The sequence below is a fragment of the Haliotis cracherodii genome, unplaced genomic scaffold (genome assembly GCF_022045235.1).
Source record: "Haliotis cracherodii isolate W230 unplaced genomic scaffold, xgHalCrac1.p SCAF_17, whole genome shotgun sequence".
In the NCBI taxonomy this organism is placed as follows: domain Eukaryota; kingdom Metazoa; phylum Mollusca; class Gastropoda; order Lepetellida; family Haliotidae; genus Haliotis; species Haliotis cracherodii.
The window spans coordinates 8265991-8331201 of record NW_027266272.1 but is presented as its reverse complement, the minus strand read 5'-3'; the positions used below and the strand labels follow the sequence as shown (position 1 = coordinate 8331201).

The following is a 65211-nucleotide window of genomic DNA, read 5'->3' as shown; positions in this document are numbered from 1 at the left end:
AACAACTGTAAAGGAATATAGTTTTCGGTGTACCACAGTTTCGAAAGGAGGTATTTTTGACAACCAGAAGCAGGTAATTAGGATTTGCTCACAGAAACAAAAGCGGGCAGCTGACGGACAAGCCGCGCACCTGTTAACAGAAACATGGCGGAGAACGTTCGAGTGGCCGTGCGGGTCAGGCCTTTTATATCCTTTACTGTTGTACGGCTTTTGTTGGCGTTCTTTGTAAGCAGCACGAAATAACATTTTAGCGATTTGCCTTGGTCTGATTTATCAATGCGCTGTTTGTTTCCCTTGTTAGAATAAACTGTTTGACACTAGCGTTATGCTTGATTTGCATGTTACAGTGGCTCGTCGTTTTGACATTGTTTACATTGCTGAATTTCAGTGTCTTTTAATTACCATAAGTACTTTTGGTTGTGATTTATAAAAATCTAAATGTTATAAGTAGTATTTTCCTTTTATTAATCATTGTCATCTTTCAGAGTCTCATATGGGTGTAGATATTATACAACGAATGACGTTTAGCCTGTAGATATAGGCCTAAATAATTTCGCAATAGGCCTAGCTGTGTACGTGGTTGAGTTTATTGCCATGGGCTGTGTTTACTTTATGTTTGGGGCTCCTTTGTAAAGAGAATGTGAAGTGAGGTGTGTTTGAATTATGTCTGTAATAAGCAGTGTATGTAAATACTGTTTTCATTTAGAAGTACATGAACTACTTTGTAATCATCAATTATTTGAGAAAAAAATATGATAAAATTTCTTTCAAGTAGATCTAGTACTTTTTAAATCTATTGGGTTTTGTGATTTGGCTGTAATTAAAAATTAATTTGTTGACCGTATTACACAGCAACAAATGTCTGATGTCAGTGAGTGAGTGTATGTTGTTAATGTCAGCGTTATTTCAGCTATATCACGATTGCTTGTACACAATCAAATCTGGGAAATTATTCATTTTAATGTAAACTATTTACTGACTGAGGATCAAAGTGTTTGTTTTATGTAAGGGGTTTAGGTCCTAATAGTATATTGTTTGGAAATGCATCTCTGTCATGTGACTTAAACATTAAAATAATAGAATATGTTAATGATTTTATAACCCTGTCAAAACACTTTGTAAACCATTAAAAGACAATAAGACAGTTATGTACCTTTCAATGAATAGGATTTTGAACTCTTCATCATTAACTGTGTACTGTTAAACAATGTTAAGGGGCAACAACACTCCCATCTTTGAAAGTATTGACATATGGATGGCTTTTTTCTCATTGTTTCTTGGCAGATTCAAAATTTGCATACCGTATTCGACGTAATAAGTGCCCTTGGCGACATTTGCTAATTAAGATATTGGCTTGTGAACAATCCCAATTAAGACCCCTTCCGATTGATCAAAGTACACAAGACTTATTTAATCGTGTATAATACACACTTGTGTGTTATATGCACCCTTAATTATGGGCAATTAAATTCTTGAAAAATATATCTGTAGTACATAAACATTTCTGGCTGTCAGCATAAACCACGTAATTTATCTTTCAACCCTATTTTTTTCACCAAAATAATATTCAATTGAGAGCCCCCTATTTCTCATTTTGAGAGTGCCCTGGGCGCTTATTACGTCGAATATGGTTTTATGGACTTTAATCTTGACTCTTTTGACTTGTGTTCAGCGTGACTTGGCATTTGGTGATTATGCAGGCTAATTAAAGGGAGGGCAGCGAGACGACTGCGAGTTGGAGTAGTGTTGGTCTTAAGTTAGGATATTTTTTATACAAAGTATTTTTGTATTGGAGAGGCCTTCACATAGTCGTGCCTGTTGACCAATCTGATTTTCAATATATATTGAAAATATAACATTATTTGAAACAAGTCACAGACAAATAAAACATGTCCACAATTGTCCGATGTCTGATGTCTGATGTCAAACATGAAATGTGACAAGTCCAGACTTAGACTGGGAAGGGGAACAGACATGTTCAGTGGTATCTCTTGTAACAACCAATACATTCAGACCTGGTTATGGTTTAAACAATATTATTTAAAAAAGACATGAGATTGGTCAACAGACATATAGAAACCTATATAAAGACCTCTCCCGTACGAAATAACAATCAGAAATAAAACAGTATAGCAATTATAAAGATAAGCAAAATTTACATGTAACAGAAATTTGTAACAGAATACATTACAATAATTACAATATATCTGATATATTAAGTTAGCCACAGAAACTGTTGGTGAGGCTAATGAAGGTAAATACAGATTCAATAATTTTAATATTATCATCATCTTGTAGATTAATTAATATTTCCATTGATATTAAAGCCCTTGACAAAGAAACAACATGTTGATCTAACATCACAATAATTCAGACTTTGTTACAATAAATAATGAAAACTGTCTTCGTTATGATGACCACAACTACAAGTAGGGTCATCATGGGTAAATCTATTATACCTGTGTTCTCAGTCTTAATTTACAGTGAAGAATTTGGTTAAATCTATTACCAAATGATTTAAATAATCTCTGCAGATAACATTTAGCAACATATTTTGATTTTATTGATATTTTATATTTATAAATTCTGTGAAAGATTCTGTACAACGATATTGGTTATCCAACAGATTCTTGTTCAAAATAGCAGAAGGCAATAATGATTTTTTGTATAGCTCAGCAAAGAGGATTGTGTGGGAGGTTGGATGATCTAGTGCCATGTGTGGAAGTGGGAGATACGTTCAGTGGAACTAGGTCTGATAAACATGGCATTTTCTAATAAACATTTTGTGAAATAGACACATTTTGTGATATTGTTGACAATTACTTAAAGATGTATAACCAGTTTCATCATATAATTTTGAATGACTGATGCCTGTAGCATATCTACAGATGGACCGAAGCGCATCCAGATGTAATTCTTTCAAGATAAATTCTTGATTGTTTGTACAGTTATTCCAAATATAATCACACTAATAATATATAGATCGGGACAAGAGTTATTCAGTTATTATTGAAGACTTTTTGCAGGCAATACTCTGAATTAAATCATAGGGCTAACTTTAGAATCAATATCTTTGATATGGACATGCCACTGACAATCATTCAGAAGTGTTACCCCAAGATGCTTACGTGAATGAACTGATATTATTTATTAAAAGGTCAGGTAAGGCAGATTCAATCCTTTTCTAGAAAATAAAATTGATTCTGTTTTACTGGGGTTGAACTATACTTTCCAAGTTTTGGCCCACTTAGCTACCATTTGTAAGTCTTCATTTAGATATATACTTGATGATATAGTATCATCGATAATAACATATAAAAAACTTAAAAGAAGTATCGTTAGCAAATAGTTTCATATTACACTGAACGTCATCAACTTTATCTTTTATTAATATCAAAATTGATAATGATCCTAAACCTGAGCCTTAAGGAACTCCTGCATAAACTGGTTGAACATTTGACTTATGACCATTAATTACTGTATACTGTCTCTATTGCATTAGTGACTCCCAAACCATGAAAAAAGACAACCTATTATACCAAATACTCTTGGGAACATGGGTGGCTCAGTCGTCTAGATGCTGGATTCGCTGTGCAGAGTTGTGTCCCTTGGGCATGCCAGAAACCTATGATTGTGGGTTCGATTCCCAGTTCGCCCTGATTATGTTTCTAGGTTTGTCAGCACCATACCCGTGCTCATGGGTTTCACCGAAGTGGTAAAGGTCTGAGACCTGCATCACTTGGGGCTTTCCTCCATACGCCGTGATATAACCTGTTAAAAGCGGCATTAAACCCAACTCACTCACTCACTCACCCATTCACTCACTCCACATACTGTTAATTTATGCCAAACTCTATTGTAAGCTGTACTTACCGTATTCGACGTCATAAGCGCCCAGGGCGCTCTTAAAATTAGGAATAGGGGGTTCTTATTTGAATATAATTTTGGTGAAAAAAAACAGAGTTAAAAGATAAAAAAATTCGTTGATTATGCGGACAGCCTGAATGATATAAAAGAAATGTCTATGCGTTTTATACACGACAAACATATTTTTCCAGCATTTAATTGCCCGTAATCAAGGGTGCATATAACACACGAGTGTGTATTATACACGAATTAATAAGTCTTGTGCACATTGATCAATCCAAAGGGGTGCTAATTGGGATTGTTCACTAGCCAATATATTAGCAAATATCACTGTGGGCGCTTATTAGAGCCGGGCGCTTATTACGTCGAATACGGTATATCGAAATTGACTACTGTTACCTGTTTCCCACTCTCAAGTGCCTTAGCTATAAGGTTATATTAATAAGTAAGTTGATACAATGTATGATGTGGAATCCCCAGTGTAAATCCAGATTGCAATGAAGTAATTGAATATATGGCAGTTTTTATGGATGGCAATTACCTTTATACTTTGTCAAAACGTTTCAGATCTACTTCTTGTTTCTGGGGGTGGTCGGGTAGCCTAGTGGTGAAAGTGTTTGCTCGTCAACCCGAAGACCCGGGTTCGAATTCCGACATGGGTACAATGTGTGAAGCCAATCTCTGGTGTCCCCCGCCGTGATATTGCTGGAATATTGCTAAAAGCGGAGTAAAACCAAACTCACTCACTCACTCTCTACTTCTTGCTTCTTCATCACGTGGAGCAATGATGAAGAAACGAGAAGAAACTCAGAAACATTGTGCCAGAGAATAAAAGGAGTTGCTATATAAAGTGCCATATATTCATGTTCTTTCAATCTCTAAATGCCTATCAAAGACTTCAATGAAGTAATTATTCCCTTATCTAAAAAGAAATTTCAGACATGTTTAAACACACGCTTTGGACAAACAACTTGAGAGAGCTACAGGTCTATACTTTGTACAGTCATGAACATCGATCATGTTATATATTGGTACCATAGCAGGACCTTTTCACAGATCATGAAAGATTGAATTTGATAAGGACATATTAGATAAAATCCACAATGGTTCTGACAGCTGCTCCCCTAATAATTTCAAGACGCGATTGCTAATATTATCTGGTTTTGAAGCATCTAGTAACAAGATAATAAATGAGGCCTGGGTTATCAGAGTGTTATCAGAGGGTTATCTGCACCGAACATGTCAATCCCCCCAGGACTAGCGGTTTGAGTGTCTGCCCGGAGAGTGGAAGGTTGTTTTTTTTATCACTGGGCACGTCATACCAAAAGACATTTAAAAATGGTATGTGCTATTTCCCTGCTTAGAGCCGGGGTAAAACAAGGCCTGGTCAGCTTGGAGTCCGGGTACTGAGTCTGTGTGGGGTATCTGTGTTAAACTGTGGCATGGGATCTCAGTGGGCTAGAACTATATTAATCGGCATTAGACTGAACTAGTACAAGCAGAAACACACACACAAACAAAAACAACACACACACACACACACACACACACACACACACACACACACACACACACACACACACACACACACACACACACACACACATATGTTAAAAGATTGTACTTGTTGTTACCCTGTCTTGCGCTCGGCATTAAGGGGCTAAAAAGGACTGGTCGGCTCGGAGTCAGTATACTGTGTCTGAGTGGGGTATTCATGTTAAACTGCGGCATGGTATTTCAGTGTGCTAGCACTTTAAATCGGCATCAGTCCGGATTAGTACAAACAGAAACACACAATGTACTAACATATCATTACATAGGTGCATATTAAACCCCATTTCGCCTCCCCTCAACGTAACATTTTATGTGTTCTTTTATAGTTTTTCAACCCATGTACTCTTACATATGCCAGTGGTGACATTCTGTTTGCAGTGTATAAACTTCCCCCAAATATCAGTCAGACAACCGGACTGGCAACATTGCTAAGTTACCAGACCAGATACAATGTTGCCAGTCCAGAATTTTCTCGACTAACAAGCATAAATAACAAAAGAGTAAACATCACAATAGTACTGTTGAATATTAGTTGTCAGAAAATAACTTTTCAAAACTGACCGTCTGTCAGCAACACAGACCGTCTTGGACTGACAGACTGGTGGCTGGCACCCATGAAAATCATCACACTTTCGTCATGTTCATCTGGTCATATATTTCTTGAAAAAAAGTTAATCCGCCAAGTTCTTTTGTTTTTCTATTTTTGAAAAATTCCCTACTTCTAAATATATGATTGTCATATGTAAGAATAATATATATGCATTGACTTTAGGCACTAGTCTATAACCCCAGTCTAGTAAACTTTGCCAATAAAAGCCCATACATTAATACAATTTGACCGTTCACCGTAGGGACTTCCCGCGCTGCATGTATTTCGATTGCGAAAATGTTATGTTGACATTTAATAATCAAACTGCCTCAAATATGACTTTTTACAAGTCAAAGTATGGCATTTATGATTTATGTATCCATTCTCTTGCAACTAAAGTTCATTACAAGGCATTAGTCCCGATAAACAATAGGCACCATTTGATGACCAGATAGTAATAATGTACTTCAGTTCGGATTTGTTGACTGGTATTTCCGGTGTTACGTGACCGTGGTGATCAACTGATAATGTTTTTTTGATATTGGGAAAAAACTTTGTATTCTGTAAGTAAATTTTGGGAGCCATGCTTTACCGCATGCTATAACCGAGTTAGCGCTACATTGAGGAGCGCAATAGCCAGGGAACACTGTACTAAGATCTACTGAAAGTAATGTCAAGAGACAGGTTCAGGCTGTAAACTCAAACGTTTTTGTCACCGACTGATTTTCTTAATGTGACTATGATAACTGACAGCTTTTTTATGCATTTTCATTTCCATCTGTGATATAAGAATATATATTGATCTGGAAGCTGCTCCACAAAGCGATGTTAGTGCTATGTTGGTCGTAACTCCAACACTTCTTCATAGGCTTACGATCAGCCCTGGTCCAAATACAAGGACATGATGTAGTAGCTGTTCTCCTTGACTGTGTTTACAACTCTCGCGAGGAGACCAGGAAAGCCAATCTCATTATACAGATGAACGGCAAACAGACAGAGATCACAGATCCAGAAAATACTAAAGAAAAACCCAAGAAGTTTGCCTTTGACTTTTCCTACTGGTCCCACGATGGCTACACGGAGCGAGGAGATGGGTACCTGGAGCCTGGCTCCCCCAAGTACGCTGACCAGGTAGGCCGGCCTCTGTACATCCACAGGGTGTATGCTGTCAGAGTGGTGCTCGTTTTGGGCCAGGGCTAATGAGTTATGTACGGAATGGGTTCTTGAAAGAGTCTTTTATAAATATTAGTTTGCATACCATGCATACAGGTGACATGTTGGTGGAATCATGGAAACCTACGAACATCAGGCTGGGGGTATTAGATTAATAACAATACACTTTGTGAATAGACGATGCCTTTTAGACAGTGGTCATTAGTAACACATGCAGTGCCGTTGCCAGCTGGGGGAGGGGAGGGGGCATTGTCCCCGCTGGATTTTTTACAGAAAACATTTTTCCTTGTGAAAGTTACTTTGAATAAAAAATGAATAATCTTATTGGCTGAGTGGGTTAGCTCACTGAATTTGTGTGCTGGCGATTAAATGGCCTACTCTGAAAGTGTGGGTTTGAATCTCAGAGGGGACTGCACCCAAAAAGTATTAGAATTTGTACTTTTCTGAGAAAGTGTTATCTAAAATATGACATTTGTTTCATTTGATCACTTTCTAAAAGAGCTTTTGTATTCATAGCTTTCAGCTATGGGAATTGTGCCAAGTTTCACCTGTCAGATGAGTACACAAAGTACGTTATCTAGACAACCAGTTGTCAGACTTCCATTTTTGTTGAAGCCTTGGTGGCTGAGTGGGTTAGATCGCTGACTTTGTGTGCTGGTGATTAGATGACTCACTCTGAGAGTGTGGGTACGAATTTTGGATGAGACTCCACCCAGAATAGTACCGGGTACTAGAATTTGTACTTTCCAAACAAAGTGTAATCCCACATAAAATATATACATGTAATACAATTTCTGTTGCGATTAAAATTTGAAAAAGAAACTATTAGTATTTAGAAATGTTTTCAAAATTAAGGGACCCTCCAGGCTTACTGCTGTAGTACTGGAGTCCGGGGACTAGGGCTGGGTCGAGTCCAAAATTACTACCCGGGTACCCACCACCCTATTACCCGACCCAAGCCGGGTACCCACTGTAGATATATAGAGATAGGTACAAACTGTCCTATTTGGAAAAGTTTGACTGTAGCCCTGGCAAAGTGTATTTAGATACACGTGTAAAACGATCCGCTCAGCATACACTGAAGTTTAATGCATGAAGTTTTATTTTTATTCAAACATATAAAAGTCAGAAGGAATGGGTGCATTGTCAAAAAGAAATGGGAACATTAGTGACTTGTTGTGAAACCATAGAGTGTTAAATAATCTTTGTCATTAAACAATATATATATCACATGACTAACCACGGGTCTGGGTAGTTCTGTGGGTACCCGGGTCCTACTTATGACCCACCCGACCCGAGTGCCCGAGTTACCCATCCCAGCCCTACTGGGGACCCTAGTGACTTGGAACTTTTGATCAGGCTTATCATAGGCACCCCCTGACTGTCCTGCTCATGCCAAAAATATAGGTGTGTCCTTCTAGTTCCCTTACTGCCCATTCCGGGGTAGAACAGGTCTTCAGCAACACATGCTTGCCGTAAAAAGTGACTATGCTTGTCGTAAGAGGCGACTAACGGGATCGGGTGGTCAGGCTCGCAGACTTGGTTGTTGCATGTCATCGATCCCAATTGCGTGGATCGATGCTCATGATATTAATCACTGGATTGTCTGGTCCAGACTTGATTATTTACATATAGCTGGAATATTGCTGAGTGCGGCGTTAAACAACAAACCAACCAACAACCAACCAACCTTACTGCCCCTGTTATAAATATAATCTGAAGCTTCGACCCTATACCGTTTATCTCAAGTTTTATCACCATATTGGCATTGTCTGTATTTAAGGCCCATAGCATAAAGTTGGTGCTTTTTTTTGGAAGGGCTTAATTTTATTTTTGACCTTACTTTCAAACACAGTGAACATGGTTGATTAAGAGAGATTTATGTGTCCAGTTCCCTCCAATGTACCAGACAGCAGGTTTACATGTCTGTCTGTCTGTCTGTGTCCTCAGCAAATTGTGTTTGACGACCTGGGAAAGGGGGTGCTGGACAATGCCTGGAAGGGCTACAACTGCTCCCTCTTCGCGTATGGTCAGACCGGCAGCGGCAAGTCCTACTCCATGGTGGGCTACGGCACCAACAAGGGGATTGTCCCCCTTGCCTGCGAAGACCTATTCCGTGGCATTGATGAGAAGAAGACGATGGCCAAGGAGGGGGAAGAATACCAGGTGAGCTAATGATCTGAATTCCCCTGTAGGTGTTTTATCTCAGTATTCACAGCTGCTGTGATTTTTAAGTCCATTTTAATCAGGCCTTAAATTATTTTTGCTTCCTACGGATCCACCAGCCTTAAAAACTGAAAATTCAGAAAAACAAGGTAATTTTTATATTGCCGACAGCAACCGTCACTTTAACAACAAAAATAATCCAAACTATATTTATGTGGCTAAAACAGAAACCTTTCCAACACCAAGTCATCATTACAGTCAGATTTTAGATTTATGATCTATATAAGGAACAAAACCAGACGAAGATTACTTTTTTTTAGGACCTACCCAAAAAATAAAATCGTAAGATGATTCACATGATTTCAAAAATCCTATACATCACATTTTATTTTATATTCTGTTTTCGACCAACTGAGCAAATTTGTTCACTTTCAAAAAAAAGAAGAAAAGGGTGGAGCATCAGGATGGCGGCGAAGTCTTGAACACTGAAGCAGAATCATCGTCATGGTGATAACATGTATAAGATCTTTCCCTCAGGCCTGTTTTGTGTATTTACTTGTTTTATGGGCTCAATACAAAACCGTAGTCAGTGGTAGAAAATTGCTAAAATGTTTTTTTTAAAGTGATTTCTTAAAAGAATGGTTGTTTGGATGAAAAAACAAAATGTTAAAAAATCCCAGGTGTGTTTCGGAATGACAAGTCCAACTTTACCGTGGTTATCGCACATCCTGATCCCATGATTTTGACCTTCTTTGAAGTTTTTTCATAAAAATAATTAGTTAAGAGACTCATCCATGTCATCAGGAAGACAAAACATTGGTACAAGTATTAACAATGATGATCATGATGATGATGGTGATGATGATGATGATGATGGTGCTCTCTGCAGGTGAAGCTGAGTATGCTGGAGATCTACAATGAGCAAGTGAGGGATCTCCTCAACCTCAAGTCTGCACAGAAGGGGGGTCTCAAAGTGCGGCAGCACCCTTCCAAGGGATTCTACGGTAAGACATTCAAACAGCAGCAATGTTTACTGAACCTAAAGAACTTGGCCCAAACTAAAATAACGTGACTAGAAAAGTTAGTAGGATCACCTAAAGTGCCCTTATCATTAGCAGTAGTTTTACAGACAATAGCATGCGAGGACTTAGGGATGGGGACCTTGTTCTGATGCAGGAACACCCTAGAGTCAATGAGTGACATTTAGTGTACACCTTTGACCAATAACCAGAGTCTACAGTAATTCCAGTCATGTGCCAGACAAGTTGTCTATTTCCTATTAATGGGACTACATTTGTGTTGTCTGTTTCACCATGACGTTTGTTGTCTATTTTACCTTGACCTTGTTTTGTCCGTTTCACATTGACCTTGTGTTGTCTGTTTCACCTTGACCATTGTTGTCTATTTTACCTTGACCTCGCTTTTTCTGTTTCACCTTGACCTTGTGTTGTCTGTTTCACCTTGACCATTGTTGTCTATTTTACCTTGACCTTGTTTTGTCCGTTTCACATTGACCTTGTGTTGTCTGTTTCACCTTGACCATTGTTGTCTATTTTACCTTGACCTCGCTTTTTCTGTTTCACCTTGACCTTGTGTTGTCTGTTTCACCTTGACCATTGTTGTCTATTTTACCTTGACCTCGCTTTTTCTGTTTCACCTTGACCTTGTGTTGTCTGTTTCACCTTGACCATTGTTGTCTATTTTACCTTGACCTTGTTTTGTCCGTTTCACATTGACCTTGTGTTGTCTGTTTCACCTTGACCATTGTTGTCTATTTTACCTTGACCTCGCTTTTTCTGTTTCACCTTGACCTTGTGTTGTCTGTTTCACCTTGACCATTGTTGTCTATTTTACCTTTACCTTGTTTGGTCCGTTTCACATTGACCTTGTGTTGTCTGTTTCACCTTGACCATTGTTGTCTATTTTACCTTGACCTCGCTTTTTCTGTTTCACCTTGACCTTGTGTTGTCTGTTTCACCTTGACCATTGTTGTCTATTTTACCTTGACCTCGCTTTTTCTGTTTCACCTTGACCTTGTGTTGTCTGTTTCACCTTGACCATTGTTGTCTATTTTACCTTGACCTTGTTTTGTCCGTTTCACATTGACCTTGTGTTGTCTGTTTCACCTTGACCATTGTTGTCTATTTTACCTTGACCTCGCTTTTTCTGTTTCACCTTGACCTTGTGTTGTCTGTTTCACCTTGACCATTGTTGTCTATTTTACCTTTACCTTGTTTGGTCCGTTTCACATTGACCTTGTGTTGTCTGTTTCACCTTGACCATTGTTGTCTATTTTACCTTGACCTCGCTTTTTCTGTTTCACCTTGACCTTGTGTTGTCTGTTTCACCTTGACCATTGTTGTCTATTTTACCTTGACCTCGCTTTTTCTGTTTCACCTTGACCTTGTGTTGTCTGTTTCACCTTGACCATTGTTGTCTATTTTACCTTGACCTTGTTTGGTCCGTTTCACATTGACCTTGTTTTTGCCGTTTCACCTTGACCTTGTGTTATCTATTTTACCTTGACCTTGTTTCGTCAGTTTTACCATGACCTTGTGTTGTCTGTTTCACCTTTACCTTGTGTTGTCTGTTTCACCTTGACCTTTTATTGTCTGTTTCAGTGGACACGCTCACCTCTTGGCCTGTGGACAGTTACATAGCCATTGACAACAAGATCAACGAAGGAACAAGAAACAGGACAGTTGCCTCCACCAACATGAACGCCACTAGCAGGTGAGCTACTGAACCTGGTGTTACTGTTTGTCCTGTCAGGGCTTTTTACAGTGGTGTGCACTGAAACATAGTACACAGTAGATCAAACACATGCGTTGTCTTTGAAAATGCACACTGACTCATATGGGTTTGCTTAGACGTGTTTCACAAACTGGAAGCAAATGGCACACTCTTGCCTTCCACAAGTCCAGATTTTCGTAACCAAAGTCTATATTGTTTATTGTACATAAGGCCTTAGTCCAAAATACAAAGAATGCAAGTTAACACATAGTGTTAGATATGTTGCGTCCATCGATAGATACAAGATCGATATAAGTATTCAGACATACATATGAACTATAAATAAGACATTCATATTGGATTTTTGGTTGGAGCCATACCTGTCTGTTCCATTCATTCTCGTTTATAGAACTGTTGGAGATGCTAGTATCTGTTTTCTTAGAAAACAGGAAATGAAGCTTTTAAGATATGATGCCCTTTATTATCTTCAAGGATGTCGTGAGGTAAATCTCAGTGTATGATGGTTCTTTAATTACCATGGTTACTGAGAAAGGTATCGGGGATTTATGTAGGATTCCATACCAAATGTTCTTGTCCTGAAAATGATGAAAAACAATTATTTTCAGCAAAGCTGGGATTTTTTTAAAGTTCTTATATTCTTAAATATAGTATATAGTATATAGTATATAGTATATAGGTCTATAGGTATTTTATGCTTGCATTCAGTACAACAATGCCTCTTCTATGCCTCTTATATATTATTGTAAATATAGACCACTCAAGCAATGGTAAACTTCCACTAAAATTATCAGGTTTTCAAGTTTGTGTAATCAATAATTGTATGCAAAGTTAGACTCTGGAGTTTGATCATGCTGATACTTTTTATTCTAGTCGAGCCCACACAATTGTGGCGATCACGTTCGTGCAGAAGACAATGAACGAAGCCAACCAGAACATGACTAAGACGTCCATCATCAACCTAGTCGATCTGGCTGGCAGGTGTGTACATGGTGGTGCTTGATGTAGTATTACCAGAGCTACAGATAAGCAGTGAATTTACATAAAATACCCCCCCCCCTGCCAAATATTCAAAACCCAATTACTTTCAATTAACTTGCATACAGAAGCGCAGGCATTATATTATAAGCGAATTTTACCTTCCAAGTTGAGTCGATATATTTAGAACAGTTATCATGGTTATGTACATCTAAAACAGAATTTCATTTTTTCTAAATCTTAAATTGTTGACTCTTTTTGGGAAATACCCAATAGAGTGATGAATAGATGAGTGAAAAAATATTGGTTACCCTATGTAAAATGTAATAATGCAATTAAAATAGAAAACACTAGAGTAAAAACTCAATTGCTCAAAAAGTTATCTGGAACTCTGGTTACGCTCGGGTCGGGTGGGTACTGAGTAGGACCTGGGTACCCACAGGACTACCCGGACCCGTGGTTAGTCACGTGATATATTGTTAAAAGGCAAAATTTATCTAAAACTCTATGTTTGTACTGCAAGTCACTAATGTTTTCAGTTCTTCCTGACTACTACGCCCATTCCTTCTGACTTTTATATGTTTGAATAAAAATAAAACTTCAGTCAACTTCAGTGTATACACCAGATCGTTTCTACATGTATCTAAACACATTTTACCAGAGCTATGGTCAAACTTTTCCCAATCGGACAGTTTGTACCTACCTCTTGAGACCTACAGAGGGTACCCGGGTAGGGTCAGGTAATAGGGGGATGGGTATCCAGGTAGTAAATTTGGACTTGTCCCAGCCCTATCATGTATTGTGTATGACCCTACAGCGAGCGAGCAGAGAGCACTGGAGCTACTGGGGATCGGTTGAAGGAAGGGTCGGCCATTAACCAGTCCCTCAGTACACTTGGCAACTGCATCAAGGCTCTAGCTGACCTGTCCAATGGCAAGAAGAAAACTGTCGGTCAGTCTTTGTTCTCGTGTTCCGTGGACATATTAGTCTTGTTTCATGTTTGACCGGGGGTCACAGCGATTCGCTGTGCAGAGTTGCGTCCCTTGGGCATGCCAGAAATCTATGATTGTGGGTTTGAATCCCGGTTCGCCCTGATTATGTTTCTAGGTTTGTCAGCACCATACCCATGCTCGTGGGTTTCATCGAAGTGGTAAACGTGTGAGACCCACCATTTCTGGTGTCCCCTGCCGTGATATTGCTGGAATATTGATAAAAGCGGCGTAAAACCAAACTCACTCACTCACTGAGGCCCGCATCACTTCGGGCTTTCCTCCCACATTAAGCTGCCATGCCGCGATATAACTGGAATACTGTTAAAAGCGGCGTTAAACCCAACTCACTCACTCACTAAAGTGTGTTTATGTTACCCTTGTATACATGAATCAAACATCATGGTCTAATGAGTAAGACACAAAACACAACATTTTATCCATGACATTAGGTACTTCCTACATGGGATAATTTCAGGCCTGGACCCGGTCCAGGGAGAGGTGATCTTGAATCCACATGATCCATTGGTCAAAGGTTCCATTGCTTTGTCTTGTAACATCTTATCTGGGTCAGTGGGTTTGACCAAATATATGAACATCTTCAACCAACATGCTATTGAACTCTTCTCCTTCTTCAGGCTGATATGCTATAGGTCTGAATACTGTTTAAAATGACTTTCTTGCTCATTTGATGCAGGGGCGGTCGGGTAGCCTAGTGGTTAAAACGTTTACTCGTCACGCCGAAGACCCAGGTTCGATTCCCGATATGGGTACAATGTGTGAAGCCCATTTCTTGTGTCCCCCGCCGTGATATTGCTGGAATATTGCTAAAAGCGGCGTTAAACCATACTCACTCACTCACTCACTCATTTGATGCAGAAGGGATTTCCAAGGATGTCTCGGTTTGATGAATAATGATAAGAGATGTAATTTCTGTTTTAGTGCCGTTCCGAGACTCTGTTCTGACGAAATTGCTCCAGAATGCTTTGGGAGGCAACAGCAAAACCATCATGGTAGGTCTACACCGTTATCCTTGACCACCGTCATGGCCTAGTAGATAGAGTGTTTGCCTGCACAGTGGAAGGTCTGTGGTTCTATCCCCATCTGCATCATATCAGAATATATTAAAGATGATACTTCTTGTTACCCTGCCTGGCTCTAGCCATTAAAGGAATGCCTAGAAGAACATGAAATACAATTAATATTGTAAATCATCATATTAAGAAAATATTTAAGAAAATCGAAATTTGTCACTGTGGTGTGAGTGATTTTCTTGTTAGTCTTTGTGCAGGTTGTATGTTTGTCTTCTATGTCTGCGTTGCGACACTGACTAATGTATTGTGTGTTTCTCCTGTAGATCGCTGCCTTGAGTCCCGCTGACATCAACTATGAAGAGACACTTTCAACTTTAAGATTTGGTAAGATTTGTGTCCCTTGTTTGTGTTGATCAGTGGTGAAGATACAAGAAGCTTGAAAATAGCGGTATCTGTTCAGCTACCTGGCAGACACAATTGGTGACCTTGGCCACTGGTCCGAAGCCTGAATCTAGTAAAATTCTGTTTGGTGTGGTAAGCTAAGCTAAAATAGTCCAGATAATAACATTAATAACTATTATTAAAATAATGAGAGTCAGGTTCAGGTGAGTATATCCAGACCCCAGCCAGCATTTTTTCTTGAGAGAACAACTATAACTTATGTGCCTTTTCGAGAGCAACCAATCTGGCATTAAGCATAATTTTCACTGTTTTTCGTTGGTTCGTAATTTCCATAATGATTTCCCTATCATGCCATTGGAAGGCTGCAATTTAGAAGATACAGCTTTCCCTGGTCTTCTGACTCACTTCTGCTGTATTTACATGTATAATGTTTGAAGATATTATTCTATAAACTCAGCTAGGTGTTCATAAATGTCTTGGCGCTCCTCAGAAAAGAAGAATCTGGTATTTGAGAGCTCATACTTCATTACATTTAATTCCAGATTGGTCCTTATAAATTTTTTTAAAAAATCATTACGTTTCAATTCATTTTTGCCATGGAAAGGATATATACGAAATATTTGGTAGTTTGTCTCTGCTACTGACACATACTTTGCACTGAAACAACAAGATAAAATGGTAGCAACAGTTTGTTTGTTTATTGTTTAATGCCTCACTCAGCAATATTCTTGCTATATGACGGCGGTCGGTTACAATAGAGAAATGATCAGTTTTAGTCAGGGATCCGGAAAATTTAAGATCCCAATCGGACATTTTCTTTTATGCCACGCCCCCTTCAAACAGCGTGTTTTAGTACGACTTTTTACACACAAATTACAAGTTGTTACGTATTCATAATATGATGAATTATGAATTGTTTCTATTTAAATTGTTTAATTCACCGGACAATTAATAACAAATAATATCATTTTAGATATACATGGAAACTTTTAAAACGTTTAGTCCTGGGTCTCATTGATGTTCCTAATCTGTCAATAGCACAGAAGTCATTAAAGTTCCTTGAAAAAGAGATTTATTATTTTCTTTCAGCTGACCGAGCTAAAGCTATCAAGACCCAGGCCGTGGTGAATGAGAGCCCGACAGACAAGCTGATCAGGGAGCTGCGCGAGGAGAACGCGCGGCTGATGGAGATGCTGAAGGGTGGTGGGGGAGCCGCTGTTGTTGGCACCGAGGGATCCACCTTTAACAGAGAGGAGGGTATGACCTTGCATGTCATGGAAGTAAACTTTTCCGGACCCCATTTTACAAAGCGATTGTAGTGCTACGACTATCGTATGTTTATGTAAAAGTATACGAGTTACGATAATCATAGCGCCATGATAGCTTTGTGAAATGGGACCTAGATCCTTTATTATAACAATGGGGCACAGTTGTCTAAGGTGCAAAAATTTGCTATGCAGAGTTGCCCCCCTTAGGTATTCCAGAATCCTATAGTTGTCTCATGGTTGCTTTAAGTTTTAAAAGTGGTAAGACCACGCCACTTTGGAGTGTCCAGAAAGAACTGATTGTTGCGACATGACTGAAACCTTGTACAGATGAACCTAACCGAACTTCCTGTGTGTTGCCATGGTTACAGAGATGGAACGTCTGAAGAGGGAGCTGGAGGAGCAGATGAAGGAGAGTGAGACGACTTGGGCTCAAAAACTGGAGGAAGCTAACCTCGCCAGCCAGGTGAGACACGACACGCAGACGGCAGCCGGTGGCTGACACAATCAGTCTTCAAAAGAGACATTGGCCCGTAGGCCCGAGGCCGACAGATTTGTTCTCAGGCTGATAGTTTTAAATTTCAGCAGACCCTTACGGCCTGCAGTTTATTCTAAGCTGCGAACTTGGTAAATAAATCATAAGACTGAGATTGCTTAGTGAAACAGGGTCCAGCTTCAAAGTACTCCGCTCGTTAACTCTTTCAACACCGGAGGTTGGTGTGCCGGCCACACCGTAGCCACGTCAAGATAATATATAGTTTCATGAACCAACCTGTCATATCATTCATTTATTAAATCTATGTTTTTCACAAAGTCAAATAGATTAAAATTATTAACTATTCCCTGGAATTCTTTGACAAGAAATATTCTGGGACACATGTTTCAACAATGGGTCCATATAAAACATGATCATGTCAAGGAGGAATATAACACATTTTCAATCAAATCGTAAATAAATTAACTAAAGTTATAAATCAAATCAACAAACATATTTCTGAAAATTATGAAACTTACAACTTAGATCCACCTATTTCCATCTTTTCTTTCGATTGTGTTATGTAAGTCACTTGACATCCCAGCATTTGCCGTCTCCACTTTTAGGCACTTTAATTTGCCATAATTTTCACTTCCCTGACGCTTTAAAAAAATCGGGATGTTATTAATGTGTTAGCTTAATTTTTTTAGTAAAATTGAAATTAATAAAGTTCTATATGCATTATTTAAATAATGTGATAAACATAACTTCCATATTTATAAACAGTGGGATTAGACCTATCACAAGGTGTATGACATGGAGTAGGCTTCATCTATCACCACAGCATCTCTGGTAATTCGGTATGATAGCAGGAAAAGCTTCTGGTTGACTGGTTGTATCTAGTAATTAATATTGGAAGAGTATTGTCTCCCTGCTTTAGGTAAATGTTTGGGTCTACAGTTTTTCCACTGTGCCTACAGTTTTTTAAATCTCACCCCATCACCAGCACATCAACTCATTCACCCATCCACCCCCCCACTCCCCAACTAACTCCCCCACTCACCCACTTAACCCACTCACTCACTCACTCCCCCCCTCACTTCACAACCCCCACTCACCCACCCACCCACTCACCCACCCACTCACCCACCCACTCACCCACCCACTCACCCACTCACTCTCTCACTCACTCACTCACTCACTCACTCACCCACTCACTCACCCACTCACTCACCCACTCACTCACCCACTCACTCACCCACTCACTCACCCACCCACTCACTCACTCACTCACTCACTCACTCACTCACTCACTCACTCACTCACTCACTCACTCACCCACCCACCCACCAACCCACCACTCACTCACTCACTAAACCACCCACCCACCCACCCACTCACTCACTCACTCACTCACCCACTGTCTCCTCCACAGGGCCAGGCGGAGGAGGAGACCCAGAAACAGGCGAGGCGGAAGACGGTGTGCAACTTCTGGAACCTGAATGAGGACCCGGCCCTCACCGCCATGGTCATACACTTTGTCAAAGACGGTAAATATCCGTGACGGAACTATCAGCATCTTCCCCCAGATCATGGCAATATCGCACTCAGGGTCTCACCGTGATCTTCATCATAGTGGTACACACAGATGAACCGCATCTTCAGGCTTTTATCCAACACTTAGGATGTCTGCTGGTATAGTTTTGTCTTCATTGGGCTCTGAACTCTCGTGTATTGAGTCTTTTGAGAAATACGATCAGTCAGTGTATTACCAATTTGAATTGTTGAACTCAAGAATCTCAGATTAAATTCAAATTGTCAAATATACAACGTAAATTTTCATACAAAAAGTGAATTTGGTACCATTTACGACAGGTCGCTTTTGAGGGAGAGTAGCATAGTTCTTTAAACTATGTCACTGCCTTGTATTTGTTGTGTGACGTCATGGCCGAGAGCTACAACACAGACAAAGCCATTTCACTATTTATACCCTGATTTATGATATATATTCATTTATAATAGAACAATGTATTTCTCTTATATTAGTTCTGTCAGCATGTACTATGGTCTTACTTCAGGACAATCCAAGATTGGCACCAAGAACGCCTCCCCTCCACCAGATATACAACTCAATGGTTTGGGGTAAGCTTGGACTTAATTAGATCACATTTCCTTACAATGGCACAATCCTTATATCCAATTTTGTGACAGTATTGTAAGACAAAGACTGAGAGGAAACGAGTGAGTGAGTGAGTGAGTGAGTGAGTGATATAAGAAGCCACAGTCTTATCAATAATCTTGACCTGAGTGAGTGAGTGAGTGCATGAGTGAGTGAGTGATGTTAGAAGCCACAGTCTTATCAATAATCTTGATCTGAGTGAGTGAGTGAGTGATGTTAGAAGCCACAGTCTTATCAATAATCTGGACCTGAGTGAGTGAGTGAGTGATGTTAGAAGCCAGTCTTATCAATGATCTTGACCTGAGTGAGTGAGTGAGTGAGTGATGTAAGAAGCCACAGTCTTATCAATAATCTGGACCTGAGTGAGTGAGTGATGTAAGAAGCCACAGTCTTATCAATAATCTGGACCTGAGTGAGTGAGTGTGTGAGTGAGTGATATCAGAAGCCACAGTCTTATCAATAATCTGGACCTGAGTGAGTGTGTGAGTGAGTGATGTTAGAAGCCACAGTCTTATCAATAATCTTGACCTGAGTGAGTGTGTGAGTGAGTGATGTAAGAAGCCAGTCTTATCAATAATCTTGACCTGAGTGAGTGAGTGTGTGAGTGAGTGATGTTAGAAGCCACAGTCTTATCAATAATCTGGACCTGAGTGAGTGAGTGATGTAAGAAGCCAGTCTTATCAATAATCTTGACCTGAGTGAGTGAGTGTGTGAGTGAGTGATGTAAGAAGCCACAGTCTTATCAATAATCTGGACCTGAGTGAGTGAGTGAGTGAGTGATGTTAGAAGCCACAGTCTTATCAATAATCTTGACCTGAGTGAGTGAGTGAGTGAGTGATTGATGTAAGAAGCCACAGTCTTATCAATAATCTGGACCTGGCAAACCAGTGACTGATATTATGAGCAACAATGCAGCCAAATGGGGCCTGATGTCATACAGTCAGCCATAGGGCGTGGCTACCATGTGAGCAGCCTTTTCAAACAAGCATGGAATACTGGCGTCCCACACAGACTATTCTACTTGATTAAATGGTTTGCACGTCCGCCAAAGACCTGGGTTCGATTACCCAGATGGGTACCATGTGTGAAGCCCATTTCTTGTGTCCCTCGACGTGATATTGGAATATTGCTAAAAGCAGCGTAAAACCATACTCAGTGATATCACATATGCAGAAATGCCATGACCTAGACCAAGACCATTTACAAGTTTTTAAAGTCCGCCTCCTATTTATAAAGCCCATTGACATGATATATATGTTGCCAGAGATATTGTTCTGATGCTTGCTCACACACTCAATCTCAGACCTTATGTTTTTTGTAGTTGGTCTACGAGACCAGCTGACCAAAAAACCCTGAATTTTGACAAAAATAAAAACTACTTTTGACACAAGATTTTGTCACTGCTGTTCATAAGAAATGGTGATTAAAAATACTTATGTTAATATCTATTTTAGCTTAAAACAATCAATGATCTTTCAGTATCTTCCCATGTTAAACGGGTTTATTTTTCATACAAAAACTTTAAAAATTTCATCCGCCTTCATTGAATTTTAGGCCAAACATTTTGTAAACCAACTGAAAAAAAATTAAAGGCCTCTTTGTAGATGCAGGGTTAAAGGCACTGATGCTGATATTTGTCTTTTTTATTTGTAGTGAGTAGTGACGATTATTTGGGTAGAGAAATTCTGCGTAATATTCAACTGTTGTGAATTGCACGCGATACCAAGGGAAGAATGTATTTGTAACTGTCGGCAGTTGTCAGATATACTTGCTTGCAGAAGGCTGTAGGTGCCTGATTGGTTACCGCCATTGCTATGTTGTTGACTGGCATTGTTGCAGCATACAGAAAGAGCACGCTGTCATCGAGAACAAGAATAACATTGTGACACTCACCCCAACATCAGGGTCCCGCATCCTCGTCAACGGCGAGAGCATCAAGGAGAGCCGCGTCTTGCACCATCATGACCGGTGAGTGGAAATAAAGTTACGCCATGCTCTGTTGTCGCAAGTAGTCGTTGAACACCACTTGGCAATGACGGAACTTTTTCTTTCTTCCCTAAAATTTGCTGTTTTACCAAATATACTACTCTAAAGAAGTTAAGGATCACGTGATTCTTTCATATTACTAAAGTTAATCTCTCATGTCATGACAGATTAACTTTACAATTATGAAAGAATCAGGTGATCCTTAACTTCTTTTGAGTAGTATATATTGGATTGTTGTATCTGTGTGGAATGTAATCCATATTTCTATCTTCCAAGAATCTCGCTGTTCTGTTATTGCTCATCTGAACTGAGTTTTAGTTATTGTAATAAAATAGAAAAAATGGAGAAGAAAGAATTTGTTAAGTATGTAAGTATGGATATCATGTTTTTTGTTTTTGTATTGTTTATTAGGCTCATGCAAATCTGCATTAAATTTATCTTCACAGAAATATAAATAATATGCTAATGTCCGTTGATAAGATTGAATTGAATAACTTTGGCAACGTTTGTTTTTCATTCAATGTAGTTAAGAAACAATTGTGTTAAATGTGTAACGCAAAGACTGTATGTTGGCTGCGCTGTAACTTGAACTGTAACGGCCGGTGGTGGTGGTGATGATGATATGAAAATTTTATATTGTATTAAGAATTGAAAAATGTTTTGTCATAAGTTTTTCTTCATACCATTCTATCCTGTCCTCCCCCAGAGTGCTGTTTGGATCCAACCATTTGTATGCATTCCACCACCCTCAGGATGAGTCCAAACAGAAGGAACAGGGGGTCCAGGTTGAGGCTCCCACATATGACTCGGCCCAAGAGGAGATAATGAAACACACAGGTCTCTTCAAGGACACCAGTGGAGGGGATGGCAAGTCTAAAGGTGGGCGGATGTGTTGGGGGCGGATGTGCTGGGGGCGGATGTGCTGGGGGCGGCTGTGTTGGGGGCGGGTGTGTTGGGGGGGGCGGATGTGTTGGGGGCGGATGTGTTGGGGGTGGCTGTGTTGGGGGTGGCTGTGATGCGGGCGGCTGTGTTGGGGGCGGATGTGTTGGGGGCGGATGTGCTGGGGACGGATGTGCTGGGGACGGATGTGTTGTGGGCAGCTGTGTTGGGGGCGGCTGTGTTGGGGGCGGCTGTGTTGGGGGCGGCTGTGTTGGGGGCGGCTGTGTTGGGGGGCGGATGTGTTGGGGGCGGATGTGCTGGGGGCGGATGTGCTGGGGGTGGCTGTGTTGTGGGCGGATGTGCTGGGGGCGGATGTGCTGGGGGCGGCTGTGTTGGGGGCGGATGTGCAGGGGGCGGCTGTGTTGTGGGCGGCTGTGTTGTGGGCGGCTGTGTTGTGGGCGGCTGTGTTTGGGGGCGGCTGTGTTGGGGGCGGATGTGTTGTGGGCGGCTGTGTTGTGGGCGGCTGTGTTGGGGGCGGCTGTGTTTGGGGGCGGCTGTGTTGGGAGCGGATGTGTTGGGGGCGGATGTGCTGGGGGCGGCTGTGTTGTGGGCGGCTGTGTTGTGGGCGGCTGTGTTGGGGGCGGCTGTGTTTGGGGGCGGCTGTGTTGGGGGCGGATGTGTTGGGGGCGGATGTGGTTGGGGGCGGCTGTGTTGTGTGTGGCTGTGTTTGGGGGGCGGATGTGCTGGGGGCGGCTGTGTTGGGGGGCGGCTGTGTTGGGGGCGGCTGTGTTGGGGGTGGCTGTGTTTGGGGGTGGCTGTGTTTGGGGGGCGGATGTGCAGGGGGCGGATGTGTTGGGGGCGGCTGTGTTGTGGGTGGCTGTGTTTGGGGGGCGGATGTGCTGGGGGCGGCTGTGTTGGGGGGCGGCTGTGTTGGGGGGCGGATGTGTTGGGGGTGGCTGTGTTGTGGGTGGCTGTGTTGGGGGTGGCTGTGTTTGGGGGGCGGATGTGCTGGGGGCGGCTGTGTTTAGGGGTGGCTGTGTTGTGGGTGGCTGTGTTGGGGGTGGCTGTGTTTGGGGGCGGCTGTGTTGTGGGCGGCTGTGTTGGGGGTGGCTTAGTTTGGGGGCGGATGTGTTGGGGGGCGGCTGTGTTGGGGGTGGCTGTGTTTGGGGGCGGATGTGTTTGGGGCGGCTGTGTTGGGGGCGGCTGTGTTGTGGGCGGCTGTGTTGTGGGCGGATGTGCTGGGGGCGGATGTGCTGGGGGCGGATGTGTTGGGGGCGGTTGTGTTGGGGGCGGCTGTGTTGTGGGCGGCTGTGTTGGGGGCGGATGTGTTGGGGGCGGATGTGTTGGGGGCGGATGTGTTGGGGGCGGCTGTGTTGCGGGTGGCTGTGTTGTTGGCGGCTGTGTTGGGGGCGGATGTGTTGGGGGCGGCTGTGTTGCGGGTGGCTGTGTTGTGCGCAGCTGTGTTGGGGGCGGATGTGCAGGGGGCGGATGTGTTGGGGGCGGATGTGCTGGGGGCGGCTGTGTTGCGGATGGCTGTGTTGTGGGCAGCTGTGTTGGGGGCGGATGTGCAGGGGGCGGATGTGTTGGGGGTGGCTGTGTTGTGGGCAGCTGTGTTGGGGGCGGATGTGCAGGGGGCGGATGTGTTGGGGGCGGATGTGCTGGGGGCGGCTGTGTTGTGGGTGGCTGTGTTTGAGGTGGCTGTGTTTGATCCCTTGTTTAAATTTCAGGGAAAAGTAGATCCTCTGGACCAGATATCTGAACCTTTGATCAGATTTCAGGACAGAGTTGATCCTGAGGAGCAGATATTTTAACCTTTGTTTAGATTTCAGGGCAGAGTAGATCCTCAGGACCAGATATTTGATCTCACCTTCTGTTTTATTTATGTACCAGGTGATATTTCCCTAAGACAGTTGTTGTATTTGCAGAGGACTTATTGCTCCAGGAAGATCTGATACAGTTGTTGCCCATGGTGAATGAAGCAAACGCCATGTCTGAAGAACTAGACAAGAAGGTCAAGTTCGAGATCGCTCTTGTCTCGCCGCAAGCCCGAGGCCTGCAACATGGTCGGACGGAGGTAACGTCATCCACGTCAGATCTGTGAGACTGTTTAAAAGTATATTTGGAAAATGGATGTTCTATTTGTTTGTTTTGTCTGATTATTTGCATTCAGGGATGTGACAGCAGCCTGTTACTATTCAGTAGGACAACAAATAAACAAAACAAAACTTGTAAATGTCTTCAACTGTGAGATTTTCTTGACAACACATTAGACCATGATGTTATCGCTGATTTCTCTGTAGGTGAATGTGAAGATGAGGAACCTGGTGAACGGCAATGAGTGGATGTACGACCGAAACAACTTCATCAACCGAAAGTTCCTCATGCAGGAGATGTACCAGAATTTTATGGAGGGCAGCAAGGACTGGGATGTGGAGAGGGTGATTATCTCCCTTTTATCCTACCGTATTCCCCATAATAAGTGCGCTGGGAACTGAATTGATACCCTATTTCACCTCCCCTCACCTTGAAGTTGGTCAGTGGGCATTTCCTATGGCAAATACGGCAGCTAGTTACCCAGTTTTGAAGTACAGTTTTATGGTATTAATTTTCAACTTGATCTGTAAATATCACAAAAGCTATCATGTTTTGAACATTTTTTGCATCTTTGGCTTGTTCCTGAAACTAAGACCACAGAAGCTGACAGTTTGTATGGATTACTATAGCAATATATCTGAAGCAAGTGCTCACAGAATTGTAAATATGGCTGCCATGGCAGAGAGGTTTTGCAGTTGAATGGTTTAATATGATAAAACCTTAAAATTGAATATTAAAGTAAGCAATAACCAGTGAAAATCAGACATCAACACTGAAAACAATACTCGAAAATAGAAGTTCCAGCTTAACATCATCAACCTCATCAGTGACGTCCAACGGGGCCTCATTTCAACAAACACGAAGTATTTTCTATTGACTTTGGTAGTTCAAAATTACATACTTGCGTAAGCATTTAATTCAAACCCATTTGTTAAGCAAAGTGGCAAAAAAAGACGTCCGAAAAAGTTAGAAACTGTTACTAAGGAAGAACCTCATGATGAAGTTAATTGTCATACTATTTTAATACTGTTTACATTTTGACCACTTGCCTCCCCAAAATTTATTTTGACTGGGTCACTTTTGTCACAGGAGAGAGATCCATTCTGGGAGCCATCTTCCACCCCTGTTCAGATCGGTACAGTGCATGTGTACCTACAGTCTCTAGCCTACATGATAGAGCTCCAGGAGAACCTGGCCGTCACCGACTACAAGGGCGTGGAGCAAGGTAGGGAGTCTCCTCAACACTGATCCTTATAGCTCACCTGACAAGATAATTCTTCATGGTCATCAGGAGAATATTATATCCAATCTCTGCTGTATCTCACCTGACAAGTTGATTGATCATGGTCATCAGGAGTATATTGTGTCCAATCTCTGCTGTAGCTCACCTGACAAGGTGATTGATCATGGTCATTAGTAATAAATTGTATCCAATCTCTGTGTAGCTCACCTGAATGTTGAGATTCTGCCGTGTTCTGATGACTGGACAGAGTGCTGTGATGAATTCATTGAGGACCCAGGTGATCTGGTATGTATCCTTTCGAACAATTAAAATAATTGAAACTGACAGAATATGGAAATTCAATATGGCCAACTGGCAGCCATATTGGATTAACTTTTAGAAAGTGACACTTTTGTATAGGCTGTGTTAGAACCAGTATCCTATGCTTGCTTTGTACATTTCTCAAGGCAGTTACTGACCTACCATGACTATCTAGGAAAAGCATACACTATGAGCCCTGTGAGGGAATAAAATGTGATGAAACATAAAACATTTGACGTTGTGTGTTTCTGATGTGTTAATCTCCAACTGTTGTGTTACAGCTATCCAGAGCACTGAATTTCAAGCTGAAGGTTATCTCCGGGCGTGGGATCCAAAACCGTTTCATCAAGGTTTGTCAGATGTTACAGAATCGTAGAATGAATGGGTGTGTGTGCTGCAATCTGATTGGTTGAAAAACATTGTTGAATAGGATTGGATCCGGGAAATCATTTGGATTTTTCACTTGAAAGGAATACTTTTTTGATGTTTTTTTATATTTTCATAATCCCAAATGGGGCGGGTAGCCCAGTGGTTAAAGCGTTTGCTCGGCATGCTGAAGGCCTGGGTTCAATTCCTGACATGGGTACAAGGTATGAAGCCAAATTCTGGTGTCCCCGTCGTGATATTGCTGGAATATTGCTAAAAGCGGCGTAAAACCACACTCACTCACTCACTCATAATCCCAAATTTGAAGAAAAACATACCATTTGGATACACCATTAATTAATCACATTTGATCCATATATCTTGCTTGACAAGGGTGTAAGGATCTAAACCAATATGTCACTATTACAGTAATTTTATATGTATACTACTTAAAAGAAGTTAAGGAACACCCGATTTTTTCATATTTGACCATTAAATATATTCATATGCAGAAATCAAGTGTTTTTTAAGGTGTTTTTTTGTAGTATCTAAGAACGTCAATTTAGTCGTTAGTTCAGTTACTCCAGGGACTTGTGACCTCATCCATTGTGTCATGATGTCGTCACATTCCAGGGTGACCTCATTCATTGTGTCATGACGTCGTCACATTCCAGGGTGACCTCATTCATTGTGTCATGATGTCATCACATTCCAGGGTGACCTCATTCATTGTGTCATGATGTCGTCACATTCCAGGGTGACCTCATTCATTGTGTCATGATGTCATCACATTCCAGGGTGACCCCGTCCATTGTGTCATGATGTCATCACATTTCAGGGTGACCTCATTCATTGTGTCATGATGTCGTCACATTCCAGGATGACCTCATTCATTGTGTCTTGATGTCGTCACATTCCAGGATGACCTCATTCATTGTGTCATGATGTCGTCACATTCCAGGGTTACCTCGTGTGAATGTGGTTTCAAATGTGCAAGTTACCCTTGAAGATTCGGGTTAGAATAGGTCTTCAGAAACCCATGCTTGCCATAACAGGTGACTATGCTTGTTGTAAGAGGTGACTAATGGGATCAGGCTTGCTGACTTGGTTGATGCATGTCATCGTATCCCAATTGTGTAGATTGATGCTCATGATTGTCTGGTCCAGAATCGTTTGTTTACAGACCGCCGTCATTAAGTTGGAATATTTGGAATATTTGGAATATTTGGAATATTTGGAATATTTCAGAGTGCAGCATTAAACGACAAACAAACAAACAAATTTTTTGTGTCACTGAGTATTCAATGCCCGGAATGAAATTTCCATCAACCGAAAACTCAATATCGATATTGCCCCAAATCTGAACACTTCTTTCTCTGTGACTATGCTTGTTGTTAAAGGCGACTAACGGGATCGGGTGGTCGGACTCGCTGACTTGGTTGATGCATGTCATCATTCCCAATTGCGTGGATCGATGCTCTGAATCACTGGATTGTCCGGTCCAGACTCGATTATTTACAGACTGCCGTCATATAGCTTGAATATTGCTGAGTGCAGCGTAAAACCAACCAACCCAATTGTACTTAGGCAGTAAACAAATTCTACGGACCAGGTTCACTGAAGTTGCTTGCTACTGACACTGTGTGGTTTGTGTAGTCGTACTGCAGATACAAGTTTTATCTGGAAGAGAACTGGGTGGAGACGGAGACCATCGCCGGGACCAGCAACCCAGACTTTAACCACGAGAAGCGCTTTACATTCAAACCCGTCACCCAGCAGGTACGTAGTCTGTTGTGTTTCCTTTTTTACATATATCACAAGAGTTGAATGGGTTTTAATGTCATGTGCAAGTTAAATTGCACCTGTTTAGATGTGCGTGTATGCATCGGCTTGGACTATTCTATACTAATACTGATTATATAGTGCTAGCCCACTGAGATACCATGCTACAGTTTACATGGATACCCTACTCGGACACAGTATACTGACTCTGAGCTGGTCCCATTCCACAAAGCGATCGTAGCACTACGACAAACGTAAGTCTATGTTAAAGCTGCAACTGCTTCTTGGAACACTTCCCACACCACTATCCACCAGATCACTATCCACCAGACCACTATCCACCAGACCACTATCCACCAGACCACTATCCAGGCCACTATCCATTGGACCACTATCCTCCAGACCACTATCCACCAGATCACTATCCACCGGACCACTATCCACTGGACCACTATCCACCAGACCACTATCCACCGGACCACTATCCACTGGACCACTATCCACCAGATCACTATCCACCAGACCACTATCCACTGGACCACTATCCACCAGACCACTATCCACCAGATCACTATCCACCGGACCACTATCCACTGGACCACTATCCACCAGACCACTATCCACCGGACCACTATCCACCAGATCACTATCCACCAGATCACTATCCACCGGACCACTATCCAGGCCACTATCCACCGGACCACTACCCACCAGATCACTATCTACCAGACCACTATCCACCAGACCAATATACACCAGACCACTATCCACCAGACCCCTATCCACCGAAACACTTTCCTCCAGACCACTATCCACCAGACCACTATCCACTGGAACACTGTCCTCCAGACCACTGTCCTTCAGAACACTATCCTACAGACCACTATCCACTGGACCACTATCCACCAGACCACTATCCACCGGACCACTATCCACTGGACCACTATCCACCAGATCACTATCCACCGGACCACTATCCAGGCCACTATCCACCGGACCACTACCCACCAAATCACTATCCACCAGACCAATATACACCAGACCACTATCCACCAGACCCCTATCCACCGAAACACTTTCCTCCAGACCACTATCCACCAGACCACTATCCACTGGAACACTGTCCTCCAGACCACTGTCCTTCAGAACACTATCCTACAGACCACTATCCACTGGACCACTATCCACCAGACCATTATCCACCAGAACCATGGAGGCGGTCAATATGACGAGATACATGAGACATAATGTCTGTGTAGTTATCATTTTTATCCAGGTTAACTACAGTACCATGGCACTATTTGTTTGCATGTTACCATGGTATCTAACATTTATTCCTTCTAGTTGCTGGACTACCTGCTGACGAGGTCGTTGGTGATCGAGGTCTGGGGGCAGCAGAAACCCGACAAGTCTGAAACGACAGGCGCCAGCACCGCAGTGGCGAAGAAGTCTGAATCGACCTCGAAGGGTATGGCCAAACCTGCCCCACCCCCAGCCCAGAACACCACCAAGGATCTGATGTCCCGAGAGAAGACCACTCTCGGGGTGGGGGCAACGGCTGCAAACACCGTCACTGTGAGTTGATTTTCAAACACACAAGAGGATTTCCTATGTTGACCAGAAGCTTTGTATTAATCACAAATGTTATTCTTTAACATATCACTTGAATAGATTTCATATCAGTGGTAACTGATGTTTATGAGATTTAAAGATTAATCAAATTATTATTTTGTCTTATCCTGACTCATACATTCACTCATGCGTATAAATCAGGATTACTATAAGTTTTATTTTTGCCCTAAAAAATATAAAATGTTTGTGTCAAACTCTTCATACTGCCTTATGTTGACGAAGGAACTGGGCCCGTTCCACAAAGCGATCTTAGCACTAAGGTGACCGTAAGTCCCATACTTTAACATAGGTTTATGATCATCGTAGCGCTAAGATCGCTTTGAGGAACGGCGCCCTGACCATTTAATATTCTTGCAATGGGGGTTGAGGTAGGGCTGGAATTTTGTATGGAGACCAGATATTTGTTCAGCTGCAGCTGCAAAACCAGATATTTTTGTTAATTAACGCTATGAGTCTAAATATTTATTTTTTAAACATCCTGTAAGAGAATATTTGTTGTGGCTGACAATTTCTTGTATTTCTGACAGTCTGAAGTAAAAAATAATTTTTTCCAGCATTTTCTGGGACAATTTATATTGTTTTCGATAAAATCTCAGGTCCCCTCCTCCCCAGAATATCAATTAGTCAGTCCCTAAGTGCTTGCTGTGTTTGTTGCAGGTCAGCAAGGAAGACAAGATCAAAGAGGTGAGTTATTCAAAGTGGTCATTTTTAGGCCCCTAATATATTCCTTGATTAACAGGGTTCTGCAGGTGAAAAGTGTTGTTTTCTAACTGCTGGACCGGTTATCTCACATGCCTTTGATACAGCAACTAACAAATAACAGATTACACAATAATGGTGCTTATAAATTCAGAAGTTTTTTCTTTGTTCAGCAATATATTTTTGACAAGTTCAATATGGCTGCCACAGCGGCCATATTGAAAATGCCATTTTTGCTTGTATCAGTGCTTCATAACATGTAAATGCACTTGAAATGTATGTTACTTAATTGTGATTCGCCACAAATAGCTGCAATATTGCTTATGCAGTGTTAAACAATAATCACTCTTATTTGTGCATATTGTTAAAAGTCAAGGTGAGCTACAAGAGTCAATTGTCAAAGATTTTGAGTTTTCTTTTTGTGTGACATTTTAACTAGATTTAGGAATGATAGCTTGGTTTTGCCTGGTTGGTCCTGAGGTATTTTATTAGAGTTTTTTTTCAGATTTCAAAAGTTGCATGTGCCAGGTGAAGGAGAGTAGAAAGAACAAAATTGGGAAAAAACTAAATAATACATATGTTGCCTTCAGTCTATGTTTGTTTGTTTGTTGTTTAACGCAGCCTATAGCAATATTCCAGCTATATGATGGCGGTCTGTAAATAATGAAGTCTGTACCAGACAATCCAGTGACTGACATCATGAACATCGATCCACGCAATTGGAATAAGATGGCATGCATCAACCAAGTCAGCGAGCCTCTTACTACTAGCATAGTCACCTTTTACAGTTACCGGTAGCATTGGTTGCTGAAGACCTATTCTACCCCGTACTATGTATATACCGCTGTTATGGACTGGTCACTTTGTATATACTGTTATTATGTTAGGGACTGGTCATTTATTAGGAGGGGATGGTGACTCTGAGGACTGTATCTTTTGCCATCCCAACCCCCTTTTTAAAGTAAAAAAGTTATTCCATCCTAATGTTAAATGACCAGTCTCATCCCTTAATTATATTCAATTTCTTTTTTCAACCCCCAATCCCCTAACTCCCCCCCCTCCCCCCAAGTAACCAGTCTTGATTATCAAACAAGGAAATTACAAGATACCGTATTAAGCGCCCCTCCCCCAATAAGCCCCCCCCCCCACCCCCTCCCAGTTCCAAAAATTTATATAGTAATTATTTCGTTTTAAATGAAAATCGTCCAGGAACCGAGGTTTCCGGATATTTGAAGTCTGTATAAGCGGGGCATGACTGTATTCTGTTTATTTTAGATATTTGTGACTTTGAATATTATGCGCAGAAAATAATTACACCGTACCCCTTCAGCGAAGTCCGGCAAACGAACGGGTGATGAGAAACTTCGTCAGTACAAATTCGAAATTTGAGATAAAAAAATCCCCAGACACACAATCTTCCGATCGCTTCACACATGATTTTGCCGAAATTAATTAAAACAATATTAAAAGGAATTTTGAATAAAATTAATGAAATAAGTTACAAACAAAAGTTCAGATATACAAAGAACACTTTTTATAGCCAGACAGTGTAATTACATGAATAATTTGTGAACTTCAGTATGGATTTGTTGACATGGTATTTCCGATGTTACGTGCTCACAGTTATGTCTTTCCATGGGTGAAAAAACCCCATCAAAACTCATTAATTCGTGTATAATGCGCACCCCTTCTACACAGCTGTATTTTCTGGAAAAAAAGTGCGCACTATTCTCAAGAAAATACGTTAAGGCTTACTGATGAATTTACGCCAATTTGACTCTGAATTGGTCCCAATAAGCGCCCACCCCTTCTGTCTTTTTTAAGCGCCCTGGGCGCTTAATGGGTCGAATACGGTATATATATTCTATAGTCCATATTCTTTAGGTCCTGTTGACCAGTGATATGCTCTAATGATGCTAAGGAAATACATGTGCTCTGCTATGTCTTATATTGTAATGGATACTGTTCCTCTGCCACTCAGACATGTGAAGTAAGTATGCATGGGTTGGACTTAACAAGACTTTGGTTGCTTTTCATATCTAATATGTGGCCAGGTCTCTTTCTATGGTTTTATTTACAATTTTATTTCATGGGCAAAGATTAATTTTGGATATGTTTGAATTTATCTGTCATTTCACACTCAAGTATGTTTCTTTTTTTAACTTAGTTTTATTTGGCTTTTGGAAATGCTACTAACTGTTAATTTTTTGTGCCTTACTAAAAATGAATGTTTCTCACATTTTCAACTGCTTTGAGTTTAGGAAGAAACCATATGTTGCCAGATTCAATAACATTAACAGTATTTTCAGTGTGTGCAAGATTAAAGTGTACAAAGATTGACAGTTGTGTTCAGTACTTGCCGACTCTTAGAAGTCTGCCTCCAAAACCCTTGAGAATTTTATAAAGTGTAGAATGTAGGAAGTGAAGGAAATTAAGCATTGTTCTTGGCCCCATTTGGAAGTTTAGTTTTTGTTTTGTAATTGTATGTATTTGTAAGTAAGAAAGCTTTATTTCTGGGACTAAATGTTGGTCTTGACTGTAGACTATTGTTCCTATCCTGCAGCATGAAACACACATCACTGGCTGTTGCACTGATACATAGAACACAGCAATGAGCTGTTGCATCACACACTGCAGTCTGTTTATTTTCTGATCGGGGGCAGTCGGGTAGCCTAGTGGTTGGAGCGTTCGCTTGTCACGCCGAAGACCTGGGTTCGATCCCTGACATGGGTACAATGTGTGAAGCCCATTTCTGGTGTTCCCCGCCGTGATATTGCTGGAATATTGCTAAAAGCGGCGTAAAACCATACTCACTCACTCACTTATTTTCTGATCGCCTCCGTGGTCTAGTTGTAGAGCGTCCAAACAAATCGGCATCAGTCCGAGCAAGCAGCCAGCAATAATACTTAATTTGAGGGTATCAGTGGCTTGGTGGTATATTGTACCACAATTTGGTGTACAGAGTTACATCCCTTAGATGCCAGGATGTGCTGGTTGTGGGATTTACTCCTGCCCCCAATTCTGTCACCGATTCTGTCAGCAGCACTATCCCCGTGCTTGATGGTTTTTACCAGCCACAACTTGTGTCACCTAGGAGTTGCCCTTGAAATGTCCCTGACCTGAAGACCTGTCTGATTTGGTTGGTTGGTTTGTTGTTTAACGCTTCACTCAGCAATATTCCAGCTATATGACGGAGGTCTGTAAATAATTGAGTCTGGACCAGACAATCCAGTGATTAATATCATGAGCATCGATCCACGCATTTGGGATCGAAGACATGCATCAACCAAGCGATCCCGTTTGTCGCCTTTTACGACAAGCATAGTCACCTTTTACCGCAAGCATGGGTTGCTGAAGACCTATTCTACCCCGGATCTTCACGGGTCAAGATCTGTCTGAACCCTGTAATGTCTATACATGCTCTTGAAATCTATGTTCTTGGAACTACACTTATATGGTCAGTTGATGGAAGAATACATCAGAGGGAAGAGAATATATGGATGTCAACTTCTTTATTATGAGGAACACTCATAATGAAGAAGTTGACATCCATATATTCTCTTCCTTAAGTGTATCACTTCTAAATGCCTTTCAAAGACCTGATACGTCAGAGGGCTGTAAGGTGTCGAATATCAATGCTGTGATCTCTAGACCTTTTTACAGAGATGTAAAACTATAAACCTTGCCTTTACGAACATTTTGCAGATTATTTCTTTAAAGATAAAGCTGAATATAATATAATATATCTCGTACTGATGATAAAACAAGATTTACTATCTTAAAGGGAGTCTCTTATGAATCTTAACATGTGGTTGTTGACCTGCCTCTCCGTGATAAGTGCAGGTATATTTCTAATGTTGTATACCCTGGTTATACCATGCCCTGGGAATTTGTCTACAACGTTGTGTCACTTTCAGGAGGAAGCTAAGTACAAGGCGGCACATGAGATCAACACGTACAAGAAGATCGCTGAGCGTGCAGAAAACAGACTGGTATGTATGTGGAGGGATAACATGTTTATGACTGTTTGATCGGCATTTTAGAAGTTGGTGAGTAGGAAAGACAACTTAACAACTTAGACTGTTATCAAGCTGGTGTGACTATCACTCCAGTAGGGCTGGGACAAGTCCAAATTTACCACCCGGGTACCCGACCCCCTATTACCCGACCCTACCCGGGTACCAACTGCAAGTCTCAAGAGTAGGGAACAAAATATCTGATTGGTAATTTAAATTTTTGGTTTTACTGCAGCCCTGGCTAAAACTAGTGGTTACCCTACTGATTTTCTGGGTCCTCCGTCATCTGCAGAAACTTCCTGTGGTGTCCCTGATCCACAGTACACATTTCTAGTCTCCTTATGTGGATTCTGGGGCAGAGTAGGTCCCTGGTGTCTGTGCTTGTCTCCCTGTGTAACTTCTAGAGCAGAGTAGGTCCCCAGTGTCTGTGCCTGCCTCCCTGTGTGGATTCTGGGGCAGAGTAGGTCCCCAGTGTCTGTGCCTGTCTCCTTGTGTGGATTCTAGGGCAGAGTAGGACCCCAGTGTCTGCCTGTCTCCCTGTGTGGATTCTAGGGCAGAGTAGGTGTCCTGTGTCAGCGCTTGTCTCCCTGTGTAGATTCTGGGGCAGAGTAGGTCCCCAGTGTCAGCGCTTGTCTCCCTGTGTGGATTCTAGGGCAGAGTAGGTCCCCAGTGACTGCCTGTCTCCTTGTGTGGATCTAGGGCAGAGTAGGTCCCCAGTGTCTGCCTGTCTCCCTGTGTGGATTCTGGGGCAGAGTAGGTCCCCAGTGTCTGCTTGTCTCCCTGTGTGGATTCTGGGGAAGAGTAGGTCCCCAGTGTCTGCTTGTCTCCCTGTGTGGATTCTGGGGAAGAGTAGGTCCCCAGTGTCTGCCTGTCTCCCTGTGTGGATTCTGGGGCAGACTAGGTCCCCAGTGTCTGCTTGTCTCCCTGTGTGGATTCTGGGGAAGAGTAGGTCCCCAGTGTCTGCCTGTCTCCCTGTGTGACTTCTAGAGCAGAGTAGGTCCCCAGTGTCTGCTTGTCCCCCTGTGTGACTTCTAGAGCAGAGTAGGTCCCCAGTATCCCTATTGTCTCCTTGCAGCGATTCTGGGGCAGAATGGGACAACATTTCCCCATCCTTGTTTTAAGAACCAATGACGTATGTTGTGTGACCTGGCTGACTGCGTGACGCCAGAAGAGACTGATCATTGCTCATTCAATCCACACCTAGTTTGTCTGGCCTAGACATGATTACATACAGACTGACATGACATAGCTGGAACACTGCAGACTGTGATGTAAGACAACATGCACTCACTCACTCCAGTGGAAGGTGTTAATTCTTATGTTAATTTGACATTTCAGAATCAGCTACAAAGTTTGATACAAGGAGCTAAAACGTCTGGTGATGGGACAATTCAGGTCAGTTTTTATTTTGACAGTTATGTTTGAGATTATTAATTGGCTTAAAATGGGGGAATAATCATTGACAACATTGAAGTATCCACCTTATACTCCAGGGGAACAGTGTTAGAGTGTACTGTGTTTGTTGGAAGAGTCGACTATAGAGAGTGAGGTGGTCAGTAGAGACAGAGCTCCAGATTAGCTTTTGGTGTTGTGGGTATTTTACCCATGCATTTTAAAATCATTTTATCAGTAATTCTATCTGGGTATATAAATTTCTGTTACCCACTAGTTTTTACACATTTGTGTATCTAAGTTAAATATTTAAACACTATTCATCTAGTCACTGCAAACTGGTGTCGTGTAGGTTCAAGAGCTTTATAGGACTCAAAAATACCATGATACTTCCAGGAAGAAAGTGTGATGGCAAATGCATGATGTAACCGTCAACGTGGAGTTTGGCAAGGTTGACGGAATGCCCGTTTATAATTTCAAAATAAGTTGCTGATTTGCTAATCGAATACGCAGGGTTACTTCACAATATTTTGATGAGACGCGCTTTTATTTTTGTAGCGTATCTGTAATGTTCGTTGTGTATTTGATACGCTTGGATTTTATTGTACTGCATATTTTTTCATTTCTGATGCGTATTTTACGCAAATACGCAGCCTATCTGGAGCTCTGGTAGAGGTGAAACAATACATTGGCGCACTGGGGCATTGTGAATTTGCATGTGCTGATACGATACCTTTTTTCCTGTATCGATACAAGACGATACACTTGCTAAAATATATTACTTCTTGCTTAATGACCCCGGCATTTTTGTCAGTTTAAAAACGCAAAATGTGTGGTAATGAAGTTCACGATTGAAAATAGCTGCAACGAACATGTGTCAACAGCTAGCTTTTTCGATTTGATGTATATATCATATCGCGACACGTATTGTATCGAGACCTTTGTATTATGATATGTACAGTATCGTGACCTTGCTGTATAGTTTCACCTCTAGTGGTCAGTGAGTGAGTGAGTGAGTTTGGTTTAACGCCGCTTTTAACAGTATTCCAGTTATATCGCGGCGTGTCAGCTTAATGTGGGAGGAAAGCCCGAAGTGATGCAGGTCTCAGACGTTTACCACTTCGGTGAAACCCACGAGCACGGGTATGGTGCTGACTAACCTAGAAACATAATCGGGGCGAACCGGGATTCGAACCCATCATAGGTCTCTGGCGTGCCCAAGGGACGCAACTCTGCACAGCGAATCGCGGCGCCTTAGACGACTGGGCCACCCGTGCCCCCTCTAGTGGTCAGACTTGGTTGGTTGCATGTCGTGGGTCATTTCTCATGCTTCACAAGTCACTGGACTGTCTGGTCCAGACTCGATTATTTACTGACAGGTGGGGTTAAGCTGCAATGTTGTGAATGAGGCTCATATAACAATACTCGCTCACTCCCTTACTGCAATTGTAGTTTGCATATACTGGGATAAGACTTTGTATGTAAATTTTAAAAAAAAGTCCTTTTCATTATTGAACAATTTTCATTGTACAACAGAAATAACACAAATAGTACAAATAAATAAATTGCAAATGGTTCCATGGCATTTGATTGGCTAACCAAGCAATGTTTATACCTCCATAGACACTAAAAATACTGGAGCCAATTCTTTAAAGTCTGCCAGCTGGGATTCAGAATTTTTGTCTTTAGTCTTTAGTCTTAAATCTTTAGGAATGGATATTGTGGGTGTGTATTACTGTTGAGATCATATGAGTCACATATTTTCAATTTGTAATAACATTTTCTTGTAGATCGCAGACCTGGAAGCCATCATTGCAGGTGGTGAAGGCAAGGGGATGTCGTCTCCGTCACCCAGGTCCAACAGCAGCAACGGCAGAAGCAGCAACATCAGTCACACCAAGGGGGCTGGAGAGAAGGGCTCTGCAACATGCAGTCTACAGTGAACACTACTCACGTCTACCAATAGTTACTTCATCTCTCCGTCCATTGTGATGAATTCTTGTTATGAAATCCTCATGCATTAACTTGTGGAATTATATAAATATATTTCTTTTGTTATGGAGGAAATAATATGGAAGAGCTGTTGGGTGAATATTTTGGGAAGATAATTTGATGGGTTTCTGAAGTGATTTGCGTCATGTGAGAGTGGCGCCATCAGCTGGTACTTTGAAAAACTCTGCTGAGTTTGGTACACCATCCCCGTACCCCTGTATCAGGTATATTAGTCTGTCATACAGACCCTCAACAAATACATCTAATACAGCCCTTGCAAGTCTATAATAGTTGGCAAGTCTAGATAACCGCATGTTCTGAAAATGAAGAGAGTTTCATGGCTGCTTTTTTATATATTTTTTTAAGTTAAGTTTTTTAAGTTTTTTAACAACTGTTTTTTTGTTGTATAAAATATGTTCATTTCAGAGACTAGATGTTAACTAGGGACATCAGCATCCTCTTCTTTATAGGTTTCTGATTGGCTAATGTCAAATTCTTGTCATTTCATTGGTCGGTCAGTTTGCGAAAGGTATATATGAAGTCACCTGTAATGGGATATCCTCAGATCGTTGTTTAGCGGTATTGAGATTGTGTCAAAGTCAACATAGTTTTAACTTGAGTCAGTATGGCTTTAATTATCACAGCAACTATTCATCTCATTTCATCCATTACGGGTTATCGGACATTTATAAGTTTGCAGTGTGTCCCACTGTAGCTAGTATGTGAAACTGTTGCTGTGCTACTCGCTGATTGCCTTGGTTGTCTCCCTTTGTTGCCATGGTGATCATCTAATGGGCAGACGTGTATTGTGCCAACTTCAACCATAATAATCAGCCTACATTCGATATTGGTAATATGGTTGAATTAGTTATGTACGTGGAAGTTTACTGAAGGTTAGTGAGTCGTACAAAGCAGAACGAACTAGAGAAAGTATGTACTCCGCATTTATTTCATGTTTAAAATTACAAATGGGAAAAGCACTATTTATTATGATTCAAAGATAAAACATTACAATCCAGTGTCCAGGTATGGGACCCACCACGGTATTGTGAAGATGGAGTTTTAAGAATTTAGAAGAACACATTGTCTGGTTTGGTATCATTTAAGAAATTATGTTGGCACCACTATGGAGAATTTGTTTTTTACTTATTTGAAGAAAGTATTGAAAATAATTTTCTTAATTACTTGTATCTTAATACAGTTGGAAAGGAATTTTGTTTGTTTTTGTTTGTTGAATATTAAGAGTTTCTATCCATTTTAACATGCCTCTGTGTCTCTGTAGACAGGTGTTCCTGCAAATATTTTCAAAGAACATTAGATTAGGATGAAATAGTTTCAGAAGTGTGAATTAGAGACTAACTAGCTTCTTGGATTTATTTTTGGAAAGAATAAATGCTGTAAGCATTTGAACAGTATTAACACAGGAGTGACAGTTAATTGATAGTTCCTAGCTTCAAGTCAGTGATTCTTATTATGTACAGATATTAATCCTAAGTGGTCCCTAATTATAACAGCATCCATTTCTAAACATGTTTATGCATATTGTGTCCCAGTGGATGCACTCTTTATTTTGTTGGCGTCCATTTTCAAACTGAGGCAAAAAGGTTTCGTTTAAGGAACTGTGTTGCAAGGCATGTGGAGTGGAGGCAAGAGGCAATGAAGCATACACCTGTGTAATGAAGCAATATGATTGTAGTATCAGTAGTCAATCCAGCGGCAGTTGCTTTATATAGAGTAGTCTCTTAATTAATGTGCAAATTAGTTTAATTTGTTTTAGTAGGTATATTTAGGATATTACCTCATTGCTTATGAACGCTGCTCCACTAGTTCTGGTACTACAGAAAATGTTGTCAGTTGTAGTGGGGTGAGTGAGTGAGTATGGTTTTACGCCGCTTTTAGCAATATTCCAGCAATATCACGGCGGGGGACACCAGAAATTGGCTTCACACTTTGTACCCATGTCGGGAATCGAACCCAGGTCTTCGTTGTGACGAGCAAACGCTTTAACCACTGGGCTACCCGACCGCCCCTGTAGTGGGATGAAGATAATAAGGGTGTTGTTCAGTCAGAGAAAGGTTGTCAAATAGCAACCAGCTGTAAGTGAAGCCTGTTTTATTCACTTAGTTTATTGCATTTTCTAGTTGTTTAAGAGTAAAATAAGCTTAAAGTTTCAGAAACATGTTTCATTAATTTTTTTATTTTAAAAGTATCATAGATGAGGCAATAGTGAAAAGGGGAAATAATAATCAAGGATTACTTTTATTCCCATATTGACTTACTATGGTTTTTTCCATAACAGAAATGAAAATTTCCAGAATGTTTATTAATTTTTTTATTTTAATCAGTAATTGTGAATTCATGTGGTTAAAATAACACAGCTCTATCCTGTTTTGCATCCTATGGTTCTCACTTCATTGTGAATTTGATGTATATTTCCAGAACGTCATAAGAATGCTGTTATATTTTGTTTCCATAACATGTTTTAACTTTTAAATGCAGATTTTTGTCTGCACTTATATGATTCTTATCCAAAAGGAATTTCTCTGTTTATTAACAAATTCCAAATTAGTATTATCTGTGATATTTGTCAGTTTGGTTTAAATACACATGCTGTGATACACTTTATGGATATATCTCCGTCCAGTCTGCTGTGCCTGTATGCCTGAAAGTATTTATACCAATAACTCTGTTTCTTGGAATATTCTGTTTGGAATACGAGAACAAGTCTTGCACCCGGCTTAATGTTCCAATGGTGCATGAAGTGTTGCACTAGTACTTGATTTGCCATATTAATCCCCAATATTACTTCACTCCTATACATATGCATACATTAGGGTTGGGACGAGTCCAAATTTACCACCAAGGTACCTGACCCCCTATTACCCGACCCTATCCAGGTAACCGTAATAGGTCTCAAGAGTTGTGAGACCGCCTCCGTGGTCTACTGGTAGAGCGTCCGCCGGGAAGAGCAGAAGGTCCGGGGTTCGATCCCCGGCCGCGTTATACCAAAAGACATGAAAAGATGGTACTTGTTGTTACCCTGTCTGGCGCTCGGCATTAAGGGGCTAAAACAAGGACTGGTCAGCTCAGAGTCAGTATACTGTGTTTGAGTGGGGTATTCCTGTTAAACTGCAGCATGGTATCTCAGTGGTTGAGCCCTATAAATCGGCATCAGTCCGGACTAGTACAAGCAGCCACACAAACACATACACGTACATGTACGTCGCTATATAAGTGCAATCATTTTGGACGCGACGTTAAACCCAATTTCACCTCACCCCACCTCAAGAGTAGGGTACAAAATGACCAAATGGGAATGGCTTTACTGGAGCCCTGGCAAAAAAACTGTTTACATACGTACATAATACGATGTGGTCATGCATACACTAATGTTGACTGAAGCTTTATCTTTACTCAGACATATACAAGTCAAAAGGAATGTGTACATAGAAAGAAATGCAAACATAAGTGACTTGTCATGTAACCATGGAGATATTGTGAATTTTTGTCATTACATAATATATCACCTATTCTGTACCCACCCACCCCGAGTACCCTGGTTAACCGTTCCAGCCCTTGTATATGTGGATGCTGTGTATTCCTATCTTAATGCCATACTGTATATAATAGCCTTTACATATATAGCAATGCATCTGTTAAGGTGATGTGATTAAATCAATGTTTAAGTTTTACTGGTAACTTTTGAGTGGACACAAAGCTAAACTTTTTTCCCAAGAAAGCAGGAGTTACTTCCCTTTATTTTGTAAAAAATGGCTGAACCAGAGAGGACCGGTACCAACTTCTCCATTCATTTGTTAATATTACGCCAAAATAATAACATTATGTTTCTGTTTTTTTGGTTTGTCCCAAAAAAAGACACGACGATGCAACTTGTCCCTGACCAACATTGAAATGTCCTTTTCGCAACGATTCATAAATGTTGAGAAGAGTGGTGTTTTAACTGCACTTTACAAGCCCCAAAGTCCTGATTAGCCCCCACCCACCCCTAACACACACTACAGGAATACGCTAAAAAAATAAATAAAAAATAAATAATGACCCATGTATACGAGGCCATGAGTTAATATTTTAATAAAAAAATTTAAAGTTACGCATTCCTGTGCACACTCACAACCTGCTCAGACACAAGAGGCATCGCATGTGTGCTCTTTTTGGGGAAAGCAGGTTAGAGTTACCTGCCCTTGGTTAAAAAACTGGAAAAAGGCCTGATGCTTTGGGGTTGAAAATGGCACAAAATACTTGACCAGAAACATAATACTTGTTTTGTTTTGTTATATAATGATTGTGTGGCAGCAGCTAATACATGTAACATAATTTTACAAATCGTTTCTTATCCTTCATTCAATGAGTGGATGTCACCTGTTGCCTGTGTTAGTGTCCTGTCTGTGTACCCTTGGTGAGATATTGACATGAAATGCACAAACGAATCAACAGTTAGATGGGAGTCTACTTGTATTCAGATCATTAATTCATACTATGAGCAAGAATCAAATGCCAAAATATCCTGCTATGTTCTCAATATTTTATTAAATTGTTATAGGTCAATGTCAACAAAAACTGATCAGATCAAGGTCAAGGTGAATGTGTTGCAATGTTTGTTTTGTGTTTGTTGATGTGCCTGTATGTGATGTTGGTTCATTGAACTGACGGGATAATATTTCAGATGAACAGTCTGTTGCTGTATCTTTTATATTTGTGATATACATTTCTTTTATGTTTCACAATGTTTATAGTTGAATTTTTATAAATTTAATAAACTCTAATATGTTAATGAATGATTTGAACCAAATATGATGCAAATTCACTGAAATGTTATCTAGTTTTTATGTGAATAAAATCTATTGTTTTCTTAGGGGGACATTTGTTTCAGTTGTTCAGACATGGAATATGTTGATAAGTTAATGGCTATAGACTTTCAGTGTAATCCCCTAACAGTGTATGAGTGAGTGTGCTTCGTCTAGCATTTCAGTTATATCACACTGTGATATGAGAGGGCACGGGTCTAAGGTGTGTCATTTCACTGTGCAGTGTTGCATCCCTTGGGCATGATCGTGTGTTCGAATCCCAGTTATGAGTTGACCCGATTTTGTTCCAGGGTTCACTCTTGGTATTTTCTGACACAGTATTCCAGAGGTAAACCCACTCTTGCCCATACAGCACAATGTTAAAATACCCTATTGAATTTGAAAATGTGGGCCTTTTTTCAAATTTAGGGGCTAAAAGCACAAGGCCCCACACTAGAATAAGCCCTGAAGTTTCTAGGTTTGTTAGCACCGTGTCATTCCATGGGTTTTGCCTAAGTGGTAAAAATGTGAGACCTCGGACTTTCCTCCCACAAAGGTGACACAGTGATATAACTGGAATACTGTTCAAAGAGGCGTTAAACCCAACTCACTCACTCACTCACTCTATGAAACGAACTCACATTAATATGCCACATATGTTCCAATGGGTGACAGCAGGTGGGAAGGTTCATTGATGTCCACCAACAGTCTTGTGATAATCTGAATTTGAACATAACAGAATATCAACACCCACTTTGAAAATGGATTCCATCGTATGTTCTCATTTCGAGGAAGTAAGCGACTGTTGGTTTTAGACTGACTACAATTTCGTGAAGACAAACTTGTGATTAATAGAATGAGCACGTTCCGCTTTGTGAAAGGCTTTGGGGAGGACAGCAAGCTCCTCACAGCGATAGCCCATTCACGGATCTCTCTATACTATCGCTGCCACCAGTCAAAGCTCCAGGCATCGTCTCAGGCAAGGGAGTTAACTGACTGTAGCCGAACTAGGCTGGAATTTCTTGGCTCCATCGCAGTGCCATCAGTGGCTATTACGAGTTATGTCCCTTCTATGTCCCTCTAAGTGACTTGGAGTTGAACTCGCAACCGACTGATCGGTATGTTTGCAAACAAATGATGCCAGTCGTGACGGCGAATACACTTACCCCGTCGACGGACAACATTTTTCAGCTTGTTATGAGACAAACCAAGAGCTTTAGAAGCTCGTTTAAAGTAGTTATTAATTTCATCAAAAGCTTTTCCTCTTTCTGCTTCCCATTGAAAGAAGTCATACACCTTAAAAATGAACTGCTCACATCAGCTGAGTAGCGCATAATCTTGTCGTTCAACAACGACGTATGCTATGTAACACAGCCAGTTCGGGTTTACGCTGTTCCTCTACGAAATTGTAGATCTACACATGATATAGTTTCTTTTCAAACTTTTTTTCCAGTTAAATGAGAGGTGGTCAGGCTCGCTGACGTGGTTGATGCATGTCATCGTACCCCAATTGCGTGGGTCGGTGCTTATAATGTCAATCACTGGATTGTCTAGTCCAGACTCGATTCTTTACAGACCGCCGTCATATAGCTGGAATATTGCTCAGTGCGGCGTTAAACAAGAAACAAACAAAACAAAGTTATGGGAATAAAAATAACGAACTGCAGATATTGTTGGGTACAGGGTATTCATTGCCGTGTACCATATTGACATTTAATAGACTATACCCGATTATGAATTATTTTGAAATTCATCATCATTTGGAGCCAAACGGACTAATAACGGTGTAACGCGAATTCTCATTTTTGAAAGTGTTGATTCTTGGTAATTTGTTTGGCCGTAAGTATTTTATAGAAATGTTGAGTATGATAACCTTTCCTGGTTTTTAACAAATGGTATAAAATAATGGTAAATATGGGTAACAAAGTTTCTTTAGCTTCTGAAAAAAAAGTATTGCCTAAAAGGATCTGACTTTAAGATAATTCAGTTTATTGTATTTCTCCGTTGTACAAATGAGAAAGTTTCCCTTTTCATCAATAAAATCATTAATAGATCTGATGCCTTTTGTAGACCATGATAGGTAGACAACCGATTCCTTCCCCACGTGTAGGGGCGGTCGGATAGCCTAGTGGTTAAAGCGTTGGCTCGTCACGCCGAAGACACGGGTTCGATTCCCGACATGGGTACAATGTGTGAAGCCCATTTCTGGTGTCCCCCGCCGTGATATTGCTGGAATATTGCTAAAAGCGGCGTTAAACCATACTCACTCACTCCCCACGTGTATATTATCAGTTCACCAGACATTTGGTGAAAGAATGCCAACAGCTGGAATATTATTATTTTCTAGACCGTCCAGGAAAACCCACCAAGACATCAGTGATTTTGTCATAGAACATGTTGTTTACTGTAGATAATATATATGGCTTGTGCGTCCTGCTTTTGATCTCGTTCTCATGTTGACCGTTTATTATGGGGGTATTTAAAAAGAATACAAAACACAATTTAGAATGGGTTGTAAAGGCTCATCGGAATCTTTTGAGGTTGTATGACTTGTCTTAATCTAGGGCATTCAATTCCTCCAATTTTCTTTTGTCCGATTTATTTCTCCACAAGAATTTTAACATTTTGTTTGAAATTTATCAATTGTTGTTTGGGGTAGATTTGGAATAGATGAGAATAGGTGGTTAAGTTTGGGCAGAACTAGCGATTTAAGAATAGCATTTCCTTCCAAAAAGTGTTAGGTGTCTTATTGACCATATTGACATCAGCGTTTCACATTGCTTGAACATGTTTTCGTAATTATAGCCACCATATAACATATCGTAAAGTTGGTTGTATAAGGATGGGCACACATTTCAGCTCCATCCATGTATCTTGTGTGAGCCTGGTGAAGCATGTCAAGCATGTCATCAGAGGCAAAAGCTAGAATCCTATCATTGTCACCATCATCTACACACAAGAACTGATCCCCATCCATGGTCTGAGTTTATGCTCCCTCCAAGTTGAACCTCGGGTGGATGAAACAAGTGTCACTTTAAATCCTACGCGTCATTTGTTATTGGTATGTACAAAAATAACAAATTTATCCTCCCTCATCACCTATGATTTCAATACAAAATATGAAGAAATGTCCTTTCGTCCTTTTCACTTTTGAGAAAAAAATGTTTTGATTTATGCAGTCTTATATGATTGCTTTTTATTTATGGAAAGACGTCGCAAAACTTCCAACTATCATGGTATTTCTTAATGTAATTACTAACACATCTTCCCAATACAACCAAACAGTACTATATAGAGTCCGTAGTATTTAAAGATTTTATACATATATAAAAAAATACATTGAATAAAATAATCTCCGAAAGTACAGATGGGTTTTTAGGGTTAAGTAATGAAAACGGCGTAAGCAGGTTTTACGGTGACCTCCCTAATGTCTGAAGATGTCTTCCATGTGAAGCCGTATAAATACAAATAAGAGTAAAGGTGTGCGTTTTTATGAATATTCGGAACAAATAAAGGCATAAATGATTAACATTATTGATAAGTTATCCCATCAAAGAATTATCCAAAACATTAGGCGCGTTGTGAAAACTACACATTCCCCAAACAATGTCATGACGTCATGGACCCGAATCGTCGACAGTGACTCCATTCATTGATAGTTCTATGACGTCATAGCTTTATCGCGCTACGATTGGCCCTTCGACGTCATTGTCCCAGTATCTAGGGCTTCATTCGTTCTCCAGAGACAACCCGCACCAGTCGTACTTGATCAAGAGTCCGTATTGTACACCAGTGATTAACATGAGCGAGATGGACATGGAAGATGAGACATCGAACGGCACAGTGATGCAGAAGAAATTCAGTATGCAAGCCTGCAATGTGTTATCGGAGCTGAGGAAGAAGGGGGAGCTGTGTGATGCTGTGATCAGAGTGGAGAACACGACGTACAACATCCACAGGGCCATCATGTCCGCCTGCAGCCCCTACTTCCGGGCCCTCTTCACCAACCAGATGTTTGACACAAACAAGAGGGAAGTCACAATCCCCGGAGTGTCCTCTGACATTATGCACATCATCATCGAGTACGCCTACACGAGGGACATCAAGATTGACAGAGACAACGTTGAACAACTTCTCCCGGCGGCTGACCAGTTCCACGTCACCGGCCTCATCAGACTCTGCTGCGACTTCCTTCTGAGGGAGATGTGTGCAGAAAATGTTATTGGAATCCGAGCATTTGCCCGGGCGTATTTCTGTCACAGCTTAGAACGGCATGCATTACGCTACCTCCTGCAACACATCGGCGTGGTCTACGCCAACAGCAACGAGTTCCTTCAGCTGGACGTCGAGGAAGTCTGCGAGATTTTGGGATCCGATGACCTCAATGTCAAAAATGAGGAGATCGTTTTTGATGCTGTTCTTCGCTGGATAGATTTTGATCCCGAAAAACGCAAATGTCAGATTGCACGGCTACTGAAGACAATCCGTCTTGGACTTCTCACAACACAGTACTTCGTGGAGAAGGTAGGTAGCACACCGTTAACGTGAACATGGGAAGTTGCTATGGTGTGTTTCCACCTCATCGACAGATAGAAAAAGCAGGACTGGGATCGGTTGAGTTACTATGGTATAGTGACCAGGAATATAAATGTGTTCCACGCCTATCCCGATATACCGCCTCCCGAAACAGTTATATTCCGGTTTGCGCTGTGTTCGGTTAGTCATACTTAGTACAATGTTATTTAGTATTTAGACACAAATATTTTCCTTATGTAAATCGTCATCTTGGTAACCATTCGAGCAGAAACACACTCTTAAATAGTATGATTAGTACAGCCTTCATATGATGACTTGGTAATCTCAGGACTATTCCATGCTCGTCAGACCCTCTGTCATCAACATCGGGTGACACATATAGAGTGAGTGAGTATGGTTTTACGCCGCTTTTAGCAATATTCCAGCAATATCACGGAGGGGGACACCAGAAATGGGCTTCACACATTGTACCTACGTCGGGAATCGAACCCGGGTCTTCGGCGTGACGAGCCAACGCTTTAACCACTAGGCTACCCGACCGCCCCGACACATATAGAGATATATCCTGTAGGTGATATCCAAAGAATTAACGACGTGTCATGTCTGCCGCAAACAAAATGTACTCCTTAAAAAGTTGAGAACCACACGAGTCTTTCATATTACTACTATATAGGTCTGGGACGAGTCCACATTTACTACCCGGGTACCCTTATTAGCTTATTAGCGACTTGTAGTGTAACCACTGAGCTATAATGAGGTTTTGTCATTAAACAATATATCAACGTGACTAACCACGGGTCCGGGTAGACCTGTGAGTACCCGAGTCTTACTAGTACCCAGGACCCATCCGACCCGAGTACCCGAGTTACCCGTCCCAACCCTACTACTATAATACATGCCGTGTCAGATTAACTATAGTAATATGCAAGAATTGGGCGGTCGTTAACTGTTTGGAGTAGTAAGATTACAAGACGAGGACAATATTAATCACTCGGTGAAAGAAATATGCTCAAAGTATACTTCAGTATTAAAGGCATACGTTTTAAGCGAGTGGAGTCTTATGTGTGATATTTTTCCTTAATCATGTTAATGTCATCAATTAGATTGGGCGATTGCTGGGACGAATGGATGGTTTTCTCGGGGGTTATAACATAATATCCTGTTTCGTTGGGTATAGGGTTAGACCATCTGTAGCGTTTGTAGTACTGTGGTCTTTAGTGTTGAGTCCAATAGAGTGACGAATGAATGGTTTTCTCGGGGGTTATAACATAGTATCCTGTTTCGTTGGGTATAGGGTTAGACCATCTGTAGCGTTTGTAGTACTGTGGCCTTTAGTGTTGAGTCCAATAGAGTGACGAATGAATGGTTTTCTCGGGGGTTATGACATAATATCCTGTTTCGTTGGGTATAGGGTTAGACCATCTGTAGCGTTTGTAGTACTGTGGTCTTTAGTGTTGAGTCCAATAGAGTGACGAATGAATGGTTTTCTCGGGGGTTATGACATAATATCCTGTTTCGTTGGGTATAGGGTTAGACCATCTGTAGCGTTTGTAGTACTGTGGTGTTGAGTTCAATAGAGTGTATGTCGTTTTCGGTGATGATGCTACTGAACATCGTTCTGAACCTGGTAATATAACACGAACTAAACCATTATGGTAACGGTTCTTATGAGTTCATCCTTAACAGTTTGCCATTAAGTTTGTACCTTGTACACCTTAAGGACCGATTACAATTGAGTTCCACCGGGATGTAACTAAGGATATTCTGCTTATCCATGCCCCGCCCATCTTCAGGTGAAGTCCCACCCCTATGTCAAGGAAATAGATGCATGTAAACCAATCATCATTGAGACACTGAAGTTCCTGTATGACTTGGACATGGATGAAGACAAGGAGGTCGACCTCAACAACCCTCTCGCCAAACCTCGCGTGCCTCACGAGATCTTGTTTGTAATTGGTGGGTGGAGTGGGGGGTCTCCCACTAACATGGTGGAAACGTATGACACGCGGGCAGACAGGTGGATTGTCTCAAACAACGTTGACACCGGTAAGATACATGTCTCATTTGTTTTGACCTTGAATTCGAAATTCGAATTCGAGTTCAGTGCGGTTTAGAAGTCTTTTTCGCCTTTATTATATTTAGCTTTATTATATTTAAAAGGAACAAATTTGCGTGGCTGCATAACACTGGTTATAAGACACGGGCGCAATGTATATTAAGGATACATTTGTAGATACTTTGGTAGAATGTTAATAAATTTACTTGAGTACCAGATATTATATGTACATTATATTCTACATTGGTTTGCTATTTCATTCAAACACATTTGTGTGTATGTTAATGAAATAAAGAAGAGGGGGCTGTCAAAATTTATCACAACTATCTAGTGCTATTTATTTAAATAAAAAAATATCAATTTGAACATTATTTAAGGACTGGACATTCATTATACATGGGGGTGGGGTGGGGGTATGGGGGTACGGGGGTTGGGGCATGAACACACACGCACACACAGAGACGCACACACACTCTCTCTCTCTCTCACACCCACAGACCCACACACAGAGACGCACGCACGCGCACACACACAGACGCACACACACACACACACACTCAACAACAGACACAGACAGACACACACAGAGACGCACGCACGCGCACACACATACACACAGACAGACGCACACACAGAGACGCAGACACACACACACGCACTCAACAACAGACACAAACAGAGACGCACACTCACACACACAGACACACTCAACAACAGACACCCACAGACGCACGTACGCGCGCACGCACGCACGCACGCACACACACACATACACACTGACGAGGACTACTTTTGAAAACCGTCGTCTTCAGTGAAACAGCAGATTAGCAGATATTGCATGTTTGAACCGATCTTTAAATAATACTGTTCCTGTACATCGGACATTCTGTCCAGTTCAGGGAAATCCCTGTGTCGAATTGACCGAGCATCGTATGAAAGGTACTTGAATACATACATGTTCCGATACGACCAGGTCCTCGCGCCTACCACGGCACCGTAGCCCTCGACCAACACATCTACGTCATCGGCGGCTTTGACGGCATGGAATACTTCAACAGCGTCAGGGTTTTCAACCCCATCAACAGCCAGTGGACGGAGGCAGCACCCATGAATGCAAAGAGGTTAGACACTGTTATACGTGGATGCTAAAATTATGTTGTCCCTATGTGGGATTCCGAGTTTGGTCCCCAGAAACCTACATGTACGCATGGCGACTAAATGGATTTGATTGTAAGCTGTGTGACTTAAATTATTGCGTGTCATCGTTCCTCGACGGCGTGGACGTTGCTCATAATATCAATCACTGGCTTACGAGCCCGTTTATTTACAGGTGTAATATTAGCTTGATAATTGCTGACTACCATGTTAAACCACAAGCAAATCATGCTTTGTCTATTGTTGAAGTTGTATATGTGTCATCATCCGAAGAGTTTTGTTTGTATCACCCAAACAGCATCATTTATGACTGAGAACAGTCCCTGCTAGTTTCTTCACACCTGTCTTGATAGAGTGAATGAGTGAGTGATAGAGTGAATGAGTATGGTTTTACGCCGCTTTTAGCAATATTCCAGCAATATCACGGCGGGGGACACCAGAAATGGGCTTCACACATTGTACCCATGTCGGGAATCGAACCCGGGTCTTCGGCGTGACGAGCGAACGCTTTAACCACTAGGCTACCCGACCGCCCCTGTCTTGATAGAAAAATATCAAGGTGGACATGGATATACTGTCTTGTTAAGATAATTTTCATAAAAATCGTCGATTTAAATATCAGATAATGTAAAATAATGACTGATTGGGGATCGAACTTATCCGAACTTTGTTATCGGCCGAAATATCTCTAATAAAAGAGACCGATAGAGTAGTGTCCCTTTGAGAGAGAAAACAAAATGGTTGTTCGCGTATCTTTGGAAACGTTTGCAGATAATTAATATCCTTCGTATGTATATTAGCTGTTGCCAGCCTAAATGTGTATATATCGATATGGAGTATTTTTAAAGCTTAGCGATAAGGTTTCGATAGGAAATATATTATATCGCTTGCCACAATCACTGCTCGATATGCTGTTAAAACAACAGTTTAGGATTTCTTTGCCTGATCCTAACAATTTCTGGGTGCCAATGTTAAAGACCGATGTATGTGATCAGTTGTAACATCTATACATGGACGGTTAGGAAACTGTCTTTGAGTTCCACCACATCGTCACCTACCCTTCTTATAGCATGTTTGAAATCCATGTGTATGAGCTGCATTTGATTAATATCTATGCATAATCTTACTAGACTCTATAAAGTAAGATCACATTGTTTAACAAATTCTGGATAAACATGTTAGAGCAGTTGCACTCAACTACCGAAAACAATAATCTAATTGCGGAAATAATCTGAAGACAAAAAAGACACATGCTTCGACAGTTTTTCTGATCATCATGCATATGTCTTTATGGTGTGGACCCGTGAAGATCCGGGGTAGAATAGGTCTTCAGCAACCCATGCTTGCCGTAATAGGTGACTATGCTTGTCTTAAAAGGCGACTAACGGGATCGGGTGGTCAGGCTCGCTGACTTGGTTGATGTATGTCATCGTATCCCAATTGTGTGGATCGATGCTCATGATATTACTCACTGGATTGTCTGGTCCAGACTCGATTATTTACAGCCCGCTGTCATATAGCTGGAATATTGCTGAGTGCGGCGTTAAACAACAAACCAACCAACCAACTTTATGGTGTCAATTTCCATTGCAACCAGCAGATCAGGGGATAAAGGGGTTATTACTAAATGTGTACAAAAAACATTTACTATCAATCATCGCTTACTTATATTTCCTGATACACCTCCAAAACAAGGAATGTCGCTTCACAGGAAGTTTTAAACATAAAAAAATTGTTTAATTCTCAGGTTTCATTTGAAGCGTTTGTTTTCCATGCAACCAGCCTAGCTTAGTTTTACTGTAATGCTATATGACCCTAAATAAAGCAAGGTATATTTCCTCCAGGTTCAGACACTCCCATATCACTGGGGCTCCTTTTGAATTTAAACGGAGTTATATATTTCTATCAAAATTTAGCTACTCTTGAATCATTTCACTGTACACTAGATGGTCGATATAGGTAGATATTAGACTGGGATTTTCACATAGAATGCACGACTGTGCTTGAGATATGGACATCCGCGTACCAGATACTAGTAAACATTTCATGGCATCCAGCATACGGAACTGCAGCTTCCAGAATGCCACTAACAGGGCCCGGCATCCGGCATTCCAAAAGGGGGTTGGCACTCTCTTGAATGGATCTGGTATTTAGTCATTTTTTATATCACGGTGTGTCAGTTTAATGTCGGAGGAAAGCCGGCCAATTATATAGTGACGCACAGGTCATAGAACTTTGCCGGTTCGGTAAAACAATATACCATGAGCATAACAGACAGTGATAATTCAGTCGAATATTTTGATCCAGGATTTTGAATCAACGTCTAGTGGATCCTACAGTTGTAAGGTACGGACCTGTGCATAGCGAGGTGCTTCTGCTTATATCACGTGCATGGCCCTGCTCGTCCTCCGCCAAACACTAAACATACATAAAAAAACGACTCTACTGACGGTGATAATTAGTAAGTCGAATATTTTGATCCGAGAACGCAGCGGATCCCTTAAGCCTACAAAAGGACGGAACTCATAGTGAAAATCTTGGTTCTGCTCGACTGCCACCAAATACTCAAAGCACACACGAAAAACCCCGACTATGTCAGCAACATCGCTGGATTGACGCAATAGTTATGTTGTTGTTGGTTTGTTGTTTAACGCCGCACTCAACAATATTCCAGCTATATGACAGCGGTCTGTAAATAATCGAGTCAGGACCGGACAATCCAGTGATTAATATCATGAGCACCGATCCACGCAATTGGGATCGATGACATGCTTCAACCAAGTCAGCGAGCCTGACCACCCGATCCCGTTAGTCGCCTTTTACGACAAGCATAGTCACCTTTTACGGCAAGCATGGGTTGCTGAAGACCTATTCTACCCCGGACCTTCACGGGTACGCAATAGTTATGAATCAGATTGCAATAACATGGACTTGTTGAACTAGACACGGAAGTCGTTGTGTTATCGGCTATACATACATGAATATGTTCTTTGTTGGATCAATGGAATGAGTCCCGCGTTTTGTAATCTTCAACGTATTTTCTCAGATGCTATGTCAGCGTGGCTGTTCTTGACAAGTTTATCTACGCCATGGGGGGATTTGATGGTCACGTGCGACAGAACACAGCCGAGAGGTATTTGAAGAAAAACAACCAGTGGAGTCTCGTGCAGCCCATGAACCACCAGAGGAGCGACGCCAGCGCCACCACTTTGGAAGGTGAGTGAGTGAGCGAGCGAATGGGTGAGCGAATGGATGAGTGAGTGAGTGAGTGAGTGAGCGAATGGGTGAGTGAGTGAGTGAGCGAGCGAATGGGTGAGCGAATGGATGAGTGAGTGAGTGAGTGAGTGAGTGAGCGAATGGGTGAGTGAGTGAGTGAGCGAATGGGTGAGCGAATGGATGAGTGAGTGAGTGAGTGAGTGAGTGAGCGAATGGGTGAGTGAGTGAGTGAGTGAGCGAGCGAATGGGTGAGCGAATGGATGAGTGAGTGAGTGAGTGAGTGAGTGAGTGAGTGAGCGAATGGGTGAGTGAGTGAGTGAGTGAGCGAGCGAATGGGTGAGCGAATGGATGAGTGAGTGAGTGAGTGAGCGAGCGAGTGAGCGAATGGGTGAGTGAGTGAGTGAGTGAGCGAATGGGTGAGTGAGTGAGTGAGCGAATGGGTGAGTGAGTGGGTGAGTGAGTGAGTGAGCCGCACTGAACAGTATTTTAGTTATGGCGGATCAGCCATTTGTGTGAGGAAAGTTTAAAGGGATGAGGTCTAAAATATTTTGCCATTTTGGGAAAAGCCACGGATACGGATATGGTACTGTCAGACCGAGCATTGTAATGAAAGTGAACCTAGGTTTCGAACCTACCTCCAGAGGAGCCTAGCGTGCGGACGCACCTCGGTATAGCGATTTACGGCCCCCTATCGTCTGGGCCACCGGTACCTTCGGACAGTCCAGTGTCCCGGAGGGTAGGCTCCGATTAAGTGGCAGTCTAATAATATTGCGTCTCATGAAGAAGAAATAATGAAATATTACATGGACAGTGTCAGTATGTTTGATTTACATGTAACCGATAAAGGTCGTGTAAACTAGATGTGTTGGTTTAGCTACCTGCAATCAAAGATTCTAAACACCTGGTGAATGGGCAAGAACTAGCTCTGTGACGTCATGCATTACAAGCCATACAGAAGTTATTATCCATAGCAAATTCAGGTTCTGCCAACTTCTCAATGCCAATCAAAGACTTAACCGTTTCCAATGTATGGAAATATCACGCACTATTTTCATCTGTGCAGGTAAAATTTATATCTGCGGAGGGTTTAACGGACAGGAGTGCCTCAACACGGCGGAGTGTTTCGACCCCCTCACGAATCAGTGGACTCTCATCACCCCCATGCGCAACAGACGGAGCGGCGTCGGGGTGATCGCCTACAGGGGCTGCGTGTACGCCCTTGGGGGTTTCAACGGCATCACGCGGATGAATACAGGCGAGAGGTTCAACCCGCAGACCAACACCTGGCAGACGATCCCTGAGATGTACAACCCGAGGAGCAACTTTGCTATCGAGGTAGGGAACCAACCATCAAAGGACTTATGTTTCGGTCTTTTAAGATTCGTAATTTCATTTTTCCGTTGATTAGGAGATAAACACACTGTGTTTTCAACGTAGTGCTAGGTTAACTGCAGATTTAACCGTGATAAATTTAATTTGGAACCGAGCGCACAGCGTGAGTTTTCAAATGTTGAATTTAGTGTGGTTTGAAGATTTCTATCGTGTTTTCTGCACGAAATGTATTGCCACACATTATTTGAATATTGTAGTAACCACAACTTTGCATTTTGTGACCTATAATTGTAGGTATAATTATTTAAATATGCCTAGCGATAATGAATGAAAGAAGTACTATTTTGTGAAAATTAGCTTCCGCGGTGATGCGGCCGTCAAACCAGCTGTTTCAATCAGAGGGGGTTTATTGTGATTTAATAGCCACTGATTGACCAATAAGAAACTAGTAATTTCCAAATTCATAGTAGAATAATGATTGGTTTGGGTCTTACGCCACCTCAAGCAATAACCTAGCCATCTCACAACAGGGGCATCATAAATAGCCACCATACATAGTACCAACAGGAGAATAGAACCCGGTTTTCGGCGTGACGTGTCAAGGGTGTAACCAGTGGGCTACCTCACCTCCCTCCCTGTTTTAATCTATAACGAACATTATGTTGCCGAACTGACAACATTCTATCCGAACAAGCATGTTAAACCATATTAGTACAATTATACTCGACATGACCGTGAAGATCCGGGGTAGAATAGGTAGGTCTTCAGCAACCCATGCTTTCCGTAACAGGCGACTATGCCTGTCGTAAGTGGCGACTGACGGGATCGGGTCGCTCGCTGACTTGGTTGATGCATATCATCGTTTCCAACAATTACGTAGATCGATGCTGATTATGTCAATCACAGGATTGTTTGGTACACACTCGATTATTTACCGACCGCTGTCATATAGCTGGAATACTGCTGAGTGCAGCGTTAAACAACAAACACACAAACACACACACACACAAACACACACACAAGCAAACAACCAACCAACCAAACAAACAAACAAACAAACAAACAAACGAAACATGGACTGGTCCTGAGGGTACTTTAAAGTCGTTCCCGTTTTCCAATATGTAACCCTTCATGTTCTGTTTTCTTGTCAAACAAGGGCGGTCGGGGAGCCTAGTGGTTAAAGTGTTCGCTCTTCACGCCGATGGCCCGGGTTCGATTTACCACATGAGTACAATGTGTGAAGTCCATTTCTGTTGTTCCGCGCAGTGATATTGCTGGACCGTTACTCAAAGGGGCGTATTGAGTTATACGAGATCTGAATATAAAGAAGCGACAGTAAAATGTGAACAGAAACGAAACACTGCATATTGGAAGTTTTGTCATATCGTTAGGGTTATTTTTACTTAAATAATGTTTTTTTGGTCAAGTTTGAAACATTGTTGGCACAGTTATGCGCTTAGAATATGTGATATGCAATATCTCAGTCCCATACAACTCTAGACACAAGACCCCTGTGAAGATCAGGGCTAGAAGTGGTCTACGGCAACCCATACTTGTCGTAAGAGGCGACGAACGGGATCGGGTGGTCAGGCTCGCTGACAAGGTTGATGCATATCATTGTATCAGGCTATCGTCATATAGTTGGAAGGTGGTGATTGCAGCGTTAAACCAAAAGAAATCAACGGATACAAGCAACGGATCGAGTCTGGGACAAAACACACATTTACACGCTTAAGATTATTTCGTTATTGACGAAACAAATTAAGTTATTTTAATCATTGTGCTACCAGTGCAAGGAAACATTTCATGAATAACGTCCAGTCTGACAATAGCCCTCGAGTCCCGCGGTACTTTGACATTTCATCTTTATGCCTGCTGAGACTGCTTACGGATTCTGTAGCTCTGTACAGTATGGTAGCTCTGTACAGTATGGTAGCTCTGTACAGTATGGTAGCTCTGTACAGTATGGTGGCTCTGTACAGTATGGTAGCTCTGTACAGTATGGTAGCTCTGTACAGTATGGTAGCTCTGTGCAGTATGGTAGCTCTGTGCAGTATGGTAGCTCTGTACAGTATGATAGCTCTGTACAGTATTGCAGCTCAGTATGATTTAATAACCTCTGATTGACCAATAAGAAACTAGTAATTTCCAAATTCATAGTAGAATAATGATTGGTTTGGGTCTTACGCCACCTCAAGCAATAACCTAGCCATCTCACATCGGGGGCATCATAAATATCCACCACACATAGTACCAACATGAGAATAGAGCCCGGTTTTCGGCGTGACGAGTCAAGGGTATAACCACTGGGCTACCTCACCGCCCTCCCTGTTTTAATCTATAACGAACATTATGTTGCCGAACTGACAACATTCTATCCGAACAAGCATGTTAAACCATATTAGTACAATTATAATCGACATGACCGTGAAGATCCGGGGTAGAATAGGTAGGTCTTCAGCAACCCATGCTTTCCGTAACAGGCGACTATGCTTGTCGTAAGAGGCGACTGACGGGATCGGGTCGCTCGCTGACTTGGTTGATGCATATCATCGTTTCCAACAATTACGTAGATCGATGCTGATGATGTCAATCACAGGATTGTTTGGTACACACTCGATTATTTACCGACCGCTGTCATATATCTGGAATAATGCTGAGTGCGGCGTTAAACAACAAACACACAAACACAAACACACAAACACACACACACAAGCAAACAACCAACCAACCAAACAAACAAACAAACAAACAAACAAACAAAACATGGACTGGTCCTGAGGGTACTTTTAAGTCGTTCCCGTTTTCCAATATGTAACCCTTCATGTTCTGTTTTCTTGTCAAACAAGGGCGGTCGGGGAGCCTAGTGGTTAAAGTGTTCGCTCTTCACGCCGATGGCCCGGGTTCGATTTACCACATGAGTACAATGTGTGAAGTCCATTTCTGTTGTTCCGCGCAGTGATATTGCTGGACCATTACTCAAAGGGGCGTATTGAGTTATACGAGATCTGAATATAAAGAAGCGACAGTAAAATGTGAACAGAAACGAAACACGTCATATAGTTGGAATGTTGCTGATTGCAGCGTTAAACCAAAAGAAATCAACGGATACAAGCAACGGATCGAGTCTGGGACAAAACACACATTTACACGCGTAAGATTATTTCGTTATTGACGAAACAAATTAAGTTATTTTAATCATTGTGCTACCAGTGCAAGAAAACATTTCATGAATAACATCCAGTCTGACAATAGCCCTCGAGTCCCGCGGTACTTTGACATTTCATCTTTATGCCTACTGTGACTGCGTACAGATTCCGTAGCTCTGTACAGTATGGTAGCTCTGTACAGTATGGTGGCTCTGTACAGTATGGTAGCCCTGTACAGTATTGTAGCTCTGTACAGTATGGTAGCTCTGTACAGTATGGTAGCTCTGTACAGTATGGTAGCTCTGTACAGTATGGTGGCTCTGTACAGTATGGTAGCTCTGTACAGTATGGTAGCTCTGTACAGTATGGTAGCTCTGTACAGTATGGTGGTTCTGTACAGTATGGTAGCTCTGTGCAGTATGGTAGCTCTGTACAGTATAGTAGCTCATTGCAGTATGGTAGCTCTGTACAGTATAGTAGCTCTGTACAGTATGGTGGCTCTGTACAGTATGGTGGCTCTGTACAGTATGGTAGCTCTGTACAGTATGGTAGCTCTGTACAGTATGGTAGCTCTGTACAGTATGGTAGCTCTGTACAGTATGGTGGCTCTGTACAGTATGGTAGCTCTGTGCAGTATGGTAGCTCTGTACAGTATGATAGCTCATTGCAGTATGGTAGCTCTGTACAGTATAGTAGCTCTGTACAGTATGGTGGCTCTGTACAGTATAGTAGCTCTGTACAGTATAGTAGCTCTGTACAGTATAGTAGCTCTGTACAGTATGGTGGCTCTGTACAGTATGGTAGCTCTGTACAGTATGGTGGCTCTGTACAGTATGGCAGCTCTGTACAGTATGGTAGCTCTGTACAGTATGGCAGCACTGTACAGTATGGTGGCTCTGTACAGTATGGTAGCTCTGTGCAGTATGGTAGCTCTGTACAGTATAGTAGCTCATTGCAGTATGGTAGCTCTGTACAGTATAGTAGCTCTGTACAGTATGGTGGCTCTGTACAGTATAGTAGCTCTGTACAGTATGGTAGCTCTGTACAGTATGGTGGCTCTGTACAGTATGGTAGCTCTGTGCAGTATGGTAGCTCTGTACAGTATAGTAGCTCATTGCAGTATGGTAGCTCTGTACAGTATAGTAGCTCTGTACAGTATGGTGGCTCTGTACAGTATAGTAGCTCTGTACAGTATAGTAGCTCTGTACAGTATAGTAGCTCTGTACAGTATGGTGGCTCTGTACAGTATGGTAGCTCTGTGCAGTATGGTAGCTCTGTACAGTATAGTAGCTCATTGCAGTATGGTAGCTCTGTACAGTATAGTAGCTCTGTACAGTATGGTGGCTCTGTACAGTATAGTAGCTCTGTACAGTATGGTAGCTCTGTACAGTATGGTGGCTCTGTACAGTATGGTAGCTCTGTGCAGTATGGTAGCTCTGTACAGTATAGTAGCTCATTGCAGTATGGTAGCTCTGTACAGTATAGTAGCTCTGTACAGTATGGTGGCTCTGTACAGTATAGTAGCTCTGTACAGTATAGTAGCTCTGTACAGTATAGTAGCTCTGTACAGTATGGTGGCTCTGTACAGTATAGTAGCTCTGCACAGTATGGTGGCTCTGTACAGTATAGTAGCTCATTGCAGTATGGTAGCTCTGTACAGTATAGTAGCTCTGTACAGTATGGTGGCTCTGTACATTATAGTAGCTCTGTACAGTATAGTAGCTCTGTACAGTATAGTAGCTCTGTACAGTATGGTGGCTCTGTACAGTATAGTAGCTCTGTACAGTATGGTGGCTCTGTACAGTATGGCAGCTCTGTACAGTAGGGTAGCTCTGTACAGTATGGTAGCTCTGTACAGTATGGCAGCACTGTACAGTATGGCAGCACTGTACAGTATGGTAGCTCTGTACAGTATGGTAGCTCTGTACAGTATGGTGGCTCTGTACAGTATGGTAGCTCTGTGCAGTATGGTAGCTCTGTACAGTATGGTAGCTCTGTACAGAATGGTAACTCTGTACAGTATGGTAGCTCTGTGCAGTATGGTAGCTCTGTGCAGTATGGTAGCTCTGTACAGTATAGTAGCTCTGTACAGTATGGTAGCTCTGTGCAGTATGGTAAATCTGTACAGTATGGAAGCTCTGTGCAGTATGGTAGATCTGTGCAGTATGGTAGCTCTGTACAGTATGGTAGCTCTGTACAGTATGGTAGCTCTGTACAGTATTGTAGCTCTGTACAGTATGGTGGCTTTGTACAGTATGGTAGCTCTGTACAGTATAGTAGCTCTGTACTGTATGGTAGCTCTGTGCAGTATGGTAGCACTGTGCAGTATGGTAGCTCTGTGCAGTATAGTAGCTCTGTGCGATATGGTAGCTCTGTACAGTATAGTAGCTCTGTGCAGTATGGTAGCTCTGCACAGTATGGTAACTCTGTACAGTATGGTAACTCTGTACAGTATGGTAGCTCTGTACAGTATGGCAGCTTTGTACAGTATGGTAGCTCTGTACAGTATGGTAGGTATATAGCTCTGTACAGTATGGTAGCTATATACAGTATGGTAGCTCTGTACAGGATGGCAGCTCTGTACAGTATAGTAGCTCTGTACAGTATGGTAGCTCTGTACAGTATGGTAACTCTGTACAGTATGGTAACTCTGTACAGTATGGCAGCTTTGTACAGTATGGTAGCTCTGTACAGTATGGTAGCTCTGTAGCTCTGGACAGTATGGTAGCTCTGTAGCTCTGGACAGTATGGTAGCTCTGTAGCTCGTGACAGTATGGTAGCTCTGTAACTCTGGACAGTATGGTAGCTCTGTACAGTATGGCACCTGTGTACAGTATGGTAACTCTGGACAGTATGGTAGCTCTGTAGCTCTGGGCAGTATGGCAGTTCTGTACAGTATGGTGGCTCTGTAGCTCTGGGCAGTATGGTAGCTCTGTAGCTCTGGACAGTTACTGAGCTCTGTACAGTATGGTGGCGCTGTACAGTATGGTGGCTCTGAACAGTATTGTAACCTCGATACTATGCTCCCCTACTGCATCTATTTCACTTCTTTTGCACAACTCTCGAGATGAACACAGAAGAGTCAATTAAGGCATTCATTAAATGATAACACGTATAATGATTACAACGATAATGTGGAACAAATGTTATGTGGGGATAACACTTTCTCAGTAGAGTGTAAATTCCCGTCCGGGATTCAAATCCACTCTCAGAGTGAGGCATCAAAACATCAGCACACAAAGTCAGCGATCTAATCCACTCTGCCACCGAGGCTTCACAAAATGGAAGTCCGACAACTGGTAGTCTGGATCACATACTTTGTGTACCCCTCTGATAATGTGGTCATTCGTCTCCGAATGTGTTAACCTTTTACTTAGGTACTGCTAAAGCCTTACTGTCATTAACCCCAAAAATTATAAACAAATGATTTCTATAAACGAGGTCCCACTATGTATATAAACGATGTTCCACTATGTATATAAACGAGGTCCCACTATGTATATAAACGAGGTCCCACTGTGTATATTAACGGGGTCCCACTGTGTATATAAACGGGGTCCCACTGTGTATATAAACGAGGTTCCACTTTGTATATAAACGGGGTCCCACTGTGTATATAAACGAGGTCCCACTGTGTATATAATCGAGGTTCCGCTGTGTATAAAAACGAGGTTTCACTGTGTATATAAACGGGGTCCCACTGTGTATATAAACGAGGTCCCACTGTGTATATAAACGGGGTCCCACTGTGTATATAAACGAGGTTTCACTGTGTATAAAAACGAGGTTTCACTGTGTATATTAACGAGGTCCACTGTGTATATAAACGGGGTCCCACTGTGTATATAAACGTGGTCCCACTGTGTATATAAACGAGGTTTCACTGTGTATATAAACGAGGTTCACCTGTGTATATAAACGGGTCCCACTGTGTATATAAACGATGTTCCACTGTGTATATAAACGAGGTCCCACTGTGTATATAAACGAGGTTCCACTGTGCATATAAACGGGGTCCCACTGTGTATATAAACGAGGTTCCACTGTGCATTTAAACGGGGTCCCACTATGTATATAAACGATGTTCCACTGTGTATATAAACGGGGTCCCACTGTGTATATAAACGAGGTCCCACTGTGCATATAAACGGGGTCCCACTGTGTATATAAACGAGGTTCCACTGTGCATATAAACGGGGTCCCACTGTGTATATAAACGATGTTCCACTGTGTATATAAACGGGGTCCCACTGTGTATATAAACGAGGTGCCTTTGTGTATATGAACGAGGTCCCACTGTGTATATAAACGAGGTCCCACTGTGTATATAAACGATGTTCCACTGTGCATATAAACGGGGTCCCACTGTGTATATAAACGAGGTGCCTTTGTGTATATGAACGAGGTCCCACTGTGTATATAAACGAGGTCCCACTGTGTATATAAACGATGTTCCACTGTGTATATAAACGATGTTCCACTGTGTATATAAACGATGTTCCACTGTGTATATAAACGGGGTCCCACTGTGTATATAAACGATGTTCCACTGTGTATATAAACGAGGTTCCACTGTTTATATAAACGAGGTCCCACTGTGTATATAAACGGCGTCCCACTATGTATATAAACGATGTTCCACTGTGTATATAAACGAGGTCCCACCGTGTATATAAACGAGGTTTCACTGTGTATATTAACGAGGTTTCACTGTGTATATAAACGAGGTCCAATTGTGTGTATAAACGAGGTTCCACTGTGTATATAAACGAAGTTCCACTGTGTATATAAACGGGGTTCCACTGTGTATATTAACGAAGTTTCACTGTGTTTATTAACGAGGTTCCACTGTGTATATTAACGAGGTTTCACTGTGTATATAAACGGGGTTCCACTGTGTATATTAACGAAGTTTCACTGTGTTTATTAACGAAGTTCCACTGTGTATATAAACGGGGTCCCACTGTGTACATAAACGAGGTTCCACTGTGTATATAAACGAGGTTCCGCTGTGTATATAAACAAGGTTTCACTGTGTATATAAACGAGGTTCCGCTGTGTATATAAACGAGGTTCCACTGTGTATATAAACGAGGTTCCGCTGTGTATATAAACAAGGTTTCACTGTGTATATTAACGAGGTTTCACTGTGTATATAAACGAGGTCCAGTTTTGTGTATAAACGAGGTTTCACTGTGTATATAAACGAGGTTCCACTGTGTATATAAACGGGGTCCCACTGTATATATAAACGAGGTTCCGCTGTGTATAAAAACGAGGTTTCACTGTGTATATTAACGAGGTTTCACTGTGTATATTAACGAGGTCCCACAATGTATATAAACGGGGTCCCATTGTGTACATAAACGGGGTCCCACTGTGTATATAAACGGGGTCCCACTGTGTATATAAACGGGGTCCCACTGTGTATATAAACGGGGTTCCACTGTTCATATAAACGAGGTCCCACTGTGTATATAAACGAGGTCCCACTATGTATATAAACGAAGTTCCAATGTGTATATAAACGAGGTTCCACTATGTATCTAAACCAGGTTCCACTTTCTATATAAACGAGGTCCCACTGTGTATATTAACGAGGTCCCACTGTGTATATTAACGAGGTCCCGCTATGTATATAAACGAGGTCCCACTGTGTATATTAACGAGGTCCCACTATGTATATAAACGGGGTCCCATTGTGTACATAAACGGGGTTCCACTGTATATATAAACGAGGTCCCACTGCGTACATTGACGAGGTCGACTGTTTATATTAACGAGGTTCAACAGTATATATGAATGAGTTTCCATTGTTTGTTTTAATGAGGTTCACTGTGTATATTAATGGGGTTCAACTGTATTCATAAATTAGGCTCCACTGTGTATATTAATGAGGTTCAACAGTATACATAAATGAGGTTCCTCTGTGTATATTAACGGGGTTCCACTGCGTATATTAACGAGGTTCTACAGTATACATAAATGAGGTTCCCCTGTGCATATTAACGGGGTTCCACTGCGTATATTAACGAGGTTCTTCAGTATACATAAATGGGGTTCCTCTGTGTATATTAACGGGGTTCCACTGCGTATATTAACGAGGTTCTACAGTATACATAAATGAGGTTCCTCTGTGTATATAACGGGGTTCCACTGCGTATATTAACGAGGTTCTACAGTATACATAAATGAGGTTCCTCTGTGTATATAACGGGGTTCCACTGCGTATATTAACAAGGTTCTACAGTATGTATAAATGATGTTCCACTGTTTATATTAACGAAGTTCCACAGTTCCACGAGGTTCCATTGTGTATGTAAACTTGATTCCACTCTGTATATTAACAAGGTTGTACAGCACGTATGAATAAGTTTCCACTTTTTGTTTGAACGAGGTTCCTCTGTGTATATTAACGAGGTTCCACTGTTCATATTAACGAGGTTCTACTGTATATATACATGAGGTTTCACTGTGTATATAAACGAGGTTCCAATGTGCATATTAACCAGGTTCTACTGTATATATACTTGAGGTTCCACTGTGTATATTATCGAGGTCACACTGTCCATATGAACGAGGTTCTACTGTATATATACGATGTTCCACTGTCCATATTAACGAGGTTCTACTGTATATATCCATGACGTTCCACTGTGTATATTAATGAGGTTCCACTGTCCTTATTAACGAGGTTCTACTGTATATATACATCAGGTTCCACTGTGTATTTAAACAAAGTTCCACTGTCCATATTAATGAGGTTTTACTGTATATTTACATGAGGTTCCACTTTCCATATTAACGAGGTTCTACTGTATATATACATGAGGTTCCACTGTGTATATTAACGAGGTTCTACTGTATATGTACATGAGGTTCGACTGTGTATATTAACGAGGTTCCACTGTCCATATTAACGAGGTTCTACTGTATATATACATGAGGCTCTACTGTGTATTTAAACGAGGTTCATCTATGTACATAAACTACTATTATGGAATAAAATCAAGTAACAACGCATTGCGAAGGTGCGACGCGCTACGATACAGCAGTGTGAAGATTAACCCTCCGAGTTAATCGGCAGTAGTATCTGACTGCATGTTGTTAAAATAGGCTTCGAATTCATTTCAAATTTACCAAAAAATCAGTAAAGTTT

General features: G+C 41.5%; 4 protein-coding genes across 4 annotated transcripts in view; all 4 read left to right on the top strand.

The window, feature by feature from the left end:
* Positions 1 to 6952: 6952 nt before the first annotated feature.
* Positions 6953 to 38137, top strand: LOC139464319 (kinesin-like protein KIF28P). Its single transcript, XM_071245838.1, has 25 exons — positions 6953 to 7141; positions 9134 to 9349; positions 10239 to 10353; positions 11971 to 12082; positions 12974 to 13081; positions 13896 to 14029; positions 15010 to 15080; positions 15425 to 15485; positions 16593 to 16760; positions 17140 to 17234; positions 18679 to 18793; positions 19322 to 19385; positions 21262 to 21390; positions 22115 to 22287; positions 24213 to 24361; positions 24588 to 24725; positions 25471 to 25606; positions 25827 to 25909; positions 26206 to 26274; positions 27947 to 28069; positions 29417 to 29647; positions 30362 to 30388; positions 34321 to 34395; positions 35758 to 35814; positions 37602 to 38137. The coding sequence occupies exons 1-25, from the start codon at positions 6989 to 6991 to the stop codon at positions 37752 to 37754; spliced, it is 2955 nt and encodes a 984-aa protein (XP_071101939.1). The 5' UTR covers positions 6953 to 6988; the 3' UTR covers positions 37755 to 38137.
* On the top strand, positions 28248 to 29301 carry LOC139465074 (uncharacterized). The gene is made up of 2 exons (XM_071246771.1): positions 28248 to 28269; positions 28475 to 29301. The coding sequence occupies exons 1-2, from the start codon at positions 28248 to 28250 to the stop codon at positions 29299 to 29301; spliced, it is 849 nt and encodes a 282-aa protein (XP_071102872.1).
* An 8272-nt stretch (positions 38138 to 46409) lies between the features above and the next one.
* The window catches only part of LOC139464318 (kelch-like protein 10), a 25809-nt gene continuing 7007 nt past the window's right edge, over positions 46410 to 65211 (top strand). Inside the window, exons 1-5 of the mRNA XM_071245837.1 lie at positions 46410 to 47132; positions 48938 to 49190; positions 50174 to 50321; positions 53402 to 53571; positions 54635 to 54906. Coding sequence (XP_071101938.1) covers positions 46410 to 47132; positions 48938 to 49190; positions 50174 to 50321; positions 53402 to 53571; positions 54635 to 54906 — 1566 coding nt within the window. The remainder of the gene's footprint in view (positions 47133 to 48937; positions 49191 to 50173; positions 50322 to 53401; positions 53572 to 54634; positions 54907 to 65211) is intronic.
* Positions 58508 to 60964, top strand: LOC139465073 (uncharacterized). The gene is made up of 4 exons (XM_071246770.1): positions 58508 to 58582; positions 59119 to 59562; positions 60361 to 60480; positions 60887 to 60964. Exons 1-4 carry the CDS (start codon positions 58508 to 58510, stop codon positions 60962 to 60964), a joined length of 717 nt encoding a protein of 238 aa, XP_071102871.1.

Excerpts from the sequence above, each read along its gene's own strand:
- LOC139465073 (XM_071246770.1), top strand. The coding sequence starts at position 58,508 with ATGGTAGCTCTGTACAGTATAGTAGCTCTGTACAGTATGGTGGCTCTG. Across the intron at positions 59,563-60,360 it reads CTGTACAGTATGGTGGCTCT|TATGGTAGCACTGTGCAGTA; the intron begins GTACAGTATAGT and ends AGCTCTGTGCAG. Across the intron at positions 60,481-60,886 it reads CTGCACAGTATGGTAACTCT|TATGGTAACTCTGGACAGTA; the intron begins GTACAGTATGGT and ends ACCTGTGTACAG.
- LOC139465074 (XM_071246771.1), top strand. The coding sequence starts at position 28,248 with ATGGATACCCTACTCGGACACA. Across the intron at positions 28,270-28,474 it reads GGATACCCTACTCGGACACA|ACCACTATCCACCAGATCAC; the intron begins GTATACTGACTC and ends ACTATCCTCCAG.
- LOC139464319 (XM_071245838.1), top strand. The coding sequence starts at position 6,989 with ATGAACGGCAAACAGACAGAGATCACAGATCCAGAAAATACTAAAGAA. Across the intron at positions 26,275-27,946 it reads TCCAAAACCGTTTCATCAAG|TCGTACTGCAGATACAAGTT; the intron begins GTTTGTCAGATG and ends TGGTTTGTGTAG. Across the intron at positions 28,070-29,416 it reads TCAAACCCGTCACCCAGCAG|TTGCTGGACTACCTGCTGAC; the intron begins GTACGTAGTCTG and ends TATTCCTTCTAG.